This window comes from Cetorhinus maximus, chromosome 16 (assembly GCF_964194155.1).
Source record: "Cetorhinus maximus chromosome 16, sCetMax3.hap1.1, whole genome shotgun sequence".
In the NCBI taxonomy this organism is placed as follows: Eukaryota; Metazoa; Chordata; class Chondrichthyes; order Lamniformes; family Cetorhinidae; genus Cetorhinus; species Cetorhinus maximus.
In genome coordinates, this window is record NC_135894.1 from 52,793,102 (window position 1) to 52,854,049 (window position 60,948).

Consider the following 60,948-nt stretch of genomic DNA (forward strand, 5'->3'; position numbering starts at 1 on the left):
AAAAGATCCTATGGCATTATTTCAAATAACACGGGAGTTATCCCTGGTAACCTGGTCTATATTTATATTTCAATCAACATTAGAAAAAAAATCACATTGTTTTTTGTGGGAGTTTATGATTTGCAAATTAGCTGAAGCATTTCCTACACTACAAGTGACTGAACTTTGAAGTACTTCATCAGATGTATAGCACTTTGAGATGTCTGGTGGTCATGAAAGGTGGTTATATAAACGCAAGTCTTTCATTATTTTAATGTCTTTAAATTTCCCATGCCTGGAAGCTGCTTCCTAATGGGTGTAAAAAATAGTGCATTTTGACCACAAAAGAGGAAAGTACAGGGAACAGTTGTTCTAATCCTTAAAATCAGGTAGAGCTACTCAACATACAGACAGGAGGAAATGATTGCAGGCTATGTTTAAGGACTCATGAATTAAATCAGGCCACCAGCCTCATCTTGGATATTGGCAGCAAAAGGGTCTGGATGATTTTGTTTGAAATAGATTAAAATGGATAGGGCCTACAGCAAAATAAATTGTTGTGCTCTCAGCAGTTTGATTTGGTTCCAATCCAACCCAGACTAATGAATTGGAAGTATCCTGACCCAGTTCATGCAGCTTTCTCTATTTTTCTCTTGAAGGCAGTGGCTCATGTTGGGCGTTTGAAGCTATAAGAACAGTGCCTGTAAACTGTTGGAAGGGTGCCTTTGAAATTTGTTGGGGAAGTGTTCTAAAATGCATTTAAAATGGAGTTTAGCTTTAAAGCTGTCCATAAAAGGTGAAATTCAGCTGCTGTATTGAATGGTCTCACTCTGAAAGCTTAAGTGGTTGCAAGGGAACTTCCCCTTAAAATTTAGAGGGCTGTTACATGCCTTCAGCAGTGGATAATCAGTACTCAGCAGTAGTTGACAACCTGTAGGAAACTTAGGACAGGGGAACCAGCTCATATCCATCTGCTAATACTCTCAATGATTCTGGCTTGATAAAAAAAAAAATGACCATTTGCCTGTAAAAAAAAAAGTGATAATGTTCTCCAGTTTTGTATTTAAAAAGTATGTCCAGTTGTTGGAACTTTTCCTAAGGAAGCAAGTACCCAGTAGTAGCATCAAACACTCATTTACAACAACTCCTGCTTTGCCTAATCATGTGCCTCTCACTCCTCGGAACTGAATTGAGGCCAACCAAGTTCATGTTGTACAGAATTTATAGAGCTGAGATCTTACGGAGTTTAGTTCATTTTTCTCATATATTTGTGGGCTGAAATTAAGTCTTGATTCCAGAGGTGCAAAGCCAATGTCTAGCAAGCTGCACTAGCCAGTACTTTCAATTCCCTATGTATATTGTTGATACAAAATGCTTTATACTTAATTTCTAAGAAAATATATCCAAGAATGAAGAAAAAGCCTGGATTTTCCAAATTTGCTGTACAATTCAGAAAATTCTTTACTTTGCATATGAGGCATGACACAAGTTCTCTTATGCTCTCAGTTTTTTTCCTTCCATGACTTGTATGCATATTTAAAAACAATAAACTACATCTTTGAGAGATTTCTCTTTGTCTTTATAGAAGCAGTAATTTGTTAGTTGACTGATCTTTGTTCTGTTTACCAAACAGATGCAGAAAATCACCTTTACAGGTACAGCACAGTAGGACACGGAATAAAATACTTAGTTCATTTATGAAGCAGTACTCTGCAATTGCATGCAGAAAAAAGTACAAGATCAGAGGAACATGAGAGTGAAGCCAGTTCAGATCATGTTCATTTTGTGTAAAGTGGGTTCAGCCTAAACTGAAGATCCAATGAATGATAAACTGTGGCCAAAAGGTGGCTCATTAACTTGACAGAGCGAATCTAATGCTTGTGTTCAAGGAGATGGACTCACACAAACTTGCCTTGATGAGTAGTGTGGTTAAGTCTTGAAGTATTGCTTATTGCCAGTATCTAAATAACAATCTATCCAATAAACTGGCTATCAAACCCGTTAACTTCTCAACAATCTAGGGATGTATCCCTAAATAGCCTCAACAATTGTAACAAGCTCAGACTTTGATCACTGCTAAAATTAATATTTAGTGTCCATTAATGCTGCTTTATAATGATATTCTGAATTGCCTACACAACTTCATTTTATTAAGCATCTGTCTATTAATTATTTATGATTCAGACTGCTAGGTAACCGATGACATCTTTTCACAGCTGGGTCAAAATCCTGGAACTCTTTGCAAACAGCACTGTGGTTGTACCTACACCACATGGACTGCAGTGATTCAAGAAGGCAGCTCACCACCACCTTCTCAAGGGCAATTAGGGTTAGACAATAAATGCTGGCCCAGCCAGCAAAGCCCACATCCCATGAATGAATAAAAAAATTGTGCTGTGCACCCAATTTTAACCAAAAAGCATTTTGTAATCAATAAAATTTTGTGGTGCCCAGCCAGTTGTTTAATATTTTCCTTGCTGATTCTGCAAGGATGAATTCCTTAATTTTATACATTATAGGTATCCTAATTGAAGGTTAAATCATTACATAAAGTTAATTTAATCTGGTTAGTGTAACAGCCATTTGACAAGCCTATCCAGGCATCACTAACTCCTAGGTCTGTGCTGGAAGATAAACTGCAGACAATTCCAAGCAAAGGTTTTTAGGGATTTGTCTACTTTTTCAACACAATCATCAAGATACCAAAACTTAGTGGTATTCTTCAAGCCCACAGGCACCAATGGCCCTTTATTAGTTCACCCAAATGGTAACTTTTTAGATGCGAACCCATGCAGTGAAGCTTAGTAAGCTGTTTTGATTATATTGCCATAATTGTAAGCTCTTAAAGCAGCTACATTCTTTAACAACCTTGGCTTGGGATGAGAAGACTAATGGCAATGAGGCAGATGTGTAAAATGGTAGATCTGTAATATTTGTGATAAGTATTAATTCATGTTAGGGGCAATTCTCCGTGTTAATCTAGTTTAGATGCAAGGAATATTCTGCTACACTCAACATTTAATGTTTTCATACGTTACAAATTTGGAGACTACTTTCTCTTGGATTCAGTATTCAGTCTCCCCTGCAATCAAACCCCATGTTCCTTAAGATACTTTACTGCCAAATATCTAGTCATATAATAGCATATTATATGATGTAATCCACTGGTTGTAACAAACACCCTCCTGTGAACTTGATACTGTACTCTCAGTCCTATGTATGTTGCTTTGATCTTTTACAAGGCAGTGATAAACACTCCAGTGAAATGGGGCCAATTGTGAACCAACAAGCTGATTTATTTATAAAAACAAAAAGCTAAAAGCTACTGCGGATGCTGGAAATCCGAAACAAAAACAGAATTACCTGGAAAAACTCAGCAGGTCTGGCAGCATCGGTGGAGAAGAAATCAGTTAACGTTTCGAGTCTTCATGACCCTTCGGCAGAAGTTCTGCCGAAGGGTCATGAAGACTCGAAACGTTAACTGATTTCTTCTCCACCGATGCTGCCAGACCTGCTGAGTTTTTCCAGGTAATTCTGTTTTTGAAGCTGATTTATTTTACTTACATAGGGAAAAAGCTAAAATTTTTACAGTGCAGTTGAAACTATTTCAACACAGTATCTCACCAGGGATATGGGCAAAAACAGGGCAGATGGAATATAATGTGGGAAAGTGTGAGGTTATGCACTTAGGAAGAATAGAGGAGCTGAATATTATTTAAATGGAGAAAGGCTGAAGAAAGCTGCAGCACAGCGGGATTTGGGAGTCCTCGTGCATGAATCCCAAAAAGCTAGCATACAAGTTCAGCAGGTAATAGGTAAGGCAAATAGAATGTTGGCCTTTATTTCAATGGGAATGGAGTATAAAAATAGGGATAAAAGCAAAAAACTGCGGATGCTGGAAATCCAAAACAAAAACAAAAATACCTGGAAAAACTCAGCAGGTCTGGCAGCATCTGCGGAGAGGAGCACAGTTAACGTTTCGAGTCCGAATGACCCTTCAACAGAACTAAGTAAAAATAGAAAAGAGGTGAAATATAAGCTGGTTTAAGTGGGGATGGGACAAGTGAAGCTGGATAAAGGGCCAATAATAGGTGGAGATAACCAAAAGATGTCACAGACAAAAGGACAAAGAGGTGTTGAAGGTGGTGATATTATCTGAGGAATGTGCTAATTAAGGGTAGAAAACAGGACAAGCAAGGTACAGATAGCCCTAGTGGGGGTGGGGTGGGGTGAAGGAATCAAAAAAGGCTAAAAGGTAAAGATAAAACAATGGATGGAAATACATTTAAAAATAATGGAAATAGGTGGGAAAAGAAAAATCTATATAAATTATTGGGGAAAAAAGGAGGGGAGAATCGGAAAGGGGGTGGGGATGGAGGAGAGAGTTCATGATCTAAAATTGTTGAACTCAATATTCAGACCGGAAGGCTGTAAAGTGCCTAGTCGGAAGATGAGGAGCTGTTCCTCCAGTTTGCGTTGAGCTTCACTGGAACAATGCAGCAGGCCACTTTCAAAAACAGTTCCTCTGACATGTCTTCCTTCTTCCTTAACCGAGGTTTTCCACCCACAGTGGTTGACAGGGCCCTCAACCATGTCCGGCCCATCTCCCACCCCCCAGCGGCATTCCGCAGGGATCGTTCCCTCCGGGACACCCTGGTCCACTCCTCCATCACCCCCTACACCTCAACCCCCTCCCACGGCACCTTCCCATGCAACTGCAGAAGGTGTAACACCTGCCCCTTCACTTCCCCTCTCCTCGCCGTCCAAGGCCCCAAACACTCCTTTCAAGTGAAGCAGCATTTCACTTGCACTTCCCTCAATTTAGTCTACTGCATTCGTTGCTCCCAATGCGGTTTCCTCTACATTGGAGAGACCAAACGCAGACTGGGTGACCGCTTTGCAGAACACCTTCGGTCTGTCCGCAAGCATTACCCAGACCTCCCTGTCACTTGTCATTTCAACACTCCACCCTGCTCTCATGCCCACGTCTGTCCTTGGCCTGCTGCATTGTTCCAGTGAAGCTCAACGCAAACTGGAGGAACAGCACCTCATCTTCCGACGAGGCACTTTACAGCCTTCCGGCCTGAATATTGAGTTCAACAATTTTAGATCATGAACTCTCTCCTCCATCCCCACCCCCTTTTCGATTCCCCTCCCCCCCTTTTTTCCCAATAATTTATATAGATTTTTCTTTTCCCACCTATTTCCATTATTTTAAATGTATTTCCATCCATTGTTTTATCTCTACCTTTTAGCCTTTTTCGATTCCTTCACCCCATCCCACCCCCACTAGGGCTATCTGTACCTTGCTTGTCCTGTTTTCTACCCTTAATTAGCACAGTCCTCAGATAATATCACCACCTTCAACACCTCTTTGTCCTTTTGTCTGTGACATCTTTTGGTTATCTCCACCTATCATTGGCCCTTTATCCAGCTCTACTTGTCCCACCCCCACTTAAACCAGCTTATATTTCACCTCTTCTATTTTTACTTAGTTCTGTTGAAGGGTCATTCGGACGCGAAACGTTAACTGTGCTCCTCTCCGCAGATGCTGCCAGACCTGCTGAGTTTTTCCAGGTATTTTTGTTTTTGTTTTATAAAAATAGGGAAGTCTTGCTAAAAATATACAAGGCACTAGTTAGACCACACCTAGAATACTGTGAACAGTTTTGATCCCCTTATCCAAGGAAATAGATACTGGCATTGGAGGCAGCCCAGAGAAGGTTCACTAGGTTGATCCCAGGAATGGAAGGATTTTCTTATGCGAGGTTGAGTAGGTTGGGCCTGTACTCATTGGAGTTTAGAAAAATGAGAGGCCACCTTATTGAAACATATAAGATTCTTAGGGGGCTTGACAGGGTAGATGCTGAGAGGTTAAATCAAGGGTTATGGGGAAAAGGCAGGAAAGTGGAGTTGAGGATTATCAGCTCAACCATGATCTCATTGAATGGTGGAGCAGACTTGATAGGCCAAATGGCCTATTTCTGCTCCTACGTCTTATGGTGCTGCAGTGGGTTAAATTGACTTCTCTAACTAGCTGACTCTGAAATTAGTGGGCAATATAATTAAGGACATTGTAATAATTAGATTTTTCCCTAATTATCAACTTTACCTAAGCAAACATGAAACCAAAGACTTGACAAGGTATTCCCCTTCCCCACACCCGCCAAACCCACACCCTTGTGCCTGGGGTTTAGCCAGTTCAGGTGCCAATCAAACTGGCTAGCACCTCAACGAGTACTAACCCAACATCCACAGCAAACCACTAGATAGCAATCAGGCAAAGATCAATTTAACAAACCTGACATCCTGATCTGCATGGCTCAGCTACATGTTGCATAACTCACCGTAATATAAAGAAGCTTTTAAAATATTTTAGCTTAAAAAATTTTTGTTCAAATTGATGAAAAGGAACAGTGTTTCCCATGAATATTTGAGAATAAAGGCTTTCATCCAGTTGTTTCTCTATTTTTCTATCTTGTTAGAGCAGTGATGGGCAACCTAGGCTCATGAGTGTGCCACATGAATGGCCCTCATTCATCTCAGTGGGCCGCAAGATTGAAATCGGGCATGTGCACTCACCATGACGCCATGTATAAGAGTAAATACATTTAATACATACTGAATATTTCATAACGAGTTATAGAAAATGTTTCCACTTCCTTCAGATTTGGAAGCTGTCGAGCATGTTGGGCAGAACCTACTGGAGATTTTGCTATGTGAGAGGAACGGCGTGTTTCATAATGTCTCTTAACATTGTATATTTTTGGAACTGATATCACCTCATTGTAAATTAAGCAAAATGACCTCCCTTTCTGTTCAATAGCAAAATAATCCAGCTCCCAACTCTCTTTTACCATTCTGCCCTCATCACTGATTTTCCTCTTTTTGGCTACGTCTTCTTCCTCTGTACTTTTTTTATTTTGCTCAACTCTCCTTTATCACGCCACTTCAACACAAAACGATCCATTATATAATTAGGGGCAAATTAAATTACCGGCAAAAGTAACATAAAAAAATGCACAACCTCCCACGTCCACTGGTGTCGTAACCAAGACGGTCTCTCGGGATAGGTTAATTTTGCAACGCACTTGCATACTTAGAATTTTCAGGATGTGCTGATTGAACCATAGCAACACTTTGATTGGACACAAAGGGAGCGCACGGCTCACACAATGTTGTGTGTAATCAGCACGCACCTCACTTCAAGTGCCCTTGTTTTGCATGTGTATCACTAATAATACCAGTAGGAAAAAAACTACACGGATGGAAACCAGTGGAATCTGGCAACCCTACGTGTGGGCAACGGTCAACAAAATGTCTCATGGGTCACACTCAGGACCTTGATGGGTCACAGGTTGCCTACCACTGTGTTAAAGGATGGATGTCCTTACATTACTCCTCAAAATAAAAGGCATTGCAACATTTATTGTTGCTGTTTAGAGTATTAATGTGAGAGGACTAAGCCTTCACACTTGTGTGTTTTCCTCATGGCTATTTCTAAAATTTTAAAAGCTGGACAAAGACCTTTTAAAATAGCTGAAGCCATGTCTGTCTGTGACCCTCAAATAAAAGGAGTTAGCTGGCAATATCACAGAAACTTGCACCTCATTATCTCTGAAGAGACACTAAAAACCCCCCTGTGGGCGGCAGAGACCAACTTCTAAGAGAACTATACAAAGATAATCTGCATTTCATAACCCAGGCTGGCCAACCAGAGTCTACTCGTCTGATAGGGCGAAGGGCCCCGCAATCTTCCTTTCAATTCTTAATGATTGGGACATTTAACCATCTCTGGAACTCAGATGAGGGATACACATCCCTTGCCAAATGCAATGTGGAAGGGTGAGAGTCATGTGACATGGACTTCCAGCTTGTGTAACCAGTAATATTGCCTTGCTGTACCACAGTTCCCTTCAGATTTGCATCCGTCTGCCATTTTACCATCTAACCAGCTTCATCACAGAAAAGGGGCTCTGCCCAGATTGAAAACATGGCCCCATCTATATGATTTCTACTGGACCTTCTGCACCATCGCCTACAAGACTGATTCATCTCTGCATGCCTATCTCATCACGTGAAGTCAACACCAATGGTAAAGTGAATTATACCGCATTGGTTTTCAGCCCACCGGCCTCGGTGAAGGAATACCTCATTGGACTTTGATTCTGGGCCCTGGACCCACGTGAAACAATATTTATTTTCTCCGTGGTCTCTGCAATGTAAATCTTTCTTTTCTCTATCCCTCTTTAACTCTGTGAATACAAAGGAGTTGAGTGTGTGCAAATAAACTAACCTTTTGAGTTCATCCTAACTCAAGTTTGCTGTGGGCTTATTAATAGAAAATTGGATCACACCAAAACTGAGGGGTTGGGAAATAAGCCACCGCTTAGAGGGGGAAGCAAATCAAAAACACCTTTCTGTTTACAGATGTGCGGTGAGAAGTGAAAGTAGCAGTGTTTAAATTAACCCCCCCCCCCACCCCCAAAGTCCATAATAATAAAGCATGTGTAATAAGTTGATTAACATTCACATAACAGAAAAACTTATGGCAAAACCTTGAGAGCTCACTGGAAATTCCAAAGCAGGTTACAGCTTTGAGATTGAAATATATAGAACTCGATGTTACTTCCCTGAAACCCATTTTACTCTCCTTTTTTATAATAGGTATATGACAACTTGCAAACTCCACAGCATTATTAAGCTCTCTTCAGCAACCCTTATCAATAACTTTAGTTTTAACGAGTATAGTTCTCCAACTTTTAAGTTTCACCATTGCTCTGATTGATACCAATGTGTTAACCCTATTTGGATTGTTACAAAGTCTGTTTCTCTATGAAGCATGTGCTTTGATTCAAAGCATTAAATCAGTAGCTATAAAATATAAATTTTTACTCTCAAGTCACATTAACCAATTTGTGTAGTGGAGTTATCTACGTGATTGAGCATGTTTGGGACTTGTTGTTCGGTGCATCTTCTTCAAACATTCCACATACTAGTTGCTTAACAAGTAACATATCACATTTGAACATACCGATGATCCCAAGATCATATATCAAAAGATTTGTGGGGGGGGAACGGGAACGGGGTAGTGGTGGCGGCGAGGGAATGGTGTCTGTAGGTCTTTTACTTATTTCCCCCTGCATGACCTTGATGTCTCCGGTGATGGCCGTGCCATCAGTTGCATTTTTTTGTTGTTCAATGCAGGCAGGGAAGCCATCTCCAAGAGAAATATTTTAATTAACTAACTTTTACTAGATTGTGCATTGATACCAGATTGATATATTTTCATAAATCTTGCCAGGATAATTTATGTTATGGGTGCACTCACCCTTTCAGCTGAGGTAATTTTGCTGTTTCTACATTATACCATCAGTCACATCCTCTCATCCAATTTACCTGTCCCATCATACGATCTTGTCATCTCATTTAAGAGCCCTGGAAGAACTTTATCAACCAATACAATATTGACTATTTGGTCCATTGTATTAATAAAATTGTTTAATATACTTCTGCTCTGTTTTGACCTTTTCTTCCCCCTTCAAAACACTAAATTGTGCCCGAGTTCATTTTATGTTTTCAAGATTGAACTGGTTCCAGAGGGCAGTCTAGACTACAAGATGAGGAATATCAGTTACCTTCAACTGTTCTTCCCCCCATCTTTCCCTCCAATACTAGGATTAAGATGTGATTGGATTCATATTGTTGGATTGAGAGGCAATGTCAACATTAACTTTATCTCCCGCAAAAACATTGTTTTATACATAGCACTGTACACAAACCATACAGGCTATACCTTCAAGAAAACTGATCATCCCTGCTAAATCCTTCAGGCATTTTTAAGAGCTTGCTTCCTACATTATAACAGTTTAAAATGTGTTTAAATGACTCAAGCACTGTGCAGCATCCTGTGATTGTGAATGACACTACAGTATATAAACTATGGGCCAGTTTTTTTTTTACTCGTTCATGGAATGTGGGTGTTGCTGGCTGGGCCAGCATTTATTGCCCATCCCCAATTCCCTGAGAACTGAGTTTCCTAGGCCATTTCAAAGGGCATTTAAGAGTCAACCACATTGCCGAACATCAGTCATTAGAATAATGCTGGAATCTATTATTAAGGAATTCTTGGCAATGCACTTAAAAAATCATTGTAATATCAGGGTCAACATGGTTTTGTGGAGCAAAATTGTGTTTGATAAGTTTATTAGTGTTTTTTGAGGATTTAACTAGGTGGGTAAAGGGAACCCAGTAGATGCAGTTTACTTGGATTTTCAGAAGGCATTCAAAGAAATGCTACACAAAAGGTCAATATGCAAGATAAGTGCTCACGGCGTTGGGGGTGACATATTAGATGGATGGAGGGTTGGCTAATGGACAGGTCAAAGCAGAGAGTAGGGATAAACAGGGCATTTTCAAATTGACAGGGTGTAGAGTGCAGTGCTGTAAGGATTAGTGCTTACAATATATATTACTGAATTAGATGAAGAGAATAGGTTTGCTGACGTTACAAAGTAGGTGGGAATGTAAGCCGTGAGGAAGATACAAAGAGGTACAGACAAGTAAAGTGAGTAGGCAACAGGTAGCAGATAGAGTATAATGTGGTAAAGTGTGAGGATATTCACATTGGTAGTAAGAATGAGAAGGCAGAATATTTTTAAAAGGTATGAAACTTTTAAAGGTTGATGTTCAGAAACTAGCATGTAGTTGGATAAGGAACACAAAGTTAACAAGCAGGTACAGCAAGCAATTAAGAAGGCAAGTAACATGTTGGCCTTAATTGCAATTGGAGTACAAGGTCTTGCTATAATTGTACAGAGCTTTGGCGAAACCACACTTGGGAGTATTTTACAGTTTTGGTGTCCAAATCTAAAGAAGGATAAACTTGCCTTGGAGGTGGTACAGCAAAAGTTCACTGGGTTAGTTCCTGGGATGAGAGGTTTGTCCTATGATGAGGTATACGCTCTAGAGTTTTAGAAGAATGGGAAGTGATTGCATTGAAACATACAAGGTTCTTAAGGGACTTGGTTGCTTCCCCTGGATAGGGAATCGAGAACATGGGGCCACAACCTCATGATAGGGGGTCAATGATTCAAGAAATTTCTTCATTCAGAACTGAGAAACTTTGGAATTTTCTACTCCATAAGGTTATGGATGCTTCATCTTTGTATATATTTAAGGCTGTCATAGGCAGATTTTTGGTCTCTCAGGGAATCAAGGGAATATGGAGAGAGGGTGAAAAAGTACGGTTGAAGCAAATTAGCCACAATCATACTAATCAGCAGAGCAGGCTTGAGGGGCCACGTAATCTACTCCTGCTCATATTACTTATGTTCTTACATAAATGCAAATCATTTTTGCACAGCAACTGGCATCAATATATTTTATCAATTTCAATAACAAATAATGCGCAAGCCTGGTATTTGCAGCAGAGAGGAGTGCTTGCAGTTACTTTCAGATAACTTGCATGTCCTCTTGCTTTGTGCACTCCATCCTTGGAATCCGAGAAAGGACCTTACATGGGTTAAAGCAGAGCCTTAGCGAGACTAGATCTTAGTGCAGCTTGTCACAGTACTATGACATTTGATGATACTCTTCCACAGAGCTTACTTCAAACTCTTACCACAAATAGATTTCCACTTTGCAGCAAGACTTTTCCAGCAAAAGATGCTTCATAATACTGTGAAGCTACTTTCATGTCAAAGAAGTAGCTCAATAATTCTATGCCATTTCTATGGTTCTGGAAACATGGTCACCTCTTATTTTAAAGAAGCATCTCTTCCAAAGCCCTTCAATGGGTTAACTTAAAATAAATGGTAAACATCCTATTAAATTAAGTCCTGACGCTTTTAAAAAAGCCATGATTTATACTTTATTCAAGCAATACAACTAATGATTAAAATAAAAGGAAAATTATGTGGATCTGAAATCTAAAGAAAAAGCAGAAAATGCTGGAAAGACTCAGGTCTGGCAGCATCTGTGGAGACAGAAACAGTTAACATATGAGCCACACAGATTCAAAATGTTAACTCTGTTTCAGTAATTTTAAAGAAACTTCGCTGAATTGAAAAATCATCAACTTGCATCTCATATCTGACTTAAATAGGACACAGTCCTTTAACTGTGTAATTCTCAAACTCTGATTTACTTTATTCCCAACTTCTTTGAGCATTTAACAGTATTGTGCAGATTTATTGAAATGTGCTGTAATCAATTTAACTTTAAAAAGCTTGTACAAAGATCTAGATATAATCTGAAGAAGTCATATGGACTCGAAACGTTAACTGTTTTTCTCTTCACAGGTGCTGTTAGACCTGCTGAGCTTTTCCAGCATTTTCTGTTATTGTTCTAGAAATAATTAGCTCAGATACATATAATTATGGTGGCAATGCAGTCCTGCACAACAACTCATCTCCTTCTAGCATGTTGATTTTTACTCTCTAATAACGTACTCCAAAGCCCACCTGGTTTCTCCAGGATATCCTCCCTCAGCCTGTGCTGCCTCATGTGTGAACTCAATCTTTTTCATCTATCCTTTGACTTCACCACTCTCAATCCTCCCTCCCTAATCATCTTTTATATACTGTCCCACTCATATTTACAGCCACTATCTTCAATTTGACATTTCCTGCAGCCTCTCTACTCCATAGCCTCGTTCACCATCGAAGCTATCTACAATAAAGCTTTGTATTCCTCACCTCCTTCCATCCCCTTTCCAACCCACTTCCTTCTATATCCACCCGTGGAAAAGATTCTCTCCCAAGCCACTTTCCAACTCTAGTTTTTGGGTCCCATTTGCCATACATCTGCACCTGAGTGCTCAATCACTCCCTCAACTCAACCTATTGGATGCCTTAATTCCCAGTAATGTTTACACTCTTTAATCCAAGTCATTTCCCCACTTTGGCCCCCATCTTCATTCCCTCAAATCTTATAAGAGTGATAAGCTTGACCGTGTCAGGTGCACAAATAGCTTAGCCATTCATCCACGGACTGGATGACCCCAAGTACTGTCAGTCCAGAAAAATGTTCACTACTCCAGGATCTCCTGGACAGCAAAGATAATCCACATCTTATTTTCTAATACCAATGATCTCCTTAAACATATACTTATTGAAGTGAGAATGGGAGGTATAAGAAAATCATAAAAATTGCAAAACTCAGTTCAGCTCCCCCTACTTTCACCCCAAACCCATGTTTCCCTACCATCTCTTCCCACACTGATTCCAAGCCCACTTCGATTATATGATCCACCTTCTGTTTCCAACCTAAAATGTTTGCCACACAACATGCACTGCTGGCCCATTAGTTGAAATTGTAAATGGTTCCTTCTCCACGGGTACTATACCCCACCCTTTCAAAACTATCACTACCTTCCACTCTGTCTTTGCAAACAAACATCCCATCTTTCCCACAATTCCATGTCAATCACTCTAATCATGTTTCTGCCCCTAACAAGAGCACCAGATCAATATCCTCTGTAATTCTAACCATAGAACATTATATCTCCCCTTGTTTCTTAGCAGACTTGTCTGACATCCAATTCTGCTCTGGCTCAATCGATCTGCTTTTCAAACCCTCACCTGTGCCTTTGTTACCTCTAAACTGGAGTATTCCAAAGCACTCCTGGCTGGCCTCTCATTTACTCTCCATCTACCCTTAAACCTGAGGTCTACTGCGGGGAGGGAGAAAAGGGGAAATCAAATATTGGGAAGTCAACCATAGGGTCTATGTATGATTCTCTTCAAGGATATAATTTAATCATGAGTTCCCACACATCAATAAAAGTGATAGAGGCGGTGGAATATCACTGAAAAGGAAATTAATCTTGGGTTAATTAAAATGGTGGACGGAGGAGTGGAAAATGGCGGGCGCGGGTTTGTTAATGACGAAGGAAATGAACCCAATTGCCCGACACAGGGGCAAATCAAAATATATACAAAAATAAGCCAGTGCCTCGACTAACTTCTTTAGTGTCCGACTAACTGATTATTTCTCTCCCCCCCCCCCCGCCCCCCGGTCGTAATAATGAGCTTTGGAGTGCCGACTCTTTTCACACATGCACATTTTAACCTCCTTCATCTCTACAAAGATCTAAACAAACCGATCCGTGCGCTGGGGCTACGTTTTCACCAATAACCCGGGGTTTTAGTTTCTGACAAGTTGCAGCCGCACGAAAGCGTTCGAATTTATTAAAAGGGGAGGAAAAAAAATCTAGGACGGTGCGTTAAACCTCGCCCAGATTCGGCCCCAGGCAGAGTCCCGGGGCTCAGGTTGAGCGGCCACCGCTGACGGGGACGTTAAATGTCTGCGGCTTTTTGCTGCTTTCCCAGCTCTGGCCTGACCGCACTTGCTTCTTCCGCATTTTCCTAGGGGTTAGGCTCTGACGTTACGTATTACGACGGCGGCGGGAGCGAGGAGCAGAGTCGAGTCGAGTCGAGTCAGCCCCTCCTCCTCCTCCCCGCAGCCATCAAACAACAAAGCCTGATTGGCAGGGCTAGGCCCGACCCGACCCTCCAGCGCTCGGCCCAGCCAGGAAAGGCTGAGCCTGCCAGCCAGCAAGGGAAGCGAAACGTCCCGAAATTGGGCCATCGGCGGCCAGCTTGACTCACCAGGTAAGGGCAGGGGCGCCGCCGCGGCCGCTGGGCCGCCTCTTGCTGGAGCCGGAGCCGCTTCCCCGGTGGGGGGCGGCCGGCGGGCGCTCGCGCTGCAGTTCGACAGCGGCCGTTAGGAGCATTGGCGGTTGGTAGGCCGCGAGGAGGCCGCACTTAGGCCACGAGGGTTTTCCCCATCGTGCTGAGCTTTAAGCAGGCCTCGCCGGAGATTCGTTCAAGTTAATTTTAAAATAAAATCGTTTAGGGGGGAAAAAAACCGAGACCGAGGCGAAAGGTGGCGGCGGGGCCATCTTTCCTTTTGTTTTTGAGGGAAATGTCGGCGAGAAGGAGCTGCCGCAAAGGCACATTGTGCGGCCAGTGGCGGAGACAAAATGTCGGTTGGGGGCAGGGTTGGAGGAAGGCGTCCGGCGCCATCTTGGCGGTGAGTGGTTTTCTTTTTCCCCTCACTGAGGGGCAGCATGGAGTTTCTTCCAACCCCCTCCTCCAACCGGCTCCTCAGTCACCTTTGTTTTCCCTCCCCTCGTTGAGAGGAGAGGAACTCGCGGTCGGGTCACTTCAAAGGAAAATAATTTAAAAAAAAGTCCCGCGCCTTGCACTGTGACTGGATTTTAAATTCTACAGACGCAGCCGTTGCTTTGCGCGCTATTTTTCGCTCTTGCGGTGGTTTGATTTTTATTTCTCTCTCTCTCTCTCTCCTGGCGGTGCAGCTTGCCTCCTGAGATTCGGCGTGCGGGTTGCTCCGACTCCTGTATTTGTCTGCCATTTCCATCTTCATTGTCGTCACCGCCTGACAGATACTGCGGTAGCTTGCTTTCTTTCCCGCGCTCTCCTCTTTTCCCCCCCTCCTTTCAATCAACACTTGCACCGGTTTATTTGTTCACAATGCGTCTCGGTGCCTTCCCCTGGCGCGCGCAACACAGCCGCCATCTCCCTCTCTCACTCCGCGCTCCCCTCCCTTCCATGTAGTGGAGGGAACGCTTTTAAGCAATAATTTCACCTACGCAAAGTGCTTTTGCGGCCGTTCATTTAAGTGATCAGGATAAATAAATACAGCTTGTGGCTCTTTACATGCCTGGGTTTGAAACATTAGGGAAAAGCTTGTTTTCAGACTTCTGATTGGGGGGGGGGGGGGTGAGGAAGCCGCTCTGAATTTGAAAAAAAACACGCTTCATACATTTCAGTTTACTAATGCATGACAGGCGCTCTTCTTGTTTCAAACAATTTTCTTTCTGGAGGGATGGGTGGACCAGCTTATTATCCATCTGCTAATAATCTGATTCGGGTTTGATAAACAAAACGAGCATTTGCCTTTTCTTTTTTAAAAAAAAAAGTGAGAATGTTCTCCAGTTTTGTACTTAAAAATGTTCCAGATGTTGGAACTTTTCCTGTGGGAGCAAGTACCCCAATATCAGCATCAAACACTCATTTACAACAACTCCTGCTTTTCCTAATCATGTGCCTCACTCCTCGGAACTGAATTGAGGCCAACCAAGTTCATGTTGTACAGAATTTATAGAGCTGAGATCTTACGAAGTTTTTGTTCATTTTTCTCATATGTTTGTGGGCTGAAATTAAGTCTTGATTCCAGAGGTGCAAAGCCAATGTCGAGCAAGCTGCACTAGCCAGTACTTTCAATTCCCTATGTATATTGTTGATACAAAATACTTTATACTTTATTTCTAAGAAAAATATCCAAGAATGAAGAAAAGGCTTGGGTTTTCCAAATTTTTTGTACAATTCAGACAATTCTTCATTTTGCATATGTATCATGGCACAAGTTCTCTTACATTCTCATTTTGCTTTCCTTGCTTTCAATGATTTGTATGAAATTTTTTAAAACTGAATTTTTAAGCATTTTATGAAAGAAACCTGAGCATAAAATTAGCACTTGTCTCATGTCTACCAGGTTAAGCTTTTTATGATGAACTGAAGGGTCCTTTAAAATTCAACATCTGTTTAACACTAATTTCTTCAGCAAGAGAATCTAATAAATTGGCCCAGGTTCCATGGTGCATTATTAAATGACTTATACAAATTTATATTTTAAGTAACCTAAACAGCAGTAGCAATTGAAAATGTAAAAACAGCATAAATTTAGAGCTTACATTTTCTCGAGATGTAGAGAAGACAGCTGGAGCAGAACGGAGAACAAAGCGGAGCACCAGCAATTGGAAGAGGGGACTCTGGTAGCAACAAAATTTGGAGCACAAGAGCCAGCAAGATCAGTAGAAGTCTGAAAATTCGTGACAGGAAAGATATAGCTAACTTTTTATAGTAAATTTCTTCATACCTTGCAAACCTTGTGCTCTTGCTCCCATGAGACTTCTACACTGTAACAACTTAGTGTTCATTATACAGAAAAATGCATGAGCTCTTTACGGGTCAGTGTGCAGTGAGTGAACACAGGTTGGCAGAAATAAAGGGAAGCAGGTGAGCTGTTTACCGTGGGGGGAAAAAAATGTAATGGATTGTCACCTGTACCCCGCTCTTGCTGCTTGCTTTCCGAATGGATGCCTGGATGCAAAAGTTGATTATTGTTTGCAGTGCCATACTAACACCAACGGTTAGGTGCTAGGAATCATTCAGAAATGATTTCCTTCCTCCCCATTTGGTCTGTCTTAGATCTGGAATTACCAACTGAAAAGTTAATTTTCCCCTCACTGGTTCTGCACTTAAGTATTCTAACCCACAGCCCTGAATATCAAAACTAGTACAGTGGCACTAAATGTGATTAGTATCTTTCAGGTGAAAGTATCACTTCAGATTCACCAACATGAGCAGCTCTATCAACCATTTCGGGACAATATGCATCTACATAGTAGTTTTATTTAATTGCAAAATTATCCATGGAAGGCCTAAATTGATAATTTATGTAATTCCAAGTACTTTGAAAGGTAAATGAAGGATATTATGTTTTTTTCCCAGCATAAATACTGTCTTAATCAGTTATGTAAGTCCTCCTTGTTCATATAATACCCTAAATAGTTTGGTATACGTTCTCTTTGTGCATTAAATTTTTTAAAAGGCTATATGGGGAAATGGGGCTGGGTGGATAGCTCATTCAGAGAGCTGCAACAGATGTACATAAGAAATAGGAGCAGGAGTAGGGTCATTCGGCCGCTGAAGCCTGCCCCACCATTCAATAAGATCATTGCTGATCTGCCCAGGCCTCAACTATGATGGGTTAAAGTTCATATCTTGTATAAAATTCTATGATTTTGCATGAACAGAAAACCTTTTGTTGCTATGATTATCAGTTAATTTTAATATTCCTGATTTTATTACAAACACTGGAGTTGTAGGATGAATTGACTGCTTCCTTGGAAATTAATAGGCATGAAGTATCAAATAAACGTTTTGTGGTTGTGGTTTTCCCTGAATATTTGTTTTGATCTATTATGAATTTAAAGCTCTTGTAGCTTGATACAAACCTAGAAGATTTGAAATAGTGCCTAAAAGAGTTTGATGTGCTAAAAAGTCATTTCAATGACAGGAAGTGCATTCTACTATTTATGCTACCAAACTGGAGCTGCATGAGCACATTGGTTCCTGATTACTACTATAAATGGCGTGGTTTCCTGAAAGCTAACTTAGCCACGCTAAGGTAGACAGGAGATATAGTTCAAACTCATTTGCCAGTTGCTATTTTGCATTGTGATGCACCTGATGAAGCCAGTAAACTTGCACTTAACAATAATGTATATCAGCTTTGTTTGGAAAGAAAAACAACTGGAAGTACTTTTTAAAAACACACAAAATGCAATTTGTAAATCCACAATTTGTATGGAGTATTTTATTTCATTTTCTACTGTTCACTGCTTTTCCCTCCCCACACGGCCATTAGCTTTTTATGAAACTATTCCACTCATTATGGAGGAGAAATTGGAGTGTTTCGGGCTGCTAATAAATCTGTCCAATATAATGTTTTCATCTGTTCTGAAGGCATTGATACTTCCATTGGAATAAAAGCAGAAAATGTCAGTAATACTTAGCAAGTCTGGCAGCATCTGTGGAGAGGGAAGCAGGGTTAATGTTTTAGGCCAACAACCTTTCGTCAGGACTGGGAAAAAGTTGAGGTGCACCAGGCTTTAGCAAGTACAGAGGAAGAAAAAAACTGGGTGACAGGGTGGAAGGCAAGAGTAATTACATTACAGAAGGGTTGATGGTCCAAGGGAAAAGGGAGTGGTAATGGGACAAGAAAAGTAGTGTCTAGCAGAGGTGTGAATGGCAGAATCATGAATGTTGCTGTCCGAAATGAAAACAGAGGTTACAATCTAAAATTGTAAAATTCATTGTTGAGCCCAGAAGGGCTGTTAAGTGCCAGATTTAAAAGATGAGGTGCTATTTCTCGCACTTAACTTAGCTTCATTGGGACACTGCAGGAGACCGAGGGCAAATAAGTCAGAGTAGAGCATGGTACAGAATTTTGCTCTTGTGATACTTTGACTGGGTATGGTTCCATGGGTAATAGCTGCTCTCTATTGCTTCTGTAAGCAGACATGATTAGCTGCAGGTTATCAAATTATGAGCTGGTCATAAGGTAGCCCTGTGAATGTTTCCTTTCTTAACCTGAGGCATTATAGCAGTTGTATACATACGCAGCCTTTGCTGAGATCAGTTAACTCAGTAGCATCTGGGAGTTGTTCCTGGAACCTTGCTATGGTTGAGAGACTAATCTATAAATCATCAGGTAAAATCAGTAGGGGTGGGGATTAAATTCCCATTAACACAGAGCTACTATTGAAACATAGTCAACATTAAATGGTAGGTATCAGAATTAAAGTGAATTCATGTATTAGTGTAATTAGGGGAGGGGATAAAATGGAGAATTCCATTCTTTTCCACCAAGGATTCCTGGATCATCGGTGCATTTTCTCAAAGCTTGCTGAGCAACTTCCTAGCATCTTTGTTTCCGTTATCATTTGAGAACCTGAAATTTGCTAACAGAGATATAATAAAAGTTTTGCATCTGGGAAAGAATATGTTTTCTACGATGGTTCTTAATTGTTTACATTGGTATTTGGAAGCTCGAGATTATACATTTCTGTCAAATAGTAAATGCCCAGTAAAAAAAATGAAGCTTTAGAACCTGAAACTATTCTGTGTGTAAGGTGATTTGAGCCACACTTGGGACACTTCACACTAATTTGCTCATTTTTTTTGACCCTGATCAGACCATAAGACATAGGAACAGAAGTAGGCCATTCGGCCCATCGAGTCTGCTCCGCCATTCAATGAGATCATGGCTGATCTGATAATCCTCAGCTCCACTTTCCTGCCTTTTCCCCATTACCCTTGTCAATGCTTCACTTTGTCACTACTATGCAAAGAAATCCAGGCTTAATATAATTATATACCTAAATATATGAATATACATGCCCTCTATTGGTAACAAAAGATTTCTCCATGTGCTCATTACTGTTAACAGCGATAAATCTTATTTCTGAAGAAACTGGAACAACAGTGCCATCTAGCACCATCTGTTCTTCCTACAGGTTCATAAACAGATTTACCACTACACACAGATTAGGAATGCTGGCCTAGCCAGCGATGTCCATACCCTGTGGAAGAATTTTTAAAAAGTTAAAATAAGCCACAATTCAATTCTGAACAAAGAGCTAAACACTTCAGATGCTGGAAATTGGAAACAAAGCAGGAGTCAGTAGGTCAAGCAGCATCTCAGGAGAGAACAGACAAGTTGACATTTCAACAGAATTGGAAAATATTACAGATGAATAGTTCAATCAAGGGTCTATAAATGTTAACCTGCGTTTCTGCGCACATGCTGCTGACGTGCGAGTGTTCCCAGCATTTTTTGTTTTTGTTTCCAATTTAGGTGTCACTTAAACTCATGGGAAAACTGTAGCCTAAAGAACATGTTTTCCCCTCAGTATCTACATACATTCTCAATTTATAGATACAGATGGTTAGATCAGTAATTATCACATAATATTGATAGTAGAGTCTTTTCAAACTGTTATGAATTTATTAGGGTCTTGTAACTTCTGAGGTTTACCCCAACAGATCTTCCAATCATTTCACTACATTTTGAAGCAGAACAAATTTGTTTCTTGTGGTTCTGTTTATTTTTAAACACTTGATGAATGATTATAATGTGATTGTATGTTCTTTCTTTGGCCCAGGTTTTGCTGCAAATATAATGGTTGATATAATGGTCCTTGCTGTTTTTGATGCATAAATGACATGGCAGCTTTTGCCTGTTTTGATTCCCTGCCCCATCAGCATTGACGATATATGCTAATGACTGACATTCCTTTTGAAGTACTGCAAAGGTGTTAGAAATCTTGATCCTCTATTATGGCACCAGTTTTAATTGTCCTCATCCCTTCAAATGTGAATTGCATGTTTTTTTTAATTCATTCATGGGACCTGGGTTTCGCTGGCTGGGCCAACATTTATTTCTCATCCCTAATTGCCCTTGAGAAGGTGGTGGTGAGCTGCCTTTTTGAACCGCTGCAATCCATGTGGTGTGGGTACACCCACAGTGCTGTTAGGAAGGGAATTTCCGGATTTTGACCCAGCGACAGCGAAGGAACGGCGATATATTTCCAAGTCAGGATGGTCAGTGACTTGGAGGGGAACTTCTAAGTGGTGGTGTTCTCATCTATCTGCTGCTCTTGTCCTAGATGGTAGTGGTCGTGGGTTTGGAAGGTGCTATCGAAGGAGCCTTGGTGAATTCCTGAAGTGCATTTTGTAGATGGTACACACTGATGCCACTGTGTGTCGGTGGTGGAGGGAGTGAATGTGGATGTGGTGCCAATCAAGCGTGCTCCTTTGTCCTTGATGTTGTCAAGCTTCTTGAGTTTTGTTGGAGCAGCACTCATCCAGGCAAGTGGGGAGTATTCCATCACACTTCTGACTTGTGCCTTGTAGATGGTAGGCTTTGGGGAGTCAGGAGAAGGGTTACTCGTCGCACCACTCCTAGCCTCTGACTTGCTTTTGTAGCCACAGTATTTATATGGCTAGTCCAGTTCAGTTCCTGGTCAATGGCAACCCCCAGGATGTTGATAGAGGGGGATTCAGTGATGGTAATGCCATTGAACATCAAGGGGCGATGGCTGGATTCTCTCTTGATGGAGATGGTCATTGCCTGACACTTGTGTGATGCGAATGTTTCATGCCACTTGTCAGCCCAAGCCTGTATATTGCCCAGGTCTTGCTGCATTTGGACATGGACTGCTTCAGTATCTGAGGAGTCGCGAATGGTGCTGATCATTTATGCAATTATCAGCGAACATCCCCGCTTCTGACCTTATGATGGAAGGAAGATCATTGATGAAGCAGCTGAAGATGGTTGGGCCGAGGAGACTACCCTGAGGAACTCCTGCAGTGATGTCCTGGAGCTGAGATGCCTGACCTCCAACAACCAGAACCATCTTCCTTTGTGCTAGGTATGACTCCAACCAGTGGAGAGTTTTCCCCCTGATTCCCATTGACTCCAGTTTTGTTAGGGCTCCTTGATGCCACACTCTATCAAATGCTGCCTTGATGTCAAGGGCAGTCATTCTGACCTCACTTCGGGAATTCAGCTCTTTTGTCCATGTTTGAACCAAGACTGTTATGTGGTCAGGAGCTGAGTGACTCTGACTCTGGTGGAATCCAAACTGGTCATCAGTGAACAGGTTATTGCTAAGCAAATGCCGCTTGGTAGCACTGTTGATGACCCCTTCCATTACTTCACTGATGATCAATAGTAGACTGATGGGGCGGTAATTGGCCAGGTTGGATTTGTCCTGCTTTTTGTGTAAAGGACATACCTGGGCAATTCTCCACAGCCGGGTAGATGCCAATGTTGTAGCTGTACTGGAGCAGCTTGGCTAGGGGCATGGCAAGTTCTGGAGCACAACTCTTCAGTACTATTGCCGGAATATTGTCAGGGCCCATAGCCTTTGCACTATCTAATGCCTTCAGCAGTTTCTTGCTATCACGTGGAGTGAATCGAATTGGCTGAAGACTGGCATCTGTGATGCTGGGGACGTCTGGAGGAGGCTGAGATGGATCATCTACTCGGCACTTCTGGCTGAAGATGGCAGCAAATACTTCAGCCTTATCTTTTACACTGATGTGCTCGGCTCCTCCGTCATTGAGGATGGGGATATTTGTGGAGCTGCCTCCTCAGTGAATTGTTTAATTGTCCACCACCGTTCACGACTGGATGTGGCAGGACTGCAGAGCTTAGATCTGATCCGTTGGTTGTGGGATCTCTTACCTCTATCTATCACTTGCTGCTTATGCTATTTGGCACGAAAATAGTCCTGTGTTATAGCTTCACCAGGTTGACACCTCATTTTTAGGTATGCCTGGTGCTGCTCCTGGCATGCCCTCCTGCACTCTTCATTGAACCAGGGCTGATCTGCTGGCTTGATGGTAATGGGGGAAATGCCGGGCCGTGAGGTTACAGATTGTGCTCGGGTACAATTCTGCTGCTGCTGCTGATGGCCCACAGTGCCCCATGGATGCCCAGTCTTGAGCTGCTAGATCTGTTCAAAATCTATCCCATTTGGCACGGTGGTAGTGCCACACAACACGATGGAGGGTATCCTCAATGTGAAGCCATGACTTCGTCTCCACAATGACTGTGAGGTGGTCACTTCTACCGATACTGTCATGGACAGCATCTGCTGCAGGTAGGTTGATGTGGATGAAGTCAAGTATGTTTTTTCCTCTTATTGGCTCCCTCATCGCCTGCCGCAGACCCAGTCTAGCAGGTGTGTCCTTTAGGATTCGATCACTCAGTCAGTAGTGGTGCTACCCAGCCACTCTTGGTGGTGGACATTGAAGTCCCCCACCCAGAGTACATTCTGCACCCTTGCCACCCTCAGTGCTTCCTCCAAGTGGTGTTCAACATGGAGGAGCACTTATTCAACAGCTGAGGGAGGGTGGTACGTGGTAATCAGCAGGAGGTTTCCTTGCCCATGTTTGACCTGATGCCATGAGACTTCATGGGATCCGGAGTTGATGTTGAGGACTCCCAGGGCAACTACCTCCCAGCTGTATATGACTGTGCTGCCCCGCCACTTCTGCTGGGTCTGTCCTGGTGGAACAGGACATACCCAGGGATGATGATGTCTGAGACATTATCTGTAAGCTATGATTCTGTGAGGATGACTGAGGCTGTTGCTTGACTAATCTGTGAGACAGCTCTCCTAATTTTGGCACTAGCCCCCAGATGTTAGTAAGGAGGACTTTGCAGGGTCGACAGGGTTGAGATTGCCGTTGTCGTTTCCATTGCCTAGGTTGATGCCAGGTGGTCCGTCTGGTTTCATTCCTTTTTTGTGACTTTGTAGCGGTTAGTTACAACTGAGTGGCTTGCTTGGCCATTTCAGAGGGCAGTTAAGTGTCAACCACATTGTTGAGTCACGTGTAGGCCAGACCAGGCAATGATGACAAGATTTCCTTCCCTAAAAGACATTAGTGAACCAAATGGGTCGTCATTAGACTTTTAATTCCAAATTTTTATTGAATTCAAATTCCACCATCTGCCATGGTGGGATTCAAACCTGGGTCCCCAGAGCATTACTCTGGGCCTCTGGATCACTAGTCCATCGACAATACCACTATGCCATCGCCTCCCCCTTTCTCTGTTACCACAAGTCCCCTCTTCAAATCCATCCAGCTTACCCCTGAAACTTACCTAGGGAGAAAAGATGTAAAAAATGATTTTTAACGTGTTTTAAAACTTTCCAATAGCTATAATAACAGCAAGAAAGGAAAATGCAGATTGTTTAATCAACGAGCCCCAGTCAAATTAGATCGCATTCTTACTTATGTGCATGTAGCCCCAGAGCTATCTTTCTCCATCAGGTACCATGCCCTAAGAGGGCTTTGGTGACCATGGACTTTTATTGGATTGGTTCATGATTATGCTTGACAAAGTACTACAGTGGCCAGAGGTATCAGAAAAGCCATTAATATTGATTTGAGTTTAGCTTTGCATCTGAGGATTCGAGCATGCACCGCTATCTTATTTGCTCACCACAATATTTGGTCAGGCTATCTGAAGCTACACAGTACTTCTCTCTGCAATGCCAAGTCCTGCTTGCACTCCAGGATTATTCTGGAGGCTAACAATAAGCCCAGACTTATGAACAACTGATTGTCTGTTCCTTTAGATAATCTTGTATTCATGACCCTTTTCTTCTTGATCCCTCAAATATTGGAAACAGTCTCCTTCTATCTACCCTGTGTCATAATTTTGTATTTTAAAGATCTTTATTTTATCACTCTATAAGCTACATTGATCTAACAAAAAAGGACAGTTTTACAAACCTTTCTTGGTAATTGTATTTCCTCAGATTAGGCAATGTTCTAGTGCATCCAAGTTGTATCATCTCTGTCTCAGCATGCTTCTAGCATGGGGCCTAATACATTGCAGTGTAACTGAGATCTTAAGGTTTTACATAGGTGCTACTTTTAATGCTCCATGAAATCCCTTTGGTGTTCCACAGCATCAAACATACTTCAATTTAGAGTACACCAGTAATTATTTATTTTTACTAAAATGCATTATCTCACACTTGTTTGAACTTAGAAATTAAGCATGTATGGTGGGGGGAGAAACTGGTTACCAGCATCATTTTTGCAATTTTAAGAGATAAGTAAATAATACCTTGTTGAACCATTGTGTATTTTATATATTCTGTTCTATATAGTAATAAAACCCACTTGATCATATTTTGAGATTAAAGACTGTAGCCGGTATGTTTGTCTCAGACAAATGAAACCATTTTGAGATAAGTCATCCTGTCAGAAAATGTTATTTAACATGTGGAAAATGGTATAGATGATATTGATTGTAGAATTTCTAAAAAAGGGGATAAAAAATAAAACTAAATATTTCACACTGATGCAGTCAGCATCTTCAGGAATAACTGTTGAACTAAACTGTTAAGTAGAAGTTATAAAAAGCAGCAGTTGCAATAGCAAATTTGCGAACATGGCGTGTTTGGTTGAAGACTAAACTGAAGTGCATGGGGTAGTCCAAAGCATATGTGTCATTGGTTGGTCCGAAATGAAAGTTGTAATTCCATGTAACTGTTCACTTGAATTAACAAAATCCTTAGTAGTAATGTTGGCTGTAGTTACCCATGCAACAGCTTGAGGTTTATTTGGGATAACATGTTCATTTTTGGCTGACTGTAACTAAGGGGTCCTAGGCAACAATTTAAGAATAACGTGTCCTTTTCATTTCATTTATTAAAATCCTATTTATTTTATTCAAGAATCCTTTCATCTTCCTTCGATACCTTTATTACTTGGTGACTAATATCAAGTATCTAATTAAATACAAATCTTCGTTGCAACAGATATTGTGGAACTTCCTTAGTGTTATAACAACATCACAAGGTTCAGGTTTATGTGATCCAATTCCACGACTCTTTTATCAGCCCTTTTTATGCAGCTTGCTTAAATGCTGTGCCAGCTTTACAGTACTTTGGCAAATGTACAAATTCTCTTCAGTAGAGAAGTAGTGTATCACTGTTTAGCCAGATAACTATCTAGATCACTATCCAATCAAAATTTTTGTTTAATAAAGAAACTAAAACTAGCAATTAGCATTTAATTAGTATATTGCAATTGCCAGCCTTGGCTCTGCCTCTGCCTCCGAGTCAGAATGTCTCAAGTCCCACTTCAGAGACATGATCCGGAATCTAGGCTGACACATCAATGCAGACCTGAAAGAGTGCTGCACTGTCAATGGAACCATCTTTTGGATAAGATGTTAAACTGAAGCACAGCCTCTGTTGTATGCAAAAGATCCCATGGCATTATATGCAGAAGGGCAAGGAATTCTTCAGCTCTGTCTTGGCCAATATTTGTCCCTCAACTAACATGCCAGTAAATACCTCATTTATGTTTGTGAAGCCTAGCGGTGTGCAAATTGGCTGTCACTTTTTGTACATTACAACAGTAAATAGAATTTTAGCTTTAATACAGGACCATAAATTCCTGATGATGGTCTACTTATTGGTTAATTTTCCTGACATTGAATTTTAATGGTGGGTGACTATTAGTCAACACAGCATTCAATTTGGTTGGTTGATGTTTGAGAAATCTTTTAAATCTTGTTGGAGGGTTCACCTTTATTGGGCATTTAGCTGGCAAGCAGATATTTAACCTGCCTGTAGGCAGATGTTTCCCCTTACCTTCTGACAGTGTGTACGTATGCTATTTGTCTGCAATTGTCAAAGAGAGAAATAAAGACTTGCATTTATAGTCTGTTTTTCACAACCTCAGGCAGTCCCAGAGTGCTTTAGAGCCAATGAAGTATTTTTTGAAATGTATTCACTGTTTTAGGAAACAATGGAAGGGATGTCCTGCATTTTTTCAGTTCCACTATATTTTAAAGAGAAAAGTAGTCACTAACTGGTCCAAGTTCGTTTAAACAAATTACTTGGAAATATTGTGAAGAATAACCGCTTTGGTCTTTCAGTGCCCTCAGACAGAAAATGTTGATTATATGGTAATACTAAATGCATAGATTCCAAAGGAAGGAAATATATGGTGAAACTGAATTGGACTTTATTTTCTTCTTCTAATAGGTGACTCCTTCATTTAGCTGTACCTGGATAAGCATGCCACAATCGGTGATTTACTTCTATATACACTGAAAAATTATTTTTCATGGTAAGTAATTAAAGTACACAGAGGATGTGTATCTAAACAAATTGCTCAAACTTCAAAACTGCTTGCAAGTATATATTAACAGATAATCTAGTATGATTTTTAGGTTAAAAATGTTTGGTTTGAGGGGTTCAGGCTAAGACTTAAAATTTATGAAGCAATAGCTAATTGTTAAAAATGTATTTTTTTTTAAAAATCAGTGTCAAAGATAACCTTTTCTGTTTGGGCAACAATCAATGCCAGTCAGTTTGAGACTTAATATTATTGAACCTCAACATTCAATGTTGAATGTTTGAAGAAGGGGCAGGAAGGCGAAGCTCGGGTGAGAAATGCTTTGGCACAGCATAAACTAGGTGAAAGTGGTAGTTTCAATCAGAAGACTTGTTTAAAATTGAAAATAAGTTATTTCAATTACATTTTTTAAGGTTGAAATTGTTCTGAAGCTTTACTCTGGATTATTAGTTCATGAAAAGTTTTCACTAGTCAGTGATCTGGGTCCCAGCAGATGGTGTATCATGGTAATTTGGGAAAATAAATATCTCCAAATATTGTTTTCTAAGTAATACCATTGTGAGCGAGCTTTGGTTGCCTCTGTCTTTTACACATCATTCACTGTTTATTTTAAGCGTTTAAATCTCAAACAGGACTTTGAAGTAATAAATATTTGCTATTCTTAGGCGCAGTCAGTAAATTAGTGAATAGTTTCTCAAACAGTGATACTTCAAGAGAGACTGTACTTTATTAATGCACATTGATCCTGAATTGGTGGTTGAGAAGCTACCGGTATTTATTGTTTAAAATTATAATGGGCCTCAGAAATGGATCTGAGTGGTCCTGCTTGAGTACAATGAAATATTTGAGAATTTAGATCCACTGACAGGTAATGGATTGAGTCGTAAATCCACTTGTGAAATTGTGCATTGAATGATTTTGTTTATCTTCTGACTTTTTCTTTTCTTTCCTCATATGCCCTTCTGAAAGCAGTGAGACATACTGGGGTACTTGTCTGTGAGCCAGCAACTGTCAGTACCCCAGCCAAGTCTCTGTTCTTCATCTGTGAGCCTTGGCCAATATTGCTAGGGTATTGGAACTATGAGAGGCATCACATTTGTGCCTAAGCTATTCACTTGTGCACTTACAGCTGGACTGTGTTCAGCTTAATTAGCTTGTATTTTTTTCAATCTCTCTCTCTCTCGAAACTAATTTTCCCGTTCTCCATCTCATTGCTGGATCCCAGAACTGAGATTGGATTTGAATCTGGGGTTTCTCTGATCCTTATGGCTGAACAGAAAACTACATGATATATTTATGGACTATATCCTTGGAAGGGCTTTCAGTTATTTTTCTATGTGTTTCTCTCTCCATATTCTTTCTTAGCTTGCAAACACCATTTGCTACTGAGAGGTCAAGCACCCATCTTCCAGACCCCTTCATTGACACTGTGAAATAAGATGCTGTGAGGTGTGCAAAAGTGGTTTAGGATTAATGCTGTCTCCATTAATTTGTTTTTCTTCTCTGTGAGAAAGTGATGAATCATTGTTTGTTTTCTTCTCAAAACAGAGTTGAGATTGAGGGAATTTGACTGCAGGAATTTATAGATGTGAACAGCCTATTTACCCTATTTAAAGCTTCCATTTCTTTGAATGCCTGTGTTCTTAATCATTAAAAATTATTGGGATCCCTTGAATTCCGAGGTCAGCAGAAACTTTGCTAAATGAGTAGGGTTAATATAGGTTGGTAAAATGAAATAGTCACTGTGGTTAGCCATAAATAGTATGCCCACAAAATCTACGTATGGCCCCAGTTATTGGAATCTGCCAACTTTGGATACAGTGGAGTCTGAATAAATCTGTTCCAGCTCTAGAATTTCAATGTTCTATACTCAGTAATGCTCAATTATATAGAAGGTATGGTGTACAAAGAACTCAGTAAGAAATTTATTTGTAGTTTTTGTTTAACAGTTTCCATACAAGTCCATAGCATTAAACTGGAAATATTGCTGCTTTGGATGGCATGGTTCAAATTATGAATGACGTTCAGTAGATAGTCTAAGGCAAAATAGTCAAATTTACTGTAACTTTGGGTTTGATCTTCCATGACTGTGTAAACTCTTATCCTATTTGTGCATATACTGATGTGAAAAACAAATAATATTTGTATAGCAACACAAGTACTGGAGAATCCTTAAAGTTTCTTGGTTCATTTAACAGATTTAGCAGTGACTGATGAAATTTACAGACCATGGATGAAGATGTAGGAAGGCTTGAACTGCAGCAACAGGAGCCCAAGGTGATTTTTGATAACACAGGTAATCCAAACACATGTTTGAATTAAGAATATTGTATACTTGTTTAATGCATTGGAATATTTTATGCCACAATTTCAATACACAAGTCCTAACTTGATAAATTAGAATAGAATTTGTTAAAATAGGATTTAAGATGGTTTGAGGCATTTCCTTTTGGGCTCGCCGATGTAATTTTCATGATCACTCAGAAGACAGCTCCCATCGTTGTTGAAAGGTCACTTTTCATTCAAGATCCTCCAATAATGTCCCACAAACAGGAATGAAGTGAATGAATGGTCGATTAATTTATTGACGTTGGTTGTGGTATGAAAGTTAGCTTTCTGTTTATTTGTTCACAGGATGTGGGCATCGCTGGTTAGATCAGCATTTATTGCATAACCCTAATTGCCCTTGAGAAGGTGATGGTAAGCCGCCTTCATGAACCACTGCAGTCCATGTCGTGTAGGTACACCTAGGGCAGAATTTTACCGTCAGCGAGCAGGGGGCGGGGTGGGGCATAACCCCTGATGTCACCCCGCCCCATTTAAATTTTCAGGAAGGCGGGGGCGCAGCAAAATCAGCTGCAGACCCGCCGACCTGTCAATGGCAACTTGAAGCCATTGACAGGATCAATTAACCAATTAAAGGACCTGCCCGTCCAACCTTAAGGTTGGCAGGTCGGCCAGGAGCCCCGGCGGCAACTAGAAAAAACATGAAACCTCGTCCACCGGCGGAATGAGGTTTCATATAGGGTTTTAAAAATTGTAATAAAGTTTTTCTGTGAATTATGAACATATTCCAACTCATGTGACATTGTCACATGAGGGGACATGTGAGGGATTTTTCTTTTCTCTATTTTTAATATTTTTAAAAGTCGAGGCGATCTCCCTGAGGCTGCACTTAGCCTTAGGGAGATGAGTGCACTCTTTTGTGCGCTTGCGCGAAAGAGTGCATTCTCGATTTAGGGATCCTCCCCCGCCTGCACAGGGAGCGCATAGCACTTCCTGGTGGACGTCACGCCGGGTGGGCCTTAATTGGCCCGCCCACGTAAAATGGCCGTGTGGCCCCGATCGGCTCCGCGCCCACCCGTGATTGGGTCAGGCCCGCCCGACAAACGGGAAATTCTGCCCCTATAGTGTGGTTAGGAAGGGAGTTCCAGGATTTTGATCCAGGGAAAGTAAAGGAATGGCGATATAGTTCCAAGTGAGGATTGTGTTTGGCTTGAAGGGGAACTTGCAGGTGGTGGTGTTCCCATGCACCTGTTGTCCTCGTCCTTCAAGGTGGTAGAGGTCACTGATTTGGAAGATGCTGTCGAAGAAGCCTTGGTGAGTTACTACAGTGCATCTTGTAGGTGGTACACACTGCTGTCACTGTGTGTTGGTGGTGGAGGGAATGAATGTTTAAGGTGGTGGATGGGATGCTGATCAAGCAGACTGCTTTGTCCTGGGTGGTCTCGAGCTTCTTGAGTGTTGATGGAGCTGCACGCATCCAGGCAAATGCAGTGTTCCATCACATTCCTGACCTGTGCCTTGTAGATGTTCGACAAACTTTTGGACAATCAGGAGGTGAGTTACTTGCCGCAGAATTCCTAGCCTCTGATCTGCTCTTATATTTGTATGGCTGGCCCAATTCAGATTTTGGTCAATATTAACCCCCAGGGTGTTGATAGTGGGGAATCAGCGATGGTAATACAATCGAATGTCAGGGGGGAGATGGTTAGATTCTCTCTTGTTGAAGATGATCATTGCCTGGCACTTGTGTGGCAAGAATGTTACATGCCACTCGTCAGCCCAAGCCTAAATGTCCAGGTCTTGCTGCACATGGACATGGGCTACTTAGTCAGAGGAGTTACGAATGGTGCTGAATGTTGTGCAGTCATTTGCGAGCATCCCCACTTCTGACCTTATGATGGAGAGAAGGTCAATGATGAACTAGCTGAAGATGGTTGGGCCTAGGACACTACCCTGAGGAACTTCTGCAGTGATATCCTGGGACTGAAATGATTAATCTCCACAACCATAGCCATCTTCCTTTATGCTATGTCTGACTGCAGCCTGTGGAGTTTTTTCCCCCTGATTCCCATTGACTTCAGTTTTGCTATGGCTCCTTGATGCAATACTTGGTCAGATGCTGCCTTGATGTCAAGAGCATAACTCTCACCTCACTTCTGGAGTTCAGTTCTTTTGTCTGTGTTTGGACCAAGGCTGTAATGAGGTCAAGAGCTAACTGGCTCTAGCGGAACCCAAACCAAGTGTCAGTGAACAAGTTATTGTTTAGTAAGTGCTGCTTGATGGCACTGTCGAAGACACCTTCCATCACTTTGCTGATGACCTGTAGACTGACACTTTGTAGACTGATGGGGCGATATTTACTTGGCTAGGTTGGATTTGTTTTTGTGGACAGGACATACCTGGGCAATTTTCCACATTGCTGGGTAGATGCCAGTGTTGTTACTGTACTGGAACAGCTTGGCTAAGGGCACGGCTAGCTCTGGAGCACTGCTCTTTAATACTATTGCTGGAATGTTGTGAGGGCCTATAGCCTTTGCAATTGCCAGTGCCTTCAGCCGTTTCTTGATATCACGTGGAGTGCATCAAACTGGCATCTGTGGTGCTGGGGACTTCAGGTGGAGGCCGAGGTGGATCATCCACTCGGCACTTTTGGATGGAGATGATTGCAAATGCTTCAGCCTTGTCTATTGCAATGCTGTGCTGGGCTCCCCTGTCTTTGAGGATAGGGATATTTGTGGAGCCTCCTCCTCCTCCTGTTAGTTGTTTAGTTGTCCACCACTATTCATGGCTCAGTGTGACAGGACTGCAAAGCTTAGATTGAGAGTTGGTTGTGGGATCGCTTAGCTCTGTCTATCGCATGCTGCTTCCAGTGTTTGGCTGAGCTCATATAGCCCTGTGTTGTAGAGTCACCAGGTTGACACCTCATTTTTAGGTATGCTTGGTGCCGTTTGTGGCATGCCCTCCTGCACTCTTCATTGAACCAGGTTGACCTCCCTCCGTTGCCCTGCTTTATGGTAATGGTAGAGCGGGGATATGTTGAGCCATGGGGTTACAGGTTGTCGTGGAATACAATTTTGCTGCTGCTGATGGCCCACAGTGCCTCATGGTTGCCCAGTTTTGAGTTGCTACATCTGTTCGGTCTATCCCATTTAGCACGGTGGCCGTACCACACAACATGTTGGAAGGTATCCTCATTGTGGAGGTAGGTCTTCTCCACAAGAACTGTGCAGTGGTCACTACTATCAACACTGTCATGGACAATGCACCTGCAACAGGTAGATTTGTGAGGACGAGGTCCGTGGCTGGCTCCTGCGGTTGTTGGCTCCCTCACCACCTATCGCAGACCCAGTTCGGTCAGTAGTGGTGCTACCAAGCTACTGCTGGTGATGGACATTGAAGTCCCCCACCCAGAGTAAATTCTGTGCTTCTTCCAATTGGTGCTCAACATGGAGGAGCACTGATTCATCAGTTGAAGCGGTTGGGCAGTGGAGGGAGCTGTGCATGGTAGATAGGAGGTTTCCTTGCCCATGTTTGACTTGATGCCATGAGACTTCAGAGTCTGGAGTCAATGTTGAGGATTCCCAGGGCAACTCCCTCCTGGCTGTGTACCACCATGCCACCACCTCAGGTGGGTCTGTCCTGCCATTAGGACAGGATATACCCAGGGATGGTGGTGTCTGGTACAATGTCTGTTAGAATGATTCTGAGTATGAATGTCAGGCTGTTACTTGACTAGTCTGTGAGACAGCTCTCCCAATTTTGGTAGAAGCCCCCAGATGTTAGTAAGGAGGACTTTGCAAGGTTGACTGGGCTGGGTTTGCCATTGTCATTTTTGGTGCTTAAGTTGATATCAGGTGATCCCGTCTGGTCTCATTCCTTCCTGTAGACTTTGTAGCAGTTTGATACAACTGAGTGGCTTACTAGGCCATTTCAGAGGGCACTTAAGAGTTAACCACATTGCTGTGGGTCTGGAGTCACATGTAGGCCAGATCAGGTAAGCATGGCAGATTTCCTTCCCTAACGGTCATTTGTGAACCAGATAGGTTTTTACAACAATTGATGATAATTTCATGGTAACCATTAAACCAGCTTTTTAATCCCAGATTTATTAATTGATTTTAAATTTTACCAGCTGCCATGGTGTGATTTGGACCCGTGTCCGCAGAGTGTTAGACTAAGCCTCTGGATTACTCGTCCAATGACATTGCCACTATACCACTGCCTCCCATTACTGTGATACTGTTACTTCCTGCTGCTCATTGCATAGTGCCATGGGGTTTTAGGCAACCAATTGAACAGGAAGGTGGATCCATAATTTAATATTTCATGTGAAAGATGGCACCACTGACATTGCAACTTTCACTCGCACTCCCTCAGAAGTATTAACTTAGATTACGTACCATGCAATGGGATTTGTCAAGTCAGTTCTTACCAGAACACCATTCGGAATAGGCTAACTCTTAGACTGCTATTCATATTCTTATACATCAAGTGTGAAGTCCGTATCAGAAGTTGATTTAACATGTCCTTTCTGTAACTGAACTTGAAAGCTTGAAGCACCTCTGGGTGCAGCTAGTTGGCTAACTAGTCATGCCAGTCTTCAGTGGAAAGATTACTTGGCTATTTTGGCACAGATAAGTGCCCCGCTTTTCCTATGTATGCACAAGTCTTAAAAACAATTCTATCCATAATCCAAATTTGCATTTCTCATAATTTTTTTCTTCATTCTTTCACGGGATATGGGCGTCACTGGCAAGGCCAGCATTTGTTGCACATCCCTAATTGACCTTGAATTGACCTTGCTAGGTCATTTCAGAGGGCAGTTAAGAGTCAACCACATTGCTGTGGGTCTGGAGTCACATGTAGGTCAGACCAGGTAAGGATGGCAGATTTCCTCCCCTAAAGGACATTAGCGAACCAGATGGGTTTTTTATGACAATCGATATTTTCATGGTCTCCACCACTGGGGCTAGCTTTATATTCCAGATTTATTAACAGAATTCAAATTCCACCAGCTGCCATTGTGGGATTTAAACTCATGTCCGCAGAGCATTAGCCTGGGTCTCTTCTTTATAATGTAGAAGTGAAACTAGTAATTTGAAGGGTACTTTAACAGATTAGTATAAATTGTATGCCAGAGAAGAATAAGTATGGGCAGCTTTTTCCGGTTGGCGAGCGGGAGTGGGGCCCGCTTGCCGACGTGTAAAATGACACGGGGTGACGTCGGGCATGCGCCCCAACGTCTCCCCACGTCATTTAACTTTTCAGCTCTGCGGGTGCGCAGCCAAGTTGGCTGCACGCCCACCAACCTGTCAATGGCCTATTAAGGCCATTAAAAAGTAATTGAAATGATTAATGGACCTGCCCGTCCAACCTTAAGGTTGGCGGGCAGGCGAAGAGCCCAGGTGGCATTCCGAAAAAGCATGAAACCTCAGCCACGGGCAGGATGAAGTTTCGTGACGGATTTAAAATTTTCAGAATATTTTAAATAAAAATAATGACATGTCCCATGAAAGTGTCACATGAAGGGACATGTCAGGAACATTTTTTCCTAATCTTTCAAAAAAATTTTATAGCTTCAACTGATCTCCCGGAGGGGCAGTACTTTGCCTCAGGGAGGTCTGTGTGCTCTTTCGCGCACATTCATGAAAGAGTGCACTCCCGGCTCAGGGAATCCCCCTTGCCTGCATAGGGAGTGCTCAGTGCTTCCGTGTGGATGTCACGCTGGGCGGGCCTTAATTAGCCAGCCCACATAAAATGGCAGCGCGCCCCCGACCAGGGGCTCTGATCAGGAACCCGCCCGCTCCCTCATAACCCCCCCGACAGGGGGGGAAATGCTACCCTATGTTCTTAGTCAAGAAAATAATGCTTCTATGAAAATAAAAGATGATTCTGAAAAAAAACAATAATAGCCATCAGTTATTGATAAATTTGTGTTTATATATGAGAGTACAGAGTAGTCCCTGTGTAAATGTTGAGAGCTTAACTAAATAAACTGAATAACTTTTTAACTGAACTTGGTTGCAGTTATTTTTTTACATCAATACAATGTTGTGTAAGTAAAATTTTCCCTTTTTGTTTTCTAGTTCAGGAAGTAACTTCTCAACACATTGATGGACACCATATTCTTGTAGAAGTTCAAGAAACTGTCTTTGTAGATTCCACTCTTAATTCTGGATCCCACTTTGTATCTGATGATACAGACTCTGTCGTCATACAGGATGTCATTGAAGATGTTGTCGCTGAAGATATTGTTGCTGAAGATGTCCACTGCCCTGATATTATTGAGGAGCCAGAAACCATCATTGTTCCTGAACAAGTACTGGACACAGATGTTGCCACAGAGGAAACCTTGGGCACAGTCCCTGAAGATGTCTTGGCTTCCGACATCACCTCAGAGGCTATGTGTGTAGCAGAACATGTCCTGACAAGTGACGACGTTTCTGATATGGCTGTTGAGCATGTTGCAGTCACGGAAGCTGAAATAGTCACGGACACTTTGTCGCCTGATGTAGAGGAGGTTCTAGTGACAGACCCTACCACAGAGACTGAGATAGACACACACAATTTACACGTTCAGAGTCAGGAGACTGTTCCAGTCACCATTGAGACTCCAGTAGGAAATAAAGACACCAGTGAGGATTATTTAATGATTTCCTGTAAGTGACGAGAGAGGTAGGCCTTTGGCACATGGAAAATGAAATATTAATGAATTTCATTCTTTTAGTCCTGAAAACTAGCTGAATGAATTGTTCAGTGTATCATTATATATTGTATTGGAGATATCGGGGCTGACACATTTTGCAATTTGTGACTGAAATACAGAGAGGGAAGTATAAATTGAATTAATTCCATTGAGGCTTATTTTGTAACTAAAGAACTCCTCACTAAGTCACTGTGTCTCCCACCTCTAAATCCTAAACTCAGAGCCACAGATTTGAGTACAGCTGTACATTACTCTTGTCATCCACTGTAAAATCTGACTTAATGTTGATTTGTTAATAAATGATCCACCTCCTTTTAAGATCATTCTGAGGGTAAGGAGAATCAAAAGCTATTTTCCTATACAAGTGCATCCTCTCATCCCCTAGCCCCACCCCTCTGACCCTGCCCTCTAACATCAATTGTGAGGAACTAAGACTTTGTCTCAAATACTGAGCCATTTACACAGTTGCCATTTCTTCTCACTCATCTCTCCACACATGGCAAGCTCCTCTTTCACAAGACCTACTCAACTTCTGACTCTTTTACCTCTCCTGGTCATAATACTATGACAGCATTAAATTTAGCTAATAATTCATTTCCAGTACTAAATCACCACTTTTCTGTATCGTTCATGTTGAATTACAATATTACAATAATTTGATCACTTTAATTCTTTTACTGCTAAAAATGACTACGGTAACTAGAAGCAAGAGCACTAGACTATTTTTTTCTTGCTCTCCTTCCTCTTTCCTAGCTCAGCAATGCAGAGGTAAATCTAGTGTTTCATCTGGCTGAAATTGTTAAAGTTAGCATTGTGGTTGAACTTTGGGTGTTCCTGGCCTATAAGGCTCAGTACCATGATGTGCATGGTAATTTTATGGACATTATGAAAACCTTTTTGAGTAAGATCATATAGCAGGAAAAAAATCAGTTCAGTCAAAGTAGAAGCTTCTTGTTTAGTTACTTGTTTAGCAAGTAGAGAATAACTGAATTGGGAGCACTAATTTGCAAATATTACTGTGGTTTCTTAACATTTTTCAGGTTGGTTCTTTTACCTACCCCGTCAACCCTAATGGCTCCTTTGAGAACTTGTGTTAAATAAGGAATGGTGGGGTTCTCTACCTTTTTTTTTCTAAATCCTGAAATTCACATTGAAGTTACATCTTGATTTTAAAAAATGATTGGTGTATCCTTGGTTCAGTAGTCGCACTCCAGATTGGGCTGGAAGATTATAGGTTCAAGTCCTGTAGTGGGGCTCACCTATTTAGATGAATGTTTTGAGTCATGGTAGGAGCTCTTTAAATGATTTTAATGGGTCTTTATATATATTTTGTTTTCCTGATATCATTTCAGGGTTAGTGACTTCTGCTGGGTATGGTTCCAGAGGTACCTCACTCACTCAGTGATCATTCATTATGTGTGGGGCTAGATATTGAGTGTCAGCAGACTGTCTTATAAGCAGATCTAAAACTTAATTTTATAAGAAGACCCTCTATGCTTTATTGTTGTCAAAGTGCATCATTTTATTTAAATTGTTTATTTCTATGTTCATTTTTATTCATTAACTTTAGGATTAGCATTCTTCATCAGTAGGTATTTAGAGTGTCCCATTAGCTCTTAGCAAGAAGGTTGTCTAATCTGTTTCTTCATTTCTAGGAATCTTGCTCTCTTTATTTCTTTCAAAGCTTTACTCATTTTATGTTTGTATGAGTCATACTGATAGGATAGTAAAGCTGAAGAACACACAGGGCTGCATCTTCTGGTCGGGGGGGGGGGCACTTGCCGACACATAAAATGACGTTGGGTGGGCATCCCGACATCACCCCGCGTCATTTACATTTTCAGGTCGGCAGGTGCGCAGCTGACTCGGCTGCGCGTCCACCAACCTGTCAATGGCCACTTAAGGCCATTAATAAAGTAATTGACGTAATCAATGGACCTGCCCATCCAACCTTAAGGTTGGTGGGCAGGCCGGGAGCCCGGGCGGGCTTCTGAAAAAGCATGAAACCCTATCCACCGGCGGGATGAGGTTTCATGAAGGATTTTAAAAATTCAGAATATCTTAAAATAAAAGTTATGGACATGTCCCAACTCATGTGATTGAGTTGTTGGGAACACATCATCTAAGATGCAGATCTACAACCCTGTATCTGGTTATTGTTTGTAGCACAGGCGAGCAAAGTTCTATCTCTTCACTCTTAGAATGCAATGCAAGCTAGTTCCCAATTTAGTATTTCTGGGGAGAGAAACTGTAATGATTCCTGTTCCTCTCTCCAATGATGCTTCCAGGCTTGCTGAGTGTTTCAAGCATTTCTGTTTTAATTTCAGATTTCCAGGATGGTGGTATATTTCTTTTGTATAGTACTTTTGAGTTTGTTAATTACATGGTACCAGAGAACTTTTACCTATCTGTGAATAGTTTTAAAGTTGTGAACCAGATACTTTTCCTAAACTTGCTTTTTCACATCATATTCTGTTATGTATATATATTTTTACTGGAAAGCACATTTTTTTTTGTTTTGTATAAAATATGCTAATTTTATTAGAAGCAATCAACTGTTCAAAGGTTTATTTTGCCAGAGAGCTACGTGGTTCACAAGAAGTCTGTGAAGAAGTCAGTATTTGTTGCATGTCACAGTCAAAAGTGTGTTTTCCAGCTGTATACATGATACAATTAATAGTAAATTGTACACTTTTTTTTAAAAGTGGATGATGATGGAGGAAAGATTGGGCATGAAGGAAATGGTGAACTGAAAATTGAAAGTGGCCTGTCGGCACAGGGTGACCATTTAAAAGCAGATGGTGCTTGTTCTGAAGTCATTAAAGTTTACATTTTCAAAGCGGATGATGGAGATGATGATTTGGGTGAGTAATTGGGTGTAATATTACCTTTTTTGTGATCTGCTAAAAAGTAACAGCATAAATTTGAGATGGATAGTGGGAGTTATGACCATAATTTGTGATTGAACTAGCTCATTTTTGGCAAAATTGTTAGGCAAACTAATATCTTGGCTTTTGTGTAATCGTGTTAGCTTTTTGTGAGAGTAACTAAGGCCAGAATTTTCTGGCCCTGTCGTGGTGGAACCCGCTGTGGGAGATTCGGTGGCCCAGCCAAAAGTCCATTGACCTTCTGTGGGACTGGATGGTCCTGATGGTGGGCGGGGTCGGAAAATGCACCCATAGAAATAACAATTATTGAAAGGGAGTCCAATTTAAATGCTTTTATGTACTTTTTCACATCATTCTTGCATACAGTAGTAGTATTGTGTGGAATTTGAATTGTTACAAACCTACAAAATCTACAGCTTCCCTCGTTTCCTGTTGAAATGTTATATGTTGAAAATTCCAGCTTGCTGACAAGATAAGTGAAAAATAAGTAAGATGTCCACAAAAAATTAAAAGTTTGAAAATTGAGGCCAATGCTTTTGGCCTACTCTATTTTTACCTTTTTTGTAGCGCTCACTTCAGTTGTTCCCTTGGATACATATTCTTAACAATTGCTAAGACTTAAGTGTCTTCACTTCAGATATCTGCAATGGTCAGATTGAAGTCTTTTTGTCTATAATTTCCACACTCACAGGTTCCTACAGCCTGTAATCTTGTCTTGTGTTATATAATTGATTAGTCACACTCACTGTGAGTTGGGAAACATATTTGAAGTTAATATTTCTTTACAAAATGAAAATATGATGAATGTGGGGAAAATTAAAATGGTAGAAAATGTTAATTTTTGAGGGGCCTTTTAATGCAGGAGCACTATTAAATGTTTTTCTGCAATTCAAGGTGGAACTGTGGATATTGGCGAAAGTGAACCTGATAATGATCATGCAGTTGGATTACTGGATCAGGGCAATGTAGGCAGAATATCACGAGAGAAGATGGTTTATATGACTGTTAATGATCCCAGCCAGGAGGATGAGGATATGAGTAAGTAGCTGGTACAAATGTCTAACATTTTTGCATTGAACTAAAATAAAATGTACTTTCACTATAACGCTGCTAAAGTTTTAATTAAATAAGCACTTTGCAAATTAAAGGCATTTAGATGAGTCAAAATATATTTAATCTTTCCCAGACCTCTTCTGCAATTCAAACCTTAAATTGTTGGGAAATTGGTTTATTTTAGTGCTGGGTGACAATAACCCTAATAACAATTAGTATTCTATTCATGTCTAAAATACATGTTCTTGTAAAAACAAGGTTATAACTAGGACCAGAATATTTAGGATGGCGGGGGCTCGGCCAACTCGGAAAGCCCCACTGCCATTTTTGCACTCTAACAAGCATTGATTGGCAATAGGTGGGACTTCCGCCTCTCACTTGGGAGGAAGTGCTGCCTTGGAGAGCTGCCTGTCAATCAGATTGGCCGGCAGCTCTCCAGTCCCGGCAGGAACAGCGATGCTGTGGCCAGAAAACGGACTGCAAGAAGTTTCCTGAGCCTAAGCCTAGGGAACTGGAGAAAAAGGTAAATGTCAGGGGTCCAGGTAGGGAATGCCTGGAGTGTCACGAGGGGGGCAATTGGGGTCTCGGGGGATAGGCCAGGGGGAGGGAGGTCCATAGGTTAATGGGCCTTAAGGGGAGGGCGCCCCCAGTCAGAAGGGGATTTCTGATGGAGGCAACCTCTCTTCCCGCCTGAGATCTAATTCCCTTCATTTCCATTTCTGGCCTTTCCCCCACCGAGCTGTCATCCACCCACTAGCCTAAAAATTGAGGCTGGGTGGGAAACGGCCCTTAAGTGGCCATTTAAGAGCCATAATCATGGTTAGGGTGGGCTTCCCACCTGAGGCCAGCGTGAAATCGCTCCTAGGTCAGGCGGGTGGGGGCCTGGACGGAATCCCGTCCATGCAGTTTCGTCCTCACCCCCACCCCCCCCTCAGAACCTGCAGGGGGGAGGGAGCATAAAATTCAGGCCTAGGTTTTTAAGTTAAACACTATCGGTTCTTTTTTGGTTGCAATATTTTTTGCTATGCCAGAATTAACAAATTTACTGAATTCATTTTCATAATTTGACATGATGGAACCTCAACACACAACTTCTGGATTTCTGAGTCAGTCCCATAGCCACTACATTTTAGTGCCATGATTAAACTTAGGAAAAATCTTTCTTTTAAATAATTTAAGATTTGACTATTGTGCATATATGATGTCCTTCAGTCGAGAGTTCAATAACTTACATTTGCTTATGTCATAGTGAATACAACACAACAAGAGGAGAATTGCTATCTTCAAACAAGTGAGTGCCATTTTTTTACTGTATGTATCCTAAAATTAAGTGAGTTCTAAGTTTGAACAGCACTGGGATATTGATTTATGTGGTTTATTAACAAAATTATTACTATATTTTGAACAGCTGCTTTGCATGTGACTATTCTAAACTGTGTTCCCTTTGCATTTTACATTATACTTACTATTCAAAACACAAGACATGCATATGAGTTGAAAAGGTTTATAGTAGGACAGAAATTGTAGACAGATATCACAATATATTTGCATAATATCTATTGAAAGTAATCAAATAAAATTATTTCAATACCAGCTGATCCCCTGTGGTGTCAGTTATAGACAAAAATTTGAAGAAAAACTTGCGTTTGAGTAGATGCTAACTGAAATCTCAGCTTTATCGAGGGAATCAAATCTTGACGAAACTCAAGAACATAAATTTTTAATTTAAAGTTGCTTCAATTTAATTAAATTTTAATTTACAATTTTTAAATGGTTATAATCTGAACAATCTTTTTTAGCTTTCATTTGAAAGTGCAGTACCTAATTTTTCAAAAAATACAAAAATTAAAAATATCACTGAACAAACAGTGATATTTGTTGAGGCTGGGATGATGTGTGACTTGAAGGGGAATGAAGTTGGTGCTCCCATGATATTGTCCTCCTCAGTGGTAGAAGTCACAAAGGAGGATGGTGTTGTTGTTATCTTGCTGAGTTACAACATTCATAACACAACCGCAGTATGCCAGTGATGTGGGATAGGGAGCTGTTGCATATTAAACCTCATGACAGGAGCACTAATCAAGTGAACTGCTCAATCCTGGATGGTTTTGAGCTTGTTAAATGCTGTTGCCTTCAAGTGAGTATTTCTTCACAACCGTGGTTTGTCCTTTTAAATGGGGGAGAGGCTTTGAGGGCTCAGGAGGTGAACTGCTCATAGCAGAATGTTCATCCTTTGCCCTGCTCTTATAACCACGGTGTTGATACAGCTGGTCAGGTTCAAATTCTAATGTTCATAGTGGGGGACTTGCTGATGGTAGTACAGTTGAAGGTTGAGGGGAGAGGTGTGGGCTTTTCTTTGATGGAGATGTTCATTAAATTCTATTTGATGTCTCAAATTCTGCTGTAGGCTAGCATGAGTTGCTTCATTATTAGAGGGTGTGTAAATGGAGCTGAACCATATGAAATTGTCAACAAACAGTTACATTCCTAATTTTATAATGGGGGAAAGGTCAAGATTAAAGAAGGTGAAGATAACAGGGCTGAGGAGGCAGCCCTGAGGAACTCCTGCAGTGGTGCCCTGCTGTGACTAGTGTCTGATATCCAAAACAAAGGATGATGATTTTGGTTATGACCCCAGTTGAACAGTTTTCCATTTTAACTCCATGTTTGGATCAAGGCTATGATGTTGTCTGGAGTCAGAATGGTTCTGTTGAAACATGAACAGAGCTTTGTTGAGTAGGCACAATTGGGGATTCCTTTGATAATTTTATTGATGATTTGGAGTTGCTAATAATGCAGTAATTGGTCAGGTTAAATTTATCCTACTTTTTGTGGATAGGACACACCTGGGCAATCTTGCATATTGTTGGATAGAGGCCATTGTCATAGGTAAACTATACTATAGGCATACTAAAACAATTTTTCAAAGAGCATGACTAACAGGTCTTCAGCACTATATGCATGATGCTGTCAAGGCATTCATAAGAAATAAAAGCAGGAGTAGGCCATTTGGTTTTTCAAGTCCACTCCACCATTTAATAAGATTATGGCTGATCTCTTACTGCAACACCACCTTTCCTCATTATCCCTATATGTCTCAATTCCCTTAATACCCACAGAACTATTGATCTTTGTTTTGTATATTCTTAATTATTGAGCATCCACAAATCTCTTAGGTAGAGAAATCCAGAGATTCAAAAGTGAAAAAAATTCCTCACAGCATCTACCCAGTCAAGCTGTTTAGGACTTTTTTATTTATCACCTCACATTCACCTAAGGAAGATAGACTTAGCCTACTTTGTAACCTTTGTGAATGTGTTCTGAAACGTGATTTATGGATTGAAGCAATAGATGCTAATTCATGTAAACCAATCAGAAACCAATTAGAATGTTACGTTCATAGAATCATTTGTTTGGACGTAAAAGAATGGGTGAATGAATGAAGAACTGGAGAAAAAGAATCAGGCACTTAAGGGAAGAAAGGTGTAATTGTTGCTGTTAGGCTGGATACGTCAAAGTCAACAATGAAGTGATATGCTTAAATGATGATGTACTCTTCTCACTACAGCTCGAGTCAATTTCATGTTAATGGAGGTAAAGTTTACTCATACGAGTAAAACTGCACCTTAATCACTATAAACATTAAAGTTTCACTCCCACTGATTATGAAATTGACTCACTGTAGAGCTAGTAGGCAAAATGTTGAGTTAGACAAAAGTAAGTGTTGCAAAAGGAAAATCTATATGTGAACAAGTTAAATACTTTAACTGTTGTCTAATAAACCTTGCCCTAAATATTTGTAACACCCCTGACCTATGAAAATGAATGGATGGTAAAACTGAATATTATGACAGTAGAACATAAATCATACCATGGATGAAAGATGAATACCAAATTAACACCAGCTGAGGCTATTTTTAACTCATTCATTAAAATCCTTTTTCTTAGTTGCTGTAAACCATCAAAACTTATATATACCTGAAACTTCAATATGGAAGGGGTTCTTGATCAGCAGAACCCCTGGCTTAAAACCATGGCTATTTACACCTTTTCTTTGGATGGAACCTCCAATGTTATACCAAGATATCAGGAGAAACCACAGAAGTCAAATTCAAAGACCAAAACAAATCTGGGCTGATGTAACGTTGCCCCTTTCCGTTTCGAATTGCAATATTGCTGGCCAGCTTGTTTGAAATTTTGGTACCACTGAGTCTTGATGATACAAACAATTAGAAAACGCACACCTTTTTGAGGTATATTTATTTGCGCAATTTTGTAGTTCCAAGGGGATTGTGCCCATATTGTCCTGAAATATTTTGCTTTTATATTTGGTAGGCGTTTATAAAATGAGTTAATTTGAGGGAATTAAGAGAGATTCTCTGTCACTCCTCATGCTTGTTTGTTGGTTTTCACAGGTTGCACTGATATTGCAGATGAAGTTTACATGGAAGTCATCGTAGGGGAAGATGATGCAACAGTAGGTCATGAGCAACAAATTGAAGACACAGACATTAGCAAAACATTTGTGCCTGTAGCTTGGGCTACTGCATATGGTAAGATTTTTTTAAGCAGTTACCCGTTAAGATTTATGTAACTAATTTCGAAAATATAGTGGAGTTCTTGTCAGTGTTATGTTATACATTTGATTCTGACTGAAAATTGGGGGCACAGTGAATCCCAGAATTGGGTCCCGGCTGCCATTTTTAAAGGTTTGCGGAGTCTTCTTGACTCCTCAAAAATTCAGCCCATTAACTCTGTTTCTCTCTACATTGATGGTGCCAGAGCTGCTGAGTATTTCCAGCATTTTCTGCTATTATTTCATAAGTTTGGGCCATGTGTTTTAGCAGTATTGTAGTCAGAAGGCAATATCAGGCCCATTTGCAGAAACATGGAAAATAGAAGCAGAAGTAGGTTATTTGGCCCTTCGAGCCTGCTCCGCTCTTCAATATAATCATGGCTGATCCTCTATCTCAATGCCATACTTCTGCTCTCTCCCCACACCCCTTGACACTTTTACAGCCTAGAAATTTTACCTATTTCATTCTTAAATATATTCAGTGACTTGGTCTCAACAGCCTTCTGTGGTAGAGAATTCCACAGGTTCGCTACCCTCTGAGTGAAGACATTTTCCCTCATCTCAGTCCTAAATAGCTTACCCCATATCCTGAGACTGTGACCCCTTGTTCTAGACCCCCCCAGCCAGAGGAAATATCATCCTTGCATCCAGTCTGTCCAGCCCTGTCAGAATTTTATACGTTTCAATGAGATCCACTCTCATTCTTCTAAATTCCAGTGAATTAATCATGGAGTTTCAGGACATCTCCCATAGAAATAATAACATGATTTGGGTTCTGTTGGAAATGCAAAGGAAAAGATTGGGAGGGGGAAGATCAAATTGAACAACTGAATGGGGGTAAAGAAAATACCCAACTTGTTATTTGGGGCCATACTTGGCTATGAAGATTAAATCAAAGATGTTACAACGATGCTCACCAAGCTATGGTTTATTTTAGTTGCTGTAGCATATTGTATGAAGAGCTACATTGAGACGCCAGTCGATGATGATGTGTGGCATCTGTGCTATTTGGTTTTTTGAACTGGCCACTAGAATGTGCAATAGAAGCACAAAGCTTATTTTTTAAATTCTGTATTGGGAGCTACTGCCAAAACACCCAGGATGAGATGAGTAATTCTAATCAGAGATGTGAATTTCACCAAACACAAATGAATATTTTTTTCTGTAGACCCGCTTTTGAACTCAAATGTCTTTTACTATAGCTATTGCCTATTCTTCATGCATGAGCCTGTAATATGTTATCAGGTTATTGAACCATAGACAATATCACAAGTGTCATCGCAGCTCAGTGGTACCTGAGTCAGAAGGTTATTCTTGAACACGCAATCTAGACCAATATTTATTCCTCAACGAGCATCACTAAAATAGATTATCTGGTCATTATCTCATTGCTGTTTGTGGCACTTTGTTGTGTACAAATTGGCAGCTGCCTTTTCCACATTACAACAAAACCATTTGTACTTGCATGTGACCAGGCTTCAAAAATACTGCAGTGGCTGTAAAGCACTATGGAGCGTCCTGAAGTCGCGAGAGGCACAATGTACAAAATACAAGCTCTTTATTTACCACAACCCAGCTTAATTCTATTCTAATCTAATTCTTGATTGAAACATATAAGATCCTGAGGGGTCTTGACAGTGTTGTTGTGGCAAGGATGTTTCCTCTTGTGGGTCTAGTACTAGGCACCACTTTAAAAATAAGGGGTCGCCCATTTAGAACAGAGATAAGGAGAATTTTTTTGAGTGTTGGGAGTCTTCAGGGAGAATTTTCTCCCCGCCGGAGGGAGTTGGGCGGGCGCAGGCGGGCCAGCTCCCGCTCACTGACCCGAAGAATCTGGCCTTTGGAGAACACTTCCTCAAAAGGTGGTGGAAGCAGAATCTTTGAATATTTTTAAGGCAGAAGTAGATAGATTCTTGATAAGCAAGAGGGTGAAACGTTATCGTGGGTAGACAGGAATGTGGAGATGAGGTTACAATCGGATCAGCCATATTCTTATTGAATGGCGGAGCAGGCTCGAAGGGCCAAGTGGCCTACTCCTGCTCCTAATTCGTATGAAATACTGAATGCAATTTCTATCAGTGCAGCGATTGCTGGATAGTGATTAGAAGTAGAATTTTTTGGGCAGTGATTGATTGTACCTGTTACTGCATTTCCAGTTAAGTTGCTTTATGTTGACACTTGGCTCTGTTTTAATAATGTTTCTGATTCAACTAGCGTTGCAGTATTGATAAAAATTGATGTTCTGTGTACTGATGCCAGCACAGAAGCAACGGTAATTTTAATGCTTGCTTGTTTGAACATTTATATTTGAACATTTTATACTTGTATAAAACTTCTGTAGAATTACTTATCTGTTAACCACATAGGAAATAATTATATTCAAACAAACTTTTAAAACCTGCAATAATGTGCCCTATAATGAGTGCAGATTATTTATATTTGTTGCGTTAAATAAAATAGAATAAGGTACTTGAAAGACAATTGGAGTCGGGGGGGGATGGGGATGAAATTTGTATCTTGGTCTATTAAATGTCGACTTTTTAAACTGCAAATGTCCATTTTAAAATTTTACTGGTATTGTAAACATGTTTCCAGAATTTCTTCCAACTTGTTGGAAACAGTGTAGGGACCGTTTAACTTGTGCTTGTGACCAAATTATTAATTTCTGGGAGATTATCTAATGTAATCTCCATAGAAGTATTTGCAGCTTCATTATCCATTTTACTATCTTCTTCCTTATTACCATATTGTTGTTAACGTAAAGATTCTTTTGATTTATATGCAGCCGAATACAAATGGGGGAATGGATTGTTTTTGTTCTTTGTGTAAGGCATCAGTTAAATGTTGAAACTGCTTGATAGCAGTTCTGGTTGTATATTGATTGTTTAAACAGTTTAACAGTTGCATTGAAAATATATATACAAAGGATCAAACACATCTAGACTGTAGTGGCTAAATGTAATGAATTGTGAGGTAGATTGTTGTCTTTTTGTTATATATATGAAAATACATAATTTATTTGAAAAATTCAATTAGAATATCCACATAAAATATGTAACTGAACACTAGAAACAGATTACGGTATTTTATCCTCTCTCAGGCAACAGTTCTGATACCATAGAGAACAAGAATGGAACTGCCAGCCACCTTCTACAAGCAGATGGAACAGCCGAGCTTAACAGGCTGGCAAAACCAAAGTCAAGGAAAAGGAGGAGACTTGAAAGTAGACAGTATCAGACAGGTACAGAAATTTCCTCATTAATGCAAACTAAGCTTTGGCATTGGAGGAATGTTTTTATGATGCCATTTAGTACCTGGTCACCATAAACCTAGCAAAATTAACTACTTTTCCTGTTCACATATTTGCAGGAAATTATGTATTCAGCATATTTTCCATGAGATTTCCTGTCATTGTCTTTTCATACCTTTCTAATATTCAGTCCACCGGAACCAACATTCACAGAGAGTAATATTAGGAGATTTGGTCATACGTTTTCTTTTTTATATAAAATAAACCCTCCCTTAATCCTTGTAAGAAAGTACCTGATCTACACTAGCACCTCCCCTGGCAGTGTGACCAAGAACTTGCCATTTGATGATCACCAACTGAAATTTTTGCATTCTGTTGCTTTATGCTGCACTGTATTTCTGCAACAGCTTGCTGTAAACCGACATACATGTTTAAGAAACTTATAATATAATATTGTCCCTGAAGATAGGTTAGACTCAACCTAACTTGATTCTTCATACTCCAGAATTAGCATTAGCAGGCCTTGCACTGTGGGAATTTTCTTTATTTGTAATTACAAATTTCAATCTCTGCACCTGCCGCCATATGCCCCCACTCTCGCCTCCTCGCGAATACATTGATCTGCTGCCACAGTACATCTAATCTAATCTAATCTTGTAAACAAAACAGCCAAGCCTGGTTAGTACTTGCTTTGGAGACTGCCTGGGAGCAGTATACTTGTCTATTTCAGCAGATGCTGCTCCCTTGCTTCTCCTTTTACAACTTCAACACTCTTGTAGGTAATATCACTTTGGATGGCATCCCTCCAAGGGAGTCAAAAGCTTGTAATTTCTGAGGCATTCTCTTGTCTTGGCCTATTGTCGTCTTGACTGCCATATTGCAATAAAGTAATCTTGACATGATGAATTAAAAGAGCGTGTGAAACAATGATAGAAACATGCCAAAACTGCAGCCATCGTGGGTGCTATTAAGTGAAATGCAGTGGTTGTGCTACATGTGTTAGTGAAGCCCTTTTGAAGATGCATGCTATTGGCTATTATACAAATTATAGCTGAAATAAAAGTATATGTATATGCAAGATCAGCAATGGAAATAACATAGTCTTGTGAGAGCTTTTGGCATGGCTCAGGTTGTCCTATGAGAAAAAGCTGAGCAGGTTGGGCCCATACTCATTGGAGGTTAGAAAAATGAGAGGTGATTTTTTTGAAACATGTAAGATTCCAACGGGGCTTGACAGGGGTAGATGCCAGGAGGATGTTTCCTCATAGGGGAATCTAGAACAAAGGGGCATAATTTAAAAATAAAGGGTCTCCCATTTAAGACAGAGATGAGGTGAATTTCTTCTGAGAGGGTCTTTTGTCTTTGAAATTCTCTTCCACAGAGCAGTGGAGGCTGGATCATTAAATATGTTCAAGGCTGAGTTAGACAGATTTTTGATTGTCAAGGGTCATTGAGGACAGGCTGGAAAGTGGAGTTAAGGCTACAGTCAGATCTTATTGAATGGTGGAGCACGCTCAATAGCCTATTCTCGCTCCTATTTCTTATTTTGTTAACATCCTAGTAGCACTTAGACATGTATATGCTGGGCAGGTACCTGATAAATGGAACAGTTGCATAAGCGTACCTTGTCTGTTTCCAGATCTTGTAGTAGTGCTATTAAGCCTGATCACTGCCTGCCAGACATGCTGCCCAGCTGATCTTTGAGGAGGATACTTCAGAATGGCAAACATGGTAACCCTCCTTGCACCCACTTTGTGCAAGTGTAGCTTCAGTATACCAGACATCAAACAGTGAGTTAGGTGCTATGCTACTCCATCACTGGCCTACTAACTGTTTCTTTCTTCCTTATTTATTGTGCAGTCACTGGATATTCAGTGATATGCCGCACATGAACATCCTCGGGGTTACCGTTGACCAGAAACTGAAGTGGACTAGCCATATAAATACTGTGGCTACAAGGGCAGGTTGGAGGCTAGGAATCCTGTGGCAAGTAATGCTCCTCCTGACTCCTCAAAGCCTGTCCACCATCTACAAGGCACAAGTCAGGAGTGTACTGGAAAATTCTCCACTTGCCTGGATGAGTGCAACTCCAACAACACTCGAAGCTTGACATCATCCAAGACAAAGCAGCCCACTTGATTGGCACCCCATCCACAAACATCCACTTTCTCCACCAGCGATGCACAGTGGCAGCAGTGTGTACCATCTACAAGATGCACTGCAGGAACTCACCAAGCCTCCTTAGCAGTACCTTCCAAACCCACGACCCACCACCACTTAGAAGAACAAGGGCAGCAGACACATGGGAGCATCACCATCTGGAAGTTCCCCTCCAAACCACTCACCATCCTGACTTGGAAATATATCACTGGTCCTTCACTGTTGCTGGATCAAAATCCTGGAACTCTCTCTCTAACAGCACTGTGGGTGTACCTACACCACATGGACGGCAGCGGTTCAAGCTCACCACCATCTTCTCAAGGACAATTAGGGACGGGCGATAAATGCTGGCCTAGCCAACATCCCATGAACGAATAAAAAAAAACAAGAAGTGACTACACAAAATTAGGGCCAGTGGGATTAGGGATAATATATTAGCATGGATTGAGGATTGGTTAACAGACAGGAAAAAAATAGGAATAACCAGTAATTTTCAGGTTGGCAGGCTGTAAGTATTAGGTTACCACAAGGATCAATGCTCGGTCCTCAGCTATTTACAATTTGGATCAATGACTTAGATGAGTGGGCCAAGTGTAATATGTCCAAGCTTGCTGATGATACAAAGTTGCGTTTGAAAGTAAGTTGTGGGAAAGATGTAATGGAACATAACAGGTTAGTGGGCATGAACCTGGCAGATGAAATATAATGTAGGGAAATGTGAAGCTATCCACCTTGGAAAGAAAAATAGAAAAGCAGAATATTTTTTAAATGCTGAGACTGAGAAATGTTGGTATTCAGAGGGACCTGGGTGTCCTTGTATATGAATCACAAAGTTAACATGCAGGTACACCAAGCAAATAATATGTTGGTCTTTATTCTAAAGGGACAGGAATATAAGAGTAAAGAAGTCTGACTACAATTATATAGGGCCTTGGAGAGGCCACCCTTGGAGTATATTGTACAGTTTTGGTCTCCTTACCTAAGTAAAGATATACTTGCCTTAGAGGGAGTGCAATAAAGGTTCACTAGACTGATTCCTAGGATAAGCAGATTGTCCCAAGAGGAAAGATTGAACAGAATAGGCCTGCATTCTCTAGAATTTACACCCATGAGAGATGATTCATTTAAATATACAATGTTCTTAAAGGGCTTGACAGGTTAGATGCTGGACCCTCCCCTGATTGGGAAGTCTAGAACTGGAGATTACAGTTTCGGAATAAGGGGTCAGCCATTTAGGATTGAGACGAAGAAAATTTTCCTTTGCTCAAAGGGTTGTAAATTTTTGGAATTCTCTACCACAAGAGTGCCATAGATGTCAGATCATTGAGTATATTCATGTTTTCAGAATAGAAAACAATAAATCCTTGGATATCAAGGGACCTGAACCCAATAACAATGCTTTTGTCCAGAATTGCTGTTGAGTTCAAGTATAGCTCAAGTTTTTATCCTTTTTAAAAATGAATTTCTCTGTAAATGGCCATTTACCTTTACCTGGCTGTGTTCTTTCAACTGTTCCCTTTGAGGGTTGCCAACCTGTAATCTTTTTGCGCACCACTCTTTCCCCCCCCACCACCCCACAACCACTCTCCTCAGGCTTCCAATTTCAGCTGCAATATGGTCAATGACTTTATTGTAATTAGGCTAACTCTGGAAGTTTCTACAGGAACACCTCTCTTCTAATCTGGTAGGTGCAAAACATAACTATTTCAGTTTCCCATCAGGCTGGTAAAAAGATCTGAAGGACAATGCTGTCGTGTTTGTGAAGTATCTGACTTTTAAAATTTACATTGATACTTTTAAGCTGCCTTGTGCTGTCTTTTTTTTTAAACCCCCACTCCCCGTCTGGCTTACACCGATGTATGGCTTTAAAAGCCTTGGGTGCTCTCTGGTGAAAGACTCGAGCAGTCTTTCATACTAGGTGAACACAGACAGTAATTGTCTAGTAATTCCTAGGCTGATCCTAGGAATATGGATCACAGCCTATCTACCCCTGTCCCGACCTGTCATCCACTTTCCAGCAGAGATTATTGGATTGTAATTAACAATGTGATTCAATACTTGCTTTGTCTCACTCCCTAACCGAAGGATATTAAGACCAACTGTAACACCTGTACTACCAATTTGGCTTAGGTCAGCTAACAACAAACTACATTGATCAAGATTGAACAGTGCTGTGCTTCTTAAGCAATTGAAATATGAGGGAGGGGCTACCTAAGAGCATTTCTGAGGAGAGCAGCTTCCCTTTCAACACTCTGGGGGCTGGAGGAGAAGGATGAAAATTTTATTCTGAGGGGGTGATTTAATTTGGTTTATTGCATAGAACCATAGAACACTACAGCACAGAAAACAGGCCATTCAGCCCTTCTAGTCTGTGCCGAAATATTATTCCGCTAGTCCCATTGACCTGCACCTAGTCCATAACCCTCCAGACCTCTCCCATCCATGTATCTATCTAATTTATTCTTAAAAATGCACTTGGGGATCAGAAGGTTGAAAACCAAGCCTCTGTATGGTGTCATTTTAAAGTTTACATAAAATATAATATCTTAAGATTGTTGCTGGGGTGGCAAGAATTAAAATTTAATGACAAATTGTGAACTTTCTATCTGTCATGAAGCTTCAGGTGAAACACATTGCCATGAAGTTCCAGCTTTTGTTCTTGGGAAACTGGTAACCATACAGAGTAACAGCCACATTATGTATAATATCTTAGAGCTGAAAACTGACCTTTTTTTCTTTATTCTAATCAAGCAATCATCATAGGGCCTGATGGACATCCTATAACTGTTTATCCATGTATGATCTGTGGAAAAAAATTTAAGTCCAGGGGCTTCCTGAAGAGACACATGAAAAATCATCCGGAGCAACTGACTAAGAAAAAGTACCAGTGTACTGACTGTGATTACACTACCAACAAAAAAACCAGTTTACACAACCACTTGGAGAGCCACATGCTCATGAACAAAGTGGAGAAGACCTATGAGTGTGATGAATGTGGCAAGGGGTTTTCCCATCCCGGAGCACTGGTTTCTCATAAGTTGGTTCACCGTGAAAAGGGAGCCACGAAGATGCACAAATGCAAATTTTGTGAGTATGAGACTGCAGAGCAAGGGCTTCTGAATCGTCACCTCTTGGCCGTGCACAGCAAGAATTTCCCTCACATATGTGTGGAATGTGGCAAGGGTTTTCGCCATCCATCTGAGCTGAGGAAGCACATGCGAACCCACACTGGGGAGAAACCCTATCAATGCCAGTACTGTGACTACAAATCAGCTGATGCTTCAAATCTGAAAACCCACATGAAGACAAAGCACAGCAAGGATCTGCCATTCAAATGTGAGCATTGTTTGATGACATTCACAGATGCCAAAGAACTGCAGAAACATGCCATCATGCATCAGGGACACAAGACCCACCAGTGCACACATTGCGATCACAGAAGCTCCAACTCTAGTGATTTGAAGCGCCATATTATTTCAGTCCATACCAAGGACTACCCTCACAAGTGCGAGGTATGTGACAAGGGCTTTCATCGACCCTCGGAGCTTAAGAAACACATGTCAACTCACAAAGGTAAAAAACTGCACCAGTGTAGGCACTGTGACTTTAAAATTGCAGACCCTTTTGTTCTTAGTCGTCATATTCTTTCAGTTCACACCAAGGATCTGCCATTCAGATGTAAACGTTGTAAAAAGGGCTTTCGGCAACAGGTTGAGCTTAAGAAGCACATGAAGACCCACAGTGGCAAAAAGGTTTATCAGTGTGAGTACTGTGAGTATAGCACTACCGATGCTTCAGGCTTTAAACGACATGTTATTTCGATTCACACAAAGGACTATCCGCATCGTTGTGATTACTGCAAGAAAGGCTTCCGAAGGCCTTCAGAGAAGAACCAGCATATCTCTCGACATCATAAGGATGCTGTTTTAGTTGAGGGGTTACCATGAACTATTTTCAAGTTGGGAAGCAGCTGCTTCAAGTACATCCATTGTACAATAAATAACATTTGTGTACATTCATTGTTAAAGACTCAGAAGTTAAGTTCACTCTGATAATTGAACTAACTTTTCCCCCCTCCATTTGTATTGTGTCATAGATTGGAGATCTAGCCTAAATTGAAAAGGTATATGTCCTCTGACTTAGAAATCCATTAAATGGACATTTTTTTGCAACGTGGTGTCAGCTCTTAAGAGATGAATGTAATAAACTAGTTGCAACCAATCAGCTACAGTTTTTGATCCCTGCCATTATATAATTACTGGACCCAAAATTAGCTATTTCCTACGAGTACAATTTAGCTTCAGATTAATTATTGATGGCAAATGTGGTCCTTTTATTAGTTTGTATCATTGCTCAGTTTTGTTGAAGTGCTACAGTTTTATGTGCTTGCTTGCTTACTGGCTGAAATCCATGTTATCAGCACATCTTTCTGTATTTTGAAATTTCATTTGGTGTTTAGGCTGTAGTTATATTTTTCCACTTGCGCTCCTGATGCTGCAGTGTATTATGGTAATAGTATGTTTTCAGTCACTATCTGGATTTAAATTTTTATTACAATTTCATCTTTTTAAAACGAGGAGAAAAATCTTCACTGGCGTAACCTTGAGACTAAAGGCCTCTGCCTGACTGCATTTTACCTGTTTTTCCCAAATGTGCTTCATTCCTCTGTGTCAAGTGTGGTCTAGCAATGCATTGTTGTGGCAGAATTCTCTCAGCTAATTGAGTTTTCCATATATTGTGTAAAAGAAAAAAGACATCGCTCATGTTTTTACAAGTGTACACATTTTTCCAGAATTATATTTTGCCAATGTCTTTATCTTGTAAAAATAAAACAAATAGCGCTATATGTTTTTTAAAAAAAAGTTCTGTGCTTTCTGTAGTATACTGCAGCTTAATCTTAAATTAGCAGTTTAAAGTAAAAATATGTACGTATTAGTAGTATCTGTTCTGCATGAGCTGCAAAAACTATATTTTAAGACAAATAACTCCAGATATATGGGGTATCCTGCTTTACACGATGTACCTCTGTCTGACAATAAATGCAGAGGGGGCGGGAGTGGGTGTGGGGAGGTGTGTGGAGGGAAACAGACTGGTGTTTTCTTCCTAACTAAATCTTTATAACACAAATACAAAATAAAAAGGATGCAACTTTTAAAGCTTTGAGAAACCAGTGTTGGGTAAAATACAAACTGAAGTAATCTTCTGAAGCAATCTTCAAATACAGTTTATTCACTTGGAAACTTGATAAAATGAGAAAATTGCAGTATAATTCAGGAATTTCAGGTTTGTATATTTTTTGAGCTTTAAGACAGTGTCCTACTTCTAACTTCTACAGCATTCTGCAAGATTTGAAATGTAATAAATTGGCCTCTGATGTATATTAGCAACGTATAAATGGCATGTAAATTGAAATAAACTTCAAATGGAAGAGCTGCAACTTATTATGTAACTGACAAAACTCTTAATTCCTCTACATGTTCTCAAGGCATTAGACATCTTTGGCTGAAAATGGGGGAACAGACATTATTTAAAAGAAAATATGATACAAGAGAACATTCCATTGCTGTAAAAGAATTTTTGGAAGCGCAGGGATTAACCATAATCAAAATTCTTCAGAAACCAGTCATCTAATTTAAAGCAGTGTATTTATTCTTGAGAAAATAGCTTTTAAACAATAAATTTGTTTGAAATCATTCCAGAATGCTTTGGTCTATGAGGATTGAAATTTTTAAAAACTTTAATCTTTGCAATTTAACCCCCTCCTTTCCTTTCTATAAAATACACAGCATAAACTCTGCTGTTATTTATTTGGAACATGCTTGAAAAAACAGATTTTGCAGTGCACTGAAGTCGATCCTAAGTAGCAGTTATGTAAATGTTCTATTATTTCATTTGGCTATCTTCAGCTTCCTCCCATTCCTTTTAAATTAATGTGAGCCTAATATTGCAACAATCTCCAGTCTCTCTGTTTTGTGCTTTGTAAGGAAAATTCATTAGCGCCATTATATCCACTACACCTGGAAGAAATTTAGTTGCGTTATTGTCTTGTAAAAAACACATTTGGCATTAGCTATTCTGATATTAGGAACTTATTAAAAAGAAAATACTTTTCTAACTGTACACTGACAACAGATGCTGTGCTATTGGTCAAGCTTGAGCATTCCTCATTATACTTGTTGTGCCAGAGGCTATGGTGCAGACCATCTTCAGAACTGCCTGGTGCTGCTCCAGTTTATTAAGACGTTCAGAGGATAATGAAAAAATGATGAAGATGGGGCAATAAGAGAAAATGTATATGTTTAAAAATTTATTTAAAAAGTAAAAACATTAAACTGTATTAAAAATGTTAATAGTTGCTTATTGTGCGGACATAATTGCATTATGAAAAAGGATTTTAGCTGTTAAACAATTGAATTGTTTAATAGATTTGATCAGTTTTGAGGGAATTGGAGGAAATTTTTGAATGGGTGCAGGATTTTTTTTTTTTACTGGGATAAAATGTAAAGTGTTCAAAAAATGCCAGCTGACTTGGGAAGGAAGTTTTATGTCCCTGTGCCTGTAAACAAAACCATCCTCTGTGACATTATTGTACTTAACAATGTACTTCATATAATCTGTAAACAAATAAAATTCAGATTATTTTCCTTTGTATTATTTACTGAATTTTCCCCACATTTTTTGTAAGTACATTAGTGCTCGCTGTTAGCAATGAATACATTTCTGTACAGTTTTTAATAGCTAATAAATCTTTGGGATAACATAGCAAGTACAATTTTTACAATAAATGTATGCAGGTGTCTTAAATGTATCCTTGGCAGGTTACTAAATTGTACTTACATATTTTGGACTTGACTGTCCTCAGAGATCTTCATCCTGGCTGCAGCATTGAAATTTAAGATCAGTTTCGAGTAATTTCAAACTAACATATACTGGAGAGATTAAAACAGCCTAAACATGAAATATGAACAAGGCAGGTCATGCAAATATTGCACTGGTGAAGATAGTGGCAATTGCCTTCACCATCTAGCATAATGTGCCATGGATGAGCAGCACAATGGTCTGTACCATAGTTCCTTGTATGACTAATAGTTGATTCAGCTGTCATCAGTAGGGGATTCAAAACAGAGACGAGGTAGTTGCATCCACCTCTATTTCTGACAAAATAAGTTACTCAGCGGTGTGCTTGAGCCATTTTGTATTTGGAGTGGGGCATTACAGAGGCCCAAAACAAAATGGCTTTGGCGTAATATTTACACAAGTGCACTTGGATTATTCTGGCAAGGCGGAAAGCAACTCTGGAAATAAAAGATATAGTGGACAACATGAGTTCTCACTCTTACATAAAGATACAGGTAAATAGAACCTGAAATATCACCGATTTAATCCTCTAGAATACCAGGTGTGACGGGAAACACACTTCAGAGGTAAATCTTGAAAAGGCGTGCAAAATCACTTCTGCTCTAGGGTGATAAACTTACCAGCTGTTTGCTCCAATTCAACAGAGCAGCAATTGCAGATTTTGCATCTAGCATCCTCCAAAAGCCAAAGATAATTCAAGAACAGTGAATCTCAGCAGACTCTTAACATAGGCATATGCATGCAATTTAGCATCACCTTCATCTTGAAGGATACAGCCATAACACTGCAATTCAAAGCCCGTCAATTTGCCCAGCACTAGTAACACCAGTCTAAAATTGTGTTTATGATCAGAGGATGTAGATAGCCTTCCCAAAATAAACCATTTCCCAGTTTAATTAAAATCCCTCACTTTCATTGGTATGTACCCTAACAGCCTGAAGCCAGAAACTGGGGAGGTGAGTGAATGGATCATTAAACTAGTATGTAACATAATAGGCTGGTTATTTCTCAGTAATTCTTGTCTGTTTCATTGCTCAAGAGTGAAGATCAGAGGAAAGTTTTGATGCACGTATATTATATTGGTCTATACTATAATCTTAGATTTCTTTAAGGAGCTCAAAAAAAAATCCCAGTATCTGCTTCCTCTTCGAGCTCCATATCTTTCCCATGTCTGACAATTGCCATCTTCAGATCTTTCCATGGCATTGCCCTACTCTATCTTAGTATTTCATCCTCACTTATGTCTCCATATATACCCTCTGCTGCGTTAACACCAAGCTACTTATCATCCCTTGATCCTTCTACACCAAAATTGGTGGCTGCAGATTCAAGTGCTATGTTTCTGCCCTTTGAAGCTCCCAACCCAGTTTCTTTCAACCTCTCTCCCTGCTTTTAAAAACCTTAGCAAAATGCCTTTGGTTTGCTATCCTACTCTCCCCTATTCCCAAGGTCAACATTGGTGCAAATCTTCTGGTCTTCGGATCATTGGAGGCCGGACTACGATGGGAGAGGCGCTCAGCACACTGCAGAAGTCCTGATGCTCAAACATACATGGGAATGGCTTGGGAAGTTTAAACTTCCAATGGATAATTGCCTGCTGCCCAGCACCTGGCACAAAAGTCTCCGTCCCTGAGCTTAGGGCGGAGACTTGGGCTAAGCCAATGTAACTTACCTTGATAGTTATCCAGGAAATGTTAGACAGTTTAAAACCTGGGCCTGGTCTAACAGGTAGGTAACTCCACAACCAAGCCTGTTGAATGCCCCCAACCCAATTACCCACCTACCTGATTACCCACCTCACCCACTCAGGCACCTACTCATTGACAAACTCTCATATTCACTACCCATTCACTAACCCATACTCATTTATTAAAAGACTGGACCTTTAAATATTTATCAGAATACAGCAGCTAGTGCCTTAAAAAGGGCGTGTTTCCTCTACATGACTATTACGATTTGCAAACTTATGGGGGAGATGCTATGCTGCCCATTTCTCTTTCAGCCAGGAATGGAAGATTCCGAAAAAACTGCAGTATCACAGGGTCAGGGAAATCTTTGTGGGCATTGCCGCTAACCAGAAGATTCAGACCATTGTAACCATTTTCTTGTTGTAAAACATTTGGAGATGTTCCCCTGTACACAATTGCTTTATAAATGAAAATTGTAAAATAGACAATTTTACTGAAACGTTTTTTGAAATGTCCATAGAGTAGTACCTTCTGTGTTTGAAATGCTTCCAACAATACATAAGGCCTCAACCTCTCTGAGAAGCCTGAAACTTGTTTATGGGGCTTCCGTATCACACTCAGCTGAAGAGACTCCAATAAGTAGTGAACTACAGCTCCTAGCAGGCATTAAGTCCACAAAGCTCAGAAACTTAGCAAAATTAGCCTTTCACAGACATGTCAGAACTTGTTTGTAGGACACTCCCACTTTTGCCCATGAATGGAAAATTGCTGAGGTCAAAAATCCCTAGGAATACTATTTTAGCAGCAAAGAAAGTAAAATGAGTTGGCTTTTTTTTCCAAAACAAGATAAAGCATGAAATTTGCAACTTTTTTGTGGTGACTTTACTTTAAAAAAATCACTATTCTCAGGGCTGCTTAGCAAATTCAGCTCATTACATACTAAACTTTGCACTCCATATTTTGAAAATTTGCATTGATTAATGTAGAATAAATAGTTTCATCAGCTGCAATATAGTTTAAGGCTGCTTTAACAACCAAAAAATATAACCAGTGGAAATTATGAAAGAATTATAGTATTATTCAAGGCTGTTCTTAATAAAAGATTGTCTATTTAAGCAGACCTTTTAGTAACAATAATTGCTATTACAGAAATATGGTAGAATTGAAACATGTAAATTAGTTTAATCTTCTAAGCTTCACATATTTATTGGATAAAGTATTTGGACAAATGCCTTTTTACACTGTAGATTGTCATACTCATGACCTCTGATGTCATTTAGTGCAAATAAAGGTTTTGGGCATTAGCCATTTTACACACCACATGGAACATGGGGCAGAATTTTGCCGTCGGCGAGCAGGGGGCGGGGCCCGCTCGCCGACACGTAAAATGATGTGGGATGACATCAGGCGGAACCCCTGACGTCATCCCGCCCCATTTAAATTTTCAGGAAGGCAGGGGCGCAGCAAAATCAGCTGCGGGCCCACCGACCTGTCAATGGCCAATTGAGGCCATTGACAGGATCATTTAAACAATTAAAGGACCTGCCCATCCAACCTTAAGGTTGGCAGGCAGGCCAGGAGCCCCAGCGGCAAATAGAAAAAACATGAAACCTCATCCACCGGCGGGATGAGGTTTCATGCAGGGTTATAAAAAGTTTAATAAAGTTTTACTGTAATTTATGAACATGTCACATGAGGAGGACATGTTAGGGAATTTTTTTTTCTAACTTTTAATCTTTTTAAAAGTGTCAGCAATCTCCCTGAGGCAAACGTCATGCTGGGCGGGCCTTAATTGGCCCGCCCATGTAAAATGGCAGCGGGGCCCGCTTCTTCGGTGGGGATCGGCTCCCCGCTCGCCGGAGATTGGGTCGGGCCCGCCCGCCCAGCAGGCAGAAAATTTTGCCCATGGTGTCAGAAGTGTCTGTGTGGAGCTGGGACTGAGTGGATTTTGATAGCTGTAAGAGAGCCATCAGCTGGGAAAAACAGGAAAAAGTAATTAAACTTAAGACTGCAACTTTGTATAGGATATTGACTGCTGGGCTGGGTGAGTCATTATGGCTTTGAATATTCCAGTACCTGCTTCTATGGCTATGTAGGGAGATTTGAGAGTGAATTGGAAATCTCCCAGTCTTAATGGCAGAATACGAGACTTCTACAGAGGTGAACCAGAAACCTGTACTGACAAGAGGAACAACCCTGTTACCAGTGCTAGGGAAAGTGTGCTGTAAGCTG

The 60,948-nt window shown here is 40.7% G+C and overlaps 1 protein-coding gene across 8 annotated transcripts; it reads left to right on the plus strand.

Moving 5' to 3' along the window:
• Positions 1–14,210: 14,210 nt before the first annotated feature.
• LOC144691589 (zinc finger Y-chromosomal protein-like) lies at positions 14,211–56,814 on the plus strand. 8 transcript variants are annotated; one of them, XR_013579175.1, is made up of 11 exons: positions 14,211–14,594; positions 27,158–27,242; positions 29,450–29,547; positions 35,624–36,196; positions 38,949–39,107; positions 40,026–40,169; positions 41,434–41,475; positions 44,600–44,737; positions 47,861–48,001; positions 49,650–49,800; positions 52,922–53,118. XR_013579175.1 is itself a non-coding variant. In XM_078559826.1 (11 exons), the coding sequence occupies exons 3-10, from the start codon at positions 29,481–29,483 to the stop codon at positions 49,712–49,714; spliced, it is 1,329 nt and encodes a 442-aa protein (XP_078415952.1). In that variant the 5' UTR covers positions 14,212–14,594; positions 27,158–27,242; positions 29,450–29,480; the 3' UTR covers positions 49,715–49,741; positions 52,922–53,118. The 8 variants fall into 8 exon arrangements, 7 of the variants coding, with proteins under 7 accessions (XP_078415952.1, XP_078415946.1, XP_078415948.1 ...); XM_078559826.1 differs by having other exon boundaries at positions 14,212–14,594; positions 49,650–49,741; XM_078559820.1 differs by lacking the exon at positions 49,650–49,800 and having other exon boundaries at positions 14,214–14,594; positions 52,922–56,814.
• Positions 56,815–60,948: the final 4,134 nt, after the last annotated feature.

Excerpts from the sequence above, each read along its gene's own strand:
- LOC144691589 (XM_078559820.1), top strand. The coding sequence starts at position 29,481 with ATGGATGAAGATGTAGGAAGGCTTGAACTGCAGCAACAGGAGCCCAAG. Across the intron at positions 36,197-38,948 it reads GGATTATTTAATGATTTCCT|TGGATGATGATGGAGGAAAG; the intron begins GTAAGTGACGAG and ends TTTTTTTAAAAG. Across the intron at positions 41,476-44,599 it reads GAATTGCTATCTTCAAACAA|GTTGCACTGATATTGCAGAT; the intron begins GTGAGTGCCATT and ends TGGTTTTCACAG.